Source organism: Bos indicus, chromosome 29, assembly GCF_029378745.1.
Source record: "Bos indicus isolate NIAB-ARS_2022 breed Sahiwal x Tharparkar chromosome 29, NIAB-ARS_B.indTharparkar_mat_pri_1.0, whole genome shotgun sequence".
NCBI classification, from domain to species: domain Eukaryota; kingdom Metazoa; phylum Chordata; class Mammalia; order Artiodactyla; family Bovidae; genus Bos; species Bos indicus.
The window spans coordinates 31,241,429-31,313,517 of NC_091788.1; positions in this window are offsets into that span (position 1 = coordinate 31,241,429).

Consider the following 72,089-nt stretch of genomic DNA (forward strand, 5'->3'; position numbering starts at 1 on the left):
AATGCTATCTCACAGAAATGTGAGAAAGTGACCAGCTTAGAGCCCAGGACTAGGTCTTTGCCTTCTTTGGCCCAACTCCTTCAGTTGCTATTAGTTATTTCTGCACTTGAAGCTACTTCCCATCATGCCTTACACACCCTTGAGGGCCAGAGAAGCAAGCCCTAGAGAAGGTTTAGAAATACACTCAGCCTTTGTGCCAAGAGCATTTTGTCTTCACATTTCAGATGTGTAAGAAAAGTGGAAGTAGATTCTGCATGCTTGTATTCCACTTATTCTAAAATATTAAAAATGTTTACATGTAGATATCTATGAAATATGTGTATAAAGGAACAATGTCAGACACAGATGTGGAGAGTGGACTTGCGCACACAATAGAGGAAGGAAAGTGAAGTCGCTCAGTCGCGTCTGACTCTTTGCGACCCCATGGACTGTAGCCTACCAGGTTCCTCTGTCCATGGGATTTTCCAGGCAAGAGTACTGGAGTGGGTTGCCATTTCCTTCTCCAGGAGATCATCCTGACCCAGGGATTGAACCCGGGTCTCCCGCATTGTAGGCAGACGCTTTACTGTCTGAGCCACCAGGGAAGTCCACTGGCAGAGGAAGGAAACGGTGGGACAGACTGGGAGACTAGCATTGTCATATGTACCCTGGGCATCTGTGCTCAGTGGAGTCCAACTCTCTGTGGCCCCATGGACTGTTGTTTGCCAGGCTCCTCTGTCCATGGGATTTCCCAAAAGAGAATACTGGAGCAATTGCCATGGGGATCTCCCTGATCCAGGAATCCAACCCATGTCTCTTGTGTCTCCTGCATCAGCAGGCAGATTCTTTACCACTGTGCCACGCGGGAAGCCCTAGAGTTACATAGAAAGTACCAACTTGGTGAGAGATTCTTTCTGCCACCTAACCCACACAGAAAACTAAGACTGCGTTGTCTGTGCTGGGAAATGATTGTAAACAGTGTGCCAGCTCCTTGCAGTGGCGCCAGCCCCTGATTCCGTAAGTGGCTGTGGATGTTTTAACCAGGCGGCAAAGCACAAGTGAGTAATCTGCTCTGCAGCTGCCATGTTAATGGGCTGACCGCGTTATCACACATTTGCCTGTGAGGAACAGCAGCGCCTAAATGAATTGCTGTGATTTTTAATACAGATAGAAGGGCCAACCCCCACGAAGCCAAGTTGGCAACAGACAGACCATACATGATGATGGGGCTGGTGTTTATCTCGATTCCCCCAGCTCCTGGAGACCCGCAGACTGGTGCGGGAGATAAATGAGAAAGAAAGGAGCTTGGAAGGGAGAAGGTTATAGACTTTGCTTAGGCACTCAGATGAGAGAAAGGGGTTCCAGTGGTCACTGACTCTGCCCCAGGTTGAGGCAATGATCTGTAAGTGATGGTCAGTGAGTGTGGATGGATTGGATCACTTGGTGGAGAAATGAAAAGGGATTTGGAATCAGAACTAAGGATTTGCTGCTGGTTATTACTGGTGACTTAAGACCTTGCATTTGGCTCTTTTCCCATTGGAGATGATCATCGTATTTCATTAACTTCCAGAGAAAGACTGCTTATACTGAGACATTAATGTTCGTTGTCAAAGCCCAGCAGAGGATCAATGTCAGGTTTTCTCAAAACCACCACCTGCATACACAGGCATTTCTGTAGCTGTAGCTGTGGGAGGGTGCTGTGGGGTGCTGGGGTGCAAATACAGAGCCAAGATTTTTTTGGATATCATCTTTTGGAGCCAAGATTCATCCTAAGGAAAGGTTAAATTGGGGGACTTTTTTTCACTCCCTCATGTTACCCCATCCTCACATACATACACAATCTGTCACTCTTTTTAAGACAAAATTAGAAGAAAGTAAACAATTGTCTAGGGAAGCCCTGAAGGCAAAAATAAGTCACAGATGGTAGGATGTTGAGAACTATGTATAAGAGGAGTGAAGGCTAAGCTATCTATATTTCCTTGGTGATGGGAATTAGATGTGACATCTTGAATTGTAAATATCAAGAGGAGGGGTGGGCATCATTATCTTACTAATCAGACCCTTTTCCTTGGGTCCTTGAAGAGAGGAGAGTTAGGATCACTTTTACATTCTCTGAGAATGCACTGAACTTCTCCTTCACATTAATTAACAAAATTAACTTTTAAAATATTCATACGGCCAGATATTCCATTTGAAATATTAACCAACTTTGTTTTTCCTTCCAGGAAGTTCTCTTCTTTTCTCTCTTTTCCCAGATTCAAGCATTCCATCAAGGGAGCTTATGGAAGAGCAGGAACAAAGGAATCTTCCTGGCTTTGGTTTTCAAAAGACTAAGCCCTTCAGAGAATGAATGGTTAAAAGAGAGAAAAACAGTGTTTAAGTGTATTGATAAGAATATTATTAAAAATGTGGGCCATGCAGTCTTAAATGGATCATAAAGAAATAACCTAATGTGGATAAAAAGTCATGCAAGACCTCTTTTGTGGACCTATGGCCTGTAGCCCACCAGGCTTTTCTACCCATGGGATTTTCCAGGCAAGAAAACTGGAGTGGGTTGCCATTTTCTGCTCCAGGGTATCTTCCTGACCACGGGATCAAACCTGCATCTCTTGCATTGACCGGCGGATTCTTTACCAATGAGCCACCAGGGAAGCCCACAGAGAATTTTTAGGGCAATGAAAACACTCTGTATGGTACTATAAAGGTGGATACATATCACTATACATTTGTCTGACTCGCAGGTACGAAAACCAGAGTGAGCTGTAATGTAAGCCATGGAGTTAGAGGATAATGATCTGTCCATGTTGGTTCATCAGTTGTAACAAATGTGCCACACTGGAGGGGGGGGGGCGGGATGTTGATAATAAGGGGGATGTATGTGTGGAGGAAGGAGGCATATAAGAAATCTTCATACATTTTTCTTAATTTTCCTGTGAACCTAAAACTGCTCTAAAAAAATAAAGTCATAAAATATCAAATTTTTCCTTCCATGATTTATTATAAGCATCTTTGTGACATATGCATATCTCAGAGCATGCTTGTATGTAAATGTGTAGATCACACACAAAAGACATGTGGATTGACTTGTTCTGTATCTGCCCTTGAGTATGGGATTGGTTATATAACACAAAACTAAAATTATCTGGAAAAGATTATGATGTCAAGATTCCCTTAGGAAAACAGGCTCATATCTTATTACCTTCAGCATTTAAATGACTTTCCAATTGTCTAGTTTGAAGATTTGATACTAACATTGACATATATGTCCTTTTGATTTGCTCTGCATGGGTAGAGAGAGGAATGATCACAAAACCTCCTCATACGACTCAAGCATTACTCCGTTATAGACTTGAATTCTGCCATGAAACATGGATTCAGAATGCAGAGCGTATCCAAAGTCAGTTGAAGAATTCTCCTCTACGCAGTGTTCCTACCATGGGTGCCTATAATGCTGGGATGTACTTCCCAGCCAATTCTTTCTCCTCTTAGAACCTGTGATAAATACACTTGGTCACTCACATTTTACAAACAAACAAAACCCGAGCTAAGTAATCTTTCCCCTCCTCAGAAGGAAGTGCATCACCAGAGTTATTAATAATCTGTAGAGAACAGAGCAGAGACAAAGCTCTGTATTTTGACCGATGCATTTTGAGACAATCCCCGAGTTTTTGTTTGTCTGTTTGCTTTTTAAGGGTATGTAGAGGACTGTCACTGAAAGGAATAAACCCTGGCAGGAGAAATAGATGAATATTTCAACCTGATGTTATTTTGCTTTCGGCCCAGAAAGGCAAAACACATTTTTGCTAATAGATTTTTTTTCCCTCCTGTCACATGTACTGCAGGTTATAGAACGCAAATTATGGTAAATCTCCTGTTCTTTGCATTAGACACAAATAAACAAAAAATGCCAACCGAACAAAAGAATATGATTTATAATTCTCTACAATTGCATCTGTTTCCAGAAATATATAATCATACTGCCTCTCTTATTTTACAGTTTAGGAGAAATGGGAAAAATCACAGTTGTTTTTTTTTTTTTTTTACTTTTGCTGATAAAAATAAGTAGAATAATAAAATTCATCTATTTTCCTGAGTGCATTGTGGAGAAAGAGCAAAATTCTGTGGCTGTTTATTAATCAGTTGGATTTGTAAATGCAGAGTATTTGACTTGAGTTCAATCTGCTCCAAAACAAATAGCCCCACAGCATGTTATGCATTAAACCATTTTTCTCAGATTAAAATCTTCCGCGTGGAGCCTTCCGGGCTGTGATCATGCAGGGTGCTGAAGGTTTACTGGTACTGCCATTCTGATGGAAAAGACATTTCCCTCCAATGCCATCCTCCAGGGCTGCCTCAGGCTCTTCGGATATCCACAGTGCCTCTCTGTGCCTCCATTCTGAACTCTAGAAGAGAACATTCCCTGATGGCTTGGTGGGTAAAGAATCCGCTTGCAATTCAGGAGACCACAGGAGATGCAAGTTCAATCCCTGGGTCAGAAAGATCCCCAGAGAAGGAAATGGAACCCACTATAGTATTCTTGCCAAAAGATTCCATTGACAGAGGAATCTGGTGGACTACAGTCCATGGGGTCACTAAAGAGTCGGATACGACTGTGCACACACACACACACACACACACATTGTGGTTTCAGTTGCCAACTTGCCTGTAAAAACATAGTAGGGGGTTAGTTGAAAACGGGATTGACTTTTCTGTTCCATATTTTGTAGGATATCCATTTTTGTCCGATTTTATCCAAGGACTTGATATGTTGCCTACTTTATAGTGTGTTCAATCGATCCAAATGGAAGACAGGCAGACCACCTGCCACACAGTCAGGGGAGAAAAGAGAAGTCTGACCTTGGTGTGCAGATTGGGGTGTTGATTATCATGTTGGATTAGACATCAGTGAATGAGCCCCCTGGTTTCTGCAGGTGTCCAGGGATGGTCTGCTGTGAACGCATCTTCCTCTGGGACCATGGCACCCCCTGGCAGCTCCAACTCTGACAAGTGTATACTGCCAGCTTCAGAGGGCAGGATTTGGAGTAGACCGCTGGATTGCGATCCCAGATCACCTGCTACCCACCTATGCAGCCTAAATCTTATCTCTCCTCTCTGCACCTCAGTGTTCTCATCAGTAAAATGGGAAATAGTTGTATTCCCTACCCCTTGGCAGTTGTATGGGGATTGATGCTTTTGAGCTGTGGTGTTGGAGAAGACTCTTGAGAGTCCCTTGGACAGCAAAGAGATAAAAGTCAATCCTAAGGGAAATCAATCCTGAACTTTCACTAGAAAGACTAACGCTGAAGCACAAATATTTTGACCACCTGATGTGAAAAGTCAACTCATTAGAAAAGACCCTGACACTGGGAAAGATTGCAGGCAGGAGGAGAAGGGGATAACAGGGGATGAGATAGTTGGATGGTATCACTGACTCAATGGACATGAGTTTGAGTAAACTCTGGGAGTTGGTGAAGGACAGGGAGCCCTGGTGTGCTGCAGTCCATGGGGTTGCAAAGAGTCAGACATGACTGAGTGACTGAACAAAAACAAAATGTGAAAAGCTGAGAGCAATACTCATCAAAGAGAAAAGAGCAGATAAATATCATCTATTATTATTACTTTTCCTGATAGGGTTTGCCAGAAGCATTTTTTTTTATATCTTAGGATATTTTTAATACAATAAGAAGGCATGTTCATTGCAGAATAAAAATAGAAAATTTAGATAAGCAAATATAAAAATCAATCTTAGTCAACCATGTAGAAACAGCCTCTGCTAACATTTTGATGGATACTCTTCCAGGTTTTATTTCCCATGAATATACATACAGATTTTCAGGACTCTTGGTTGCAGGTGACAGAAACTAAAACCCCAGGTTAGGGCTCAATTGTGTCTGCCCTGCCCACCCCCATCCCCTGACTGATGTCCCTTAAAGAAGAGATCAGGACCCAGACAAGCACAGCAGGAAGCCAGGGAGGAAACCTAAGGAGAAACCTTGTCAACACGTAGATCTCAGATTTCCAGGCCAGAGGCATGCTTATAAGCATCCTGGAATTCTAACCTCAATAATAACCTAGGGAGGATTAGGCCGAGATTCTGATGAATTAACATCACGATGCTGGGAAACTTGGTGTTAGGGGCCAGCCTGGGAGAGACCATGCATATGAGGTGCCCACAGTGGGCAGACAGTGGAAAGACTGTAGCCGTGTCAGAGCTCTTGCACCCTGCTCCTAGCACTCAGTAGGGCTCCTGTACCCTGCACCATGCCCCCAGCACTCAGTAGGGCTTCTGCACCTTGGCCCCAGCACTCAGTTCATCTCCACCCTCAAATCCTTGACTAGATCACATAGATGAATTCCAGTTTCCCTTTATGTTATTTCAGTTTGTTCTACATTTATGAGCTCAGCCACTGCTCCAGAATACAATCCCCTTGAGGATGGAGACCCCGGGGACCATGGCTGTTTACAGCAGGTACCCAGCTCACTGTACATGCCATTCTCCCTCCCACTCACTGTATTTGCTAGCTCAGCACACATTTCCCCCACACACCTGAAGCTTCAGAAGAGAGGCCAAGGGCTAGAGATTCAATTCCCCTTTTGTCCCTAAACGTGGCTGCTTTCATTTGAGGCTGGGGCCCATTTCTATAGGAACCTGGCACTTTCTCTGCCCGTAAATCAAGGATGTCAATCTTCCCTCCTGTCAAGCTTTAACCAGAGCCAATTGCACAAGAATTCGTGTTGCTCACTTCAGTGTCCTTAGGCTATTTCCTTTCTGGTTAGTCTGGCCTTGGCTAAAAGTTTTGGAATCACATTCCAGACAACATTAAACTTCCACTCCCATTCGCATTCACGCTCACAGCCCCTCAGAGTTTGACAAATTGTTTCAGTCCCCACCAAAGCCAGCTTAGCTTGGCAAATCCATCAGACCTGCCAACATCTGCAGAGTGAGTCTAGAGGGCCAGATATCTTGTCTCAACTGGTAGCTCCTTTATAGGCAGGATGCCCATAAATTTGTAAGGCTCCAAGTCACAACCAGTGCCTAGCACATTATAGGTGATAATAGTGACCATAATTATTTTTATTATGTTTTGGGTTACCTCTCCTAGGAAACACTCTGATATACATTTCAGACGCATCAACCTTAGCTATATTTTGCACTCTGCCATGTTACTTGTGGCTCAGGCACTTATGTTTAATAGCTCCTGTGTGTACTCAGTCATGTCTGATTCTTTGTGACCCCATGGATTGTATCCCACCAGGCTCCTCTGTCCATGAAATTTTCCAGGCATAAATACTGGAGTGGGTTACGATTTCCTAATCCAGTGTGTTTAATAGCTACTGATGAATATAAATGTATTTGCTACAACAGTTCAAAACATTCATTAAGTACTTAGGGATCCTATTATGTGAAGACACTGTACTACATGGAGAAGCAGTACCAAGCACAGGGTTCTCATTTTTTTTTTTTTTTTTACACCAAACAGCATGTGGGATCTTAGTTCCCTGACCAGGGATGGGACTCGAGTCCCCTGCATTGGAACCATGTAGTCTTAACTGCTGGACCATCAGGGAAGTCCTAATGCAAGGTTCTCACCCTGGGAAGATTTGTAATCCCAAAGATGAGATAAGTGTGTGAGTGATTAGGAACCAGATGTGACTAGAATCAGAGTAATCAGAGCTATAGGTAGTTGGCTTTGTGAGCTCAGCAGGGGGTGACATCATGGTTGGTTCCAGAAGCAAAAAGTCCTTTTTAAGGAGGCGATAATGGAACTAGACCTCAGAATACGGCAAGATTGTAATCTGAATTGGAAGAGGCCTTTGGGTGAAGGAACAACTTTGATAAGTGACCATTAGGGGAGATTTTCTTTTTTAAGAGAAAGAAGAGCAAGCTGGGGTAAGTTGAGTGTGTTGAGGAGAAAAAAAAAAAAAAGAGCCCTGGCCTGAGAGTTAGAAAACAGTTCTCAGCCTCTAGTCTATATGTCTATATGTCCTCAATAAGTCACTGAAAAGCCCAAGGCCAGCCTCATCTATATGATAAAAAATTTGGGTTTCAGACTCTTAAAATCTACCGGTCCTTTTTTCCCCCCTCTTGTTAAGCAGCCAGTGTCCTTGTGCTTTCTAGCTGTGAGACGTTTCTATCCAGTGGTTATCAGAACACCTATATTTAACAATAGGATGTTCCTAACCCTTCTTCTTAAAACAGCAGTATCGTCTTGTGTTATGTTCTAGGTTTGGAAGGCCACGGACTTTGTTAAGTTTGGAATTGGCAATCCTGCACAAAATTATACTCTCCAGGAAGACCTTTATCTCAGAGCAGTAGACCTTCTCACTGGTTCCAGAAGGATTTCATGAACCATTCTTCTCACCTACTTACTGGTTTTCAGGCTCCTATGATTTTCCATGACATCCGCCCCACCCAGCTGCTCTGCCCCAACAAGAAATCTTCAGGCTGCAACTCTAATCTCACCGTCTTTATGAATCCTTGCCATTCCTCCAGACGCACATTTTTTTCCTTCCCTGATCATGTGGAGACGCTGTTTTCTATTCCAGCGCTGCGGGGACTGTCGCCTTTACATCTCATTTCAGGAGCACACGCCTCGTTGCTCAATAGTCCACATGCTCCTTGGTGGGCCATACCCCATAATTGCCGAGTGTCAGCTGTGCCTTATTCAGTTCTAGAATCCCACTATAGAAACGCTTACTGGTAAGTTACTGAATCCTAGAAAACTGAAGATGCCTCCAGCTTTCAGTGCAGGCTTGATAAGCAAGGAAGCTCCTATACATGGCCATGTTACCCTAGAGAGTTGTCTGCCCTTTTTTTTACTAGGGGCAGATTGAAGTGTTTGGATCTGTGGGAGAGGAAGAAAAGAAGGAAGCAAACAGATTTCCTTTGAAAGTTCTTCCATGTCCTAGGGTCACATGGCTTACCTCTGTGAAGATACTTCTGCTCCATCCGCCCTTCTTGGGATCTAACTGTTCGGAGAATTGAAGCCCAAGAAAAGAAGTGAGCAACGGCCCAACACGTTTGCAGATTTTCAGTGAATGAGAATCAACCTTGTCATTTTCATTAAATGGGTTGTGAATAAGAGAAAGTCAATAGTCTATTCCACAAAGTGGTGGAGATGTGAACTGAACATTGTATAAAAGAATTCAAAGACACTGAATCTGGAAATCCCAGGGCTCCTGAAGGAAATACATCTTTCTTATGGGTTGGAAAGGTAGGATGGCTGCTAAAAATCCCTGTAAGAGTTCGATGCACTGTGAACAACATAAATGAAGCCTTGAAAACAACCAGTGCTGAAAAAATCTCTTTTAAAAACCACTTAATACATATTTAAGAAAGGAATTAGCTTCCCTGAATGAGACATAGTAAGCAGTGAAATTCAGCCATGGAGTCTTGGCCCTAATTTATGCTAAGTGGACAATGATTGATGTCAAATTGCAGAGGAATACCTATGAAATTACCTACTGCAGTCACACAAATATCAGAAGAATTTATCATAATTAATGGTATTGCTCTGAGAACCAAAGGAAGGGTGAGGAGTTTGCATTTCTTATGAAGTGCTGACTATATTATTTGCTTCAGGTAATAATTACAGCACCCAGGCTTGCTAAATGGCAACAGTTAACATGCAGGGGTTGTAAACAAGGTTCTGTCTATAGGCGGGCTTGGTTTAATCTTCAGCCTGAATGTGAGCCTCCTGTTTCTATAATATGTAATGTGTCAGTTTGCTCAACCCTCCTCTGCTTTAGAAGACCAGAGGTTAGCAAGAGCAACAGGATGCAAATCCCTGTGCTATCCCTATTACCTGGTGGGGCTGTTCTAAAGGAATCATCTGAATATCAGAATAAAGTGACATCTAAAATATTCACTTTGAATTTTCCAGATCTATCACTCAGGATCTCAAAGTTTTACATATCAAGGGCGGCAGTACACAATTTTTCAGATGTAAGCAAAATAAGGGAAGGCCACTGGCATATTTTGATTTCTGCAGTTTGTTATCTGACTTATTTTACATTCATCCAGTCTGAATTAACCCTCCCTACCATCCTGTGGATGGGGTAGGGGTAGAATTATGATTTTTATTTTACAAATAAAGAATGGAGGCAAGGGGATCTTCAGTTAACTGGTGCTAGATTACACAGCCGGTAAAAGGCCAGGCTGGAATGAGATCCAAAGACTCTACGGATCCAGATTCCAGGATCCTCCCATCCTCCTATCAGCCAACTGACAAGGACAGAGCTATTGCTTCCTTGGGGCTTCCCAGGTGGCTCAGCAGTAAAGAATCTGCCTACCAGCACTGTTTATAATATCCAGGACATGGAAGCAACCTAGATGTCCACCAGCAGATGAATGGATAAGAAAGCTGTGGTACCTATACACAATGGAGTATTACTCAGCCATTAAAAATAATACATTTGAATCAGTTCTAATGAGGTGGATGAAACTGGAGCCTATTATACAGAGTGAAGTAAGCCAGAAAGAAAAACACCAATATAGTATACTAATGCATATATATGGAATTTAGAAAGATGGTAACAATAACCCTGTGTGCAGGACAGCAAAAGAGACACAGATGTACAGAACAGTCTTTTGGACTCTGTGGGAGAGGGTGAGGGTGGGATGATTTGGGAGAATGGCATTGAAACATGTATATTATTATATGTGAAATAAATCACCAGTCCAGGTTCAATGCATGATGCAGGATGCTCGGGGCTGGTGCACTGGGATGACCCAGAGGCATGGTATGGGAGGGAGGTGGGAGGGGGGTTCAGGATGGGGAACACGTGTACACCCGTGGCAGATTCATGTTGATGTATGGCAAAACCAACACAATATTGTAAAGTAATTAGCCTCCAATTAAAATAAATAAATTTATAATAAAAAAAAATTAAAAAAACAAACAAAAAAAGAATCTGCCTGCCAAATCAGGGGATGTGGGTTCCATCCCTGGGTTGGGAATATCCCCTGGAGGGCATAGTAAAGGTAATGGCAACCCATTCCAGAATTCTTGCCTGAGAAATCCCATGGACAGAGGAGCGTGGTTGGCTGCAGTTCATGAGGTCTCAAAGAATCGGATACGACTGAGTGACTAAACAACAGCAAATGGTTGTTCCCTGCTTGGGCCACCACATTCATTGGCCGTATTTCTGCCTCCATTTCTGATCTATGACAGAGCCTTGTAGAGCTCATCCTACAGTCATGACTCAGGGCCCTCCTTTATCAAATGTGGTGAAATGTGGAGGACACCCTATTGAAAATATCAGAAATTTAGCAGGGTGCTTTGGCCAGAGAACTGCAGTAAGATTAATGCTATAATACTGCACTATTCTGTGTATCGAGTGTTTGCATGGTACATACTTTGGGATTGTATTTTTTTTCAGGAGTGGTTGATTTGCATTGACCTATTCACACTTTCTCAGCTTGTGGACATTGGTGGCCTTCATCCTTGGCTACAGGTGGCAGGATAAAGAGTCCCACATCTCTGGTGCTCCTGAAGATTGGTTTGGAGACTTGTACTGGCCCTCACAAGAGAGGAGTGAAAAAGTTGGCTTAAAACTCAACATTCAGAAAACTAAGATTATGGAATCCAGTCCCATCACTTCATGGAGAAACAATAGAAAGAGTGAGAGACTTTATTTGGGGGGGCTCCAAAATCACTGCAGATCATGACTGCAGCCATGAAATTAAAAGATGCTTGCTCCTTGGAAGAAAAGCTATGACCAACCTAGACAACATATTAAAAATCAGAGACATTATTTTGCCGACAAAGTCTGTCTAGTCAAAACTATGGTTTTTCCAGTAGTCATGTATGGATGTGAGAGTTGGACTATAAAGAAAGCCAAATGCCAAAGAATTGATGTTTTTGAACTGTGGTGTTAGAGAAGACTCTTGAGAGTCCCTTGGACTGCAAGGAGATCCAACCAGTTCACCCTAAAGGAAATCAGTCCTGAATATTCATAGGAAGGACCGATACTGAAGCTGAAACTCCAGTACTTTGGGATGAGAAGAGCTAAAAAGACCCTGATGTTGGGAAAGATTGAAGGCAGGAGGAGAAGGGGATGGCAGAGAATGAGATGGTTGGATGGCATTACCAACTCAATACACACGAGTTTGAGCAAGCTGTGGGAGTTGGTAGTGGACAGGGAAGCCTGGCTTGCTGCAGTCCATGCAGTCACAAAGAGTCGGACACGACTGAGTGACTTAACTGAACTGAACTAAACTGGCCCTCCCTAGTCTCACCAACTCTGAATAGGTCTTTGGAAGAGGAGCTGCTGGCCTGGGCTAAAGCTTAGGACTTTTCACTTCAGGTGCTGAGGTCTGTTCACTTGATGCCAATTTTAGGTGGAATTCCTAGGTCATTACATGGGTCTAACCACAAGAGTGTGGAATTAGCCACAGCTCTTCCAGGATGCCGTTCATGTATTTTCACAGGCAGGCTCTAGCACACTTAGCAATGAATGCAGTGTGAGTGTATGTGAATGACCTGGAAGGCTGGTGAGACCCATTGTTTCTCCACCATAGTTCATTCAGCCTCTCCAAGGATGCTACCATTTCCCCAAACTGCCAAAGCTCTGGGACTGCTTCTGCATGCCTCCATCAGAGCACTTTTATCATTTGTCCACCAATGACTTGTTCTGTTACTCTGCTGTCCTTGTTGTCTTTCTTTTAAACTGTGAGTTCCTTCAGAGTAAGAGCAAGTCTCTTCCCTTTTGTTGATTTCCCTGTCTGTGATCTGCTACCTCATGAACGTTCAGTAAATGGCTGTGGAATGCATGGGAAAGGACACGGCATGGTTGACTGGACCTCCCTGGCATCAAATCCATGATAACCTTTTTATCATAGTCTCCTAACCATCAAGGCTGACCAGCCATGGCCAAGACACACCCAGTCTGATTCCTAAGAAGAACAAGTTCCAAGAGCAAGTCTATAGCTGTCAGAAAATTGGCCTCCTGTATAAAGTTAGTGTCTGCTCACTGCAGCAAAGGGCTGACGTGTGTTTCCTTTGCTAAATGCACTTTGGTGTGAATAATGAGTAGATACCTAAATGAGAAAGTGACTTCACTTTGAAGGTTGTTTATTTTTTCCTCCCCTAAGAATGTGGTTCTATTATTTTCAGAGCTGCCACCACTGTTATCCAGGCTGTTGTTTTTTTTACCCTTGTAGATTTCACACAGCTTTTTAATGGAGCATGTACTGTACGCAGAGAGTTGATAGATCTAATGACCAGGAAAGACACTGTTGGCTTTCTTGACTTTGGACTGACCTCCAGGGTCTAGAGTATGAAGAGAGCCAGGCAGAATTTGACTTCATCGTCAGCATAACTTTGTCAGTAGATTCCCTAAAAGTTAGGAACAATGGTCCAGGGAAATGGCAATCTTCATAAAAGGTGGTATAATATAAAAAAGGAGTCTGACACCCTGGACTTCCAGAGCTTGCCTATGGCAATCTGAAATAATTACTCCTTAAAAGAAATTGAACTTGGTGTTTTTTTTTTTTTTTTTTAATATCATGACAAGAATAGAAGAGGGGGGCTTATCAGGTAAGCATTTACTATGAGTTTACTTGCATTGTTTTATTTATTCTTACTGCAACCCGATGCTATAGGTAATGTTTCTCCACTTTACAACTGAGGAAATTGAAGCTGGGAGAATGTCAAAAAGCTTGGAGAGTGTCTAAAGCCATGCAGGAAGAAGGAAAGTCAGAAACTGAAACCACGTGCAAAATCTATCTAATCTTTCTACAATATTTTGTAGGAAGCCCTCAAATATTTAGTTTCCTATACTTAGTTACCTATAGTGGTGAATGTATACCACTAATCATGATATACTATACATACCATATCCTCCTCCTGCTTTTGTATGTGACTGGCTCCTATCAAGCCTGATAAAGGAAGAATCTCCTCCATGAAGCTTTCTTGATGCTCCAAGCTGAATACCTCTCTATCCACAGGTCTGCATCCCAATTCTGCTATCCTAAGTAAGTAAGTGAAAGTCACTCAGTCGTGTCCGACTCTTTTATAACCCCGGGGACTATATATTCCATGGAATTCTCCGGGCAAGAATACTGGAGTGGGTAGCCGTTCCCTTCCCAAGGGGATCTTCCCAACCCAGGGCTCAAACGCAGGTCTCTCACATTGCAGGTGGATTCTTTTCCAGCTGAACCACAAAGGAAGCTCAAGAATACTGGAGTGGGTAGCCTATCCCTTCTTCAGCAGATCTTCCTGACCCGGAAATCAAACTGGGGTCTCCTGCATTGCAGGCGAATTCTTTATCAATTGAGCTATCATGGAATAATGTAAGTCATCTTACTTACATTATTATGTGCATTAACATGTATTAAAATTATGTGTTTTCCTTATTTATCATGTGCTCTTTGAAACAGGAGCCTTCTGTCATATTCTTCTCTATGACCACCGATAAATAGCAGGGGTTGGGTTATGAATGGTCTGAGTCATAAAAGGAAACCTTGTCTTCTGTCTAATTCAATATGGAAAAATTTAGGGAAAGTGAAATGCTTTTGATGGAGACTGAGATGATGTATTGGAGGGATTGTATTGTAAGAGGGTAATGTGCTAGTCAGGACCAAGGTTAGCACTTCCATGAAATGAAACTCTAGGGTACAATGAACATCATTGATGTGTTATTGTAACTTTAATAAATGCTGTATTCTCCTTCAAAGAAAGAAAGAAACTCTAGGGAACTGATGGCATTTTCTCTACTGAAAAGAGATACACATTCATGTGGGGCATCAGATTATTTTTTTAAATGTATGCTCCAGCAGTAAATGAAGAGATATATAATTTTTATAAATATCCTTGAAAAGTAACTCAGCAATACCCATGGGTAATTAGGTGACCCCAAGAGAAGAGGAGGAGGAAGGATGGAGGTAAGTAAGCTCCATTTGTAATTCGGGTGATGATGCTGCATGGAGAAAAACAGGGGATCCATCTGGGGTCCTGGGGCTTTGTATGGGAATACCATTGTTTTATGAAGAAATAAACACACCTGTGCTCTGAGTTTGCCAGCAGAGCCAATCTGTTTCACATTTTAAACTCAACTCAATTATAAAATCAATGGGTCCCTCTGGAACAGAAGTGTGTCAGGATCATATTCCCCTTCTCCAAATTAGTGTCAACAATCCAATACCAATGCCCAAGGTATAGTTTTCTCGTTGTGTGTGCTTGCCAACCTGGAAGGTGGCACCAGAGTCTTTATGTGGTTCCCATCTCAGCTCATTGACCAATATCCAGTCTCCTTAGTAACGCAAAATCTGAAGCAAAACCAAAACAAATTAATCAAAAGTTTTAGGAATTTTGAATAGTGTTGTCTTTGAACGTCTCAAAAAGCAAAGACAGTGAAAATCATCATATGAATGTTTTCCACAAAAATAAACCAAAGGAAAAAGAAAGAAAAAGTCCACCCTGTCATTTTTGTGAGTTTTTTCAATGGAGCTGGGAAACATCTGTTGTATGTGTGCATGTATGGGTGTGTGCCTGTGCGTGTTTGGGGAGGGCAGTGGGCCTGATGGTGGTGGTCTCCGGCCCCCAACTATGTCCCAGTACCATGTGTTTATTCCAGCTCTCGTTTAGCAGAAGCTCACGATTTTTGAAATTAAGTTTTTCACTGAATTCTAGAAAGCAAATTAATATTGTTTACTTGTTTGTTTCCCCACATAATATGGCTTTTTTAAAGTTAAGTTTTAAGATTTGTATAGTGTTGTGTTCCTAATGCTCCATACGGAGCCCAGAAATGATAGATCACCAATAAATAGTTACTAATCAAGTAAAAGATGAGGGGAGAGGAGAGAGAAAGAGAAAGAAGAAACAACTGATAAGTGAATCTTCTGAGAATTCCTAAAGTTTCTCTGCACTCTTAGAAACAGTTACCTTGTGAATATTTATTCCTATAAGCCTCATGATCCAGGATAAGTGTTGATAACCTATAGTGCAGTTGCTGGCACTCAGGCTGATATTCACTAGTGTATCGTATGGTACTGTCTCTGCTCAGCCCTTGTGAGAATGATCAACCACCATACTTCCAACTCATGATTTGTAAGATTCAGAATGTGAATTAACCCTACTTCTATGATAAATCTAGATAGTGTATTAAATATCAGTGATATCACTTTGCCAACAAAGGTCCATATAGAACAAGCTATGGTTTTTCCAGTAGTCACAGGCAGATATGAGAGATGGATCATAAAGAAGGCTGAGTGCCAAAGAACTGAGGCTTTCAAAAGTGGTCCTGGAGAAGACTCTTGAGAGTGTCTTGGACTGCGTGGAGGTCAAATCAGTCAATCCTAAAGGAAATCAGCCCTGACTATTCGTTGGAAGGCCAGATGCTGAAACTTAAAAACTTGGACCACCTGATGCAAAGAGTCAAGTCATTGGAAAAGACCCTGACGCCAGGAAAGATTGAAGGCAAAATGACAAGGGGGCAGCAGAGAATGAAAAGGTTAGATAGCATGGCCAACTCAATGGACCTGAATTTGAGCAAGCTCTGGGAGAAAATGGACGACAGAGGAGGCTGGCATGCAGTAGTCCATGGGGTCGCAGAGTCAGACACAATTTAGTGACTGAACAAAAACAAAACAACAATTTCTCTCAGTTTGAATCTCCCACATTTCCAAAGATCCTTTTTGCCCAAGACTCTCCTCCACATTTGGTACCATCCTGACCCACAAAGCATACATTTACAGGTTTCCTTCCTCATAAGGCATGGGCATTTTTTTTTTTTAAAGGAAACTACCCTGGAGAAGGAAATGGCAACCCACTCCCGTATTCTTGCCTGGAGAATCCCGTGGAGGGAGGAGCCTGGTAGGCTAGAGTCCATGGGGTCGCAAAGAGTTGGACACGACTGAGCGACTTCACTTCACTTCACTTCACTTGGAGAAAAGGCCCCAATACTCCTTTGTGTAAGCCAAAGAGGTGACTCCAGAAATGGATATTTCAATCCAGGTTGTAAAAAGACAGGACTAACATTTAACAATATAGTTTCATGTATCTGTACTTATTGGCTTATCAATTGAAGTATAGTTAGATCCGACTAGAAGTACCTACTCAGACTGTTTTTGGAATCAGAAAGTCAGAGTTTGAGGCTGAGGCCCACCTTCTTCATTAGCTAAGCTGTTGTGATGTTATTTTGACTTGTCCAAGAGACTGACCACTAACCTTTATACCCATTCACATTTAAATGTAAAATAATTAAATGGCATAAAAATTTTATTATTTAATTTTTAAAAATTTTAAATGGCAATTAATTTTTATTATTTATATATTTTCTAAGCTGTAAGAATTTAATTCCTTAGGCATATCAGCCAGATTTCAAGGACTGAATGGCCATGTGTATTATATTGAAGACAGCACAGACTAAAAAACACACTCATCATTGCAGAAAATTCTATTCCCTGGTGTTGCATTAGGAGACACCATAGGCTTTCTGTTTATTTCTGTGTTGTTTGTCTTCGCACTTGTAGTGTCACTGGAGCCAAAAAAAACCAATTATTTTGTTATTTGTAGATAATGTTGTATGATGTTTGAGACCTCTTCTTGTGAATGGGCTACTTTTGGACTGGTGTGTAAATAGCAACTATCTGATCAAGGAGGAGAGAACTGTGATCACATAAAATCATGCTTAGTATTTTTTTCTTCCGTTAGATCACTCTGCTATGCTTTTCTTTTCTTTCTGGGCCTTAAAACTGAAATTTCACAGACAATAGAACTGATCTTCTCTCCCTTGCCCACCATAATAGATACAGAAATGGCAGGCCAGTAGCTGGCATATAGTGGGGCAAGAGGGACCTAGATCATAAATCGTAATTTCTCTTATGCATGAGTAACACTCTGGTGGGGTCATGTGACCCAAATGCTCATTAAATGTACCTCATGAAAATGCCCAACACATGTTTAGCTGTATGGACAGATCACGAGGGAGCCAAGAATTGACTTCTTTTCCTTCTTGTTTCCTTTTTTCCTTTCTCCCTCTTCCATCTGTCTCTTCCTACCACTCCTAAACACATATTTCCTGAGTGTCTATGAGATTAGGAGAAGAGATCCATGAACACTGTCCACAGAATTCATGGAATTTACGGTCAAGGAAACAGGCAACAAAAATACAAATGTAATTGTCCAAGAAAGTAAGTGCAACAAAGGGAAGGGGTAGGAGGAACTGGAAGATTGGGATTGATACATATACACTATCGATACTGTGTATAAAATAGATACCTAACGAGAACCTACTGTATAGCATAGGGAACTCTACTTAATGTGCTGCGGTGAACTTGAATGGAAAGAAAGTTCAAAAAGGAGGGGATATATGTATATGTGTGGCTGATTCATTTCACTGTACAGTAGAAACTAACAAAACATTGTAAAGCAACTACATTCCAATAAATGTTAATTTTAAAAAGGAATACAAGATGATAAAAAAAAGCTTTAATAACAAGGAAACTTGAGTGCCCTGGAAGGTAGGAGATAGAAGACTAATGAACAATGGTGTTCTGCTTTTTACCTTTTATAAATGAGTTCTTCCCAGGTGACAGGTTAGGGAATGAGTGTACTGTAAACATATGGCATTGCTGATGTTCCTTGCGTGGTGACTTAAGCCTCTCTGAGCCTTCTGGCCCAAATGTTCAAGGCTAGTCTCACGAACCTATTCTCAGAGCAAGGGTTAAGAATTACTGCAGGTAAGAAGAATGGAAGACAGTTGGAAATGGATGAAGACTGTGAGGTGCTACTGTGAGCAATTTTCTATAATACAAAAATAAATTTGTTCTACCAAGGGCTCAGGAGGGGAAAGGTGAGGGCACGCACATATTTCTTTGTTGGCATTTATGTTTTCTTGGCAGCTTTGTTACTTTGGACCCATCAATGTCAACTCATTGATCCTGACTTAGCTTGTTGGCTCTCACCACTGGATAAAAAAAAAATATATTGTTAAATTATATTGGATCCCATGATAAAATATATTCAGCTGTCTCCATTGCTGCAATCTTGCCCTGGCTTCTGTGGTTACATTATGAGTCCTGATTTTTTTTTGTTTATTCATCTCTTTTGTCTTTCTCTATTATTGCTCTTTTTATCACAGCATCCTTGTCTTCCATCTCCACACTGCTCAGATTCTGACTGATGAGAAGGTACGGGTTGTTAATTGCTGATGCCTATGAAATTCAGAGTAATGGCTTATTAAAGGGTTCAGGGTCTTCCTTTGATGACATTTAAGAAATATGATAATGTGTTAAAATGTACCTAACATCTTTCTGATTGTGTGTGTGTGTGTGCATATGGTTAGTCTTTTCTCAAATGTACTCATGCAGTGTTACTTTTCGAATGCAGTTGTCTCCTCAAAGTGGCTATCAAGGGAATTAGGACTCAAATTAAGGATTATTAAAAAGACATTCACACTGAAATATGTTATTACTGCAAAAGCTGTTCTTGCATTAGCAAAAATGAAGTTAGTGGAACAACTGGCATTTACAGCTGAGACTGTAAATCAAAATTCTGCAAAGCCTTTCTGTTTTTCCACTCCAATAGCAGCCTTTCTGCCACAATTCTGTCACCATGAACCTTGGCAAGTACCTCATCGTATAGAACACCAGGCAGGCTTAGAAACCAGTAGAATGCTTGATTACTACTCCTTGCCATTTGCCATAAACCCTGACAATTTCCTTTTTGGCTTTTGGGAAATTGGCTCAGCAGGAACTTGAGAATCTGAATACTTGATTTAGGGCTCTAGTACTATGGTAAATTTGTCCAATCAGCTACCTGATTTGCACTGTGCTATAGATTGGATCTACTAAATGTAAAAGACACATGCCTGACCTTTAAGAGCAAAAATTTTGCAGTTTTCCTAAGCTCAGCCTTCCTCCTGTTTCTCTAGCTCACTTCTTGGTTCAGACACTCCTGGCTCCTACTGAAATCTGGGCCTGATCCTAATTATTCTCTCTTCTCACCTTCCCCTTGGAAGCAATGCCCAAACCTACCTGACATATCATAAAAACCTTTTGTTAACCTCCTCAATGTATATTGAATCTACTCCCTCTCCTACTGCTCTTCACCTTCACTGTCCTTTGTCTGAGTTGTGCCTGCCTGCTTAGGTGCTTAGTCATGTCTGACTGTTTGCGATCGTTCAGACTGTAGCCCACCAGGCTCCTCAGTCCATGGGATTCTTCAGGCAAGTATATTGGGGTGGGTTACCATGTCCTCCTCCAGGGCACCTTCTTGACCCAGAGATCGAACCTGCATCTGCTATGTCTCCTGTACTGCAGGTGGGTTCTTTACCAGCTGAGCCACACTGTTGTTATTTCTTGCCTGTGTAATTGCAGTAATGCCTTAACTGTCATTACTGCCTTCTGTTTCTTCCTTCCCAGGCTACTTCTCCTTTTCTCAAAGACTCCATTTCCCACAACTCAGAAGTAAGAGGTAAATCTCACCATAGTCTTTCACCAAGATCCAATCGATAGTTTTACAATGGGCATGGAATTGAGTTTGAACACATTAACTTGGCATTTAAAAGCCATCTGTATTATGTCCTTTGCTTACTTTTCAAAGTTGATTCTGATTTCATGTTACTTCTGAATTATACATAGTTTTTCTATGGATTATTTCACCACCCCATGGCCTTTCTCTCTGTCTTTCTCCTCCCCCACCACCCTCCCTCTTTACAATAAACATTCACACTGGCTCGCCAGATGATTCTTTAAAAATCCAAGACTGTTGCCAGGAGGAAGTCGTCACTGAAGCCCTGGGCGTCCAGGCTGAGTTTCAGATCTCCTAATCATGCCCTCATAAAATCACATTCTCATGATAAAACACACTTCCAAGTTTTTTTTTTTAAAAAGCAACTTCATTGAGATATAAAAGTGTTCAGTACATTGCTTTTTAGTATTGTACAGAATTGTGCAACCATCACCAGAATCAATTTTGGAACATTTTCATCAGCAAAAAAGAAAACCTAGATTCATTAATATTCACTTCCTTTTTCTTACCAAACTCCCTAGCTCTAGGCAACTATTTGTTATTCTATTTCTTTTCTCAATCAGTTCAGTTCAGTTCAGTTGCTCAGTTGTGTCCGACTCTTTGCAACCCCATGAATTGCAGCACGCCAGGCCTCCCTGTCCATCACCAACTCCCGGAGTTCACTCAGACTCATGTCCATCGAATCAGTAATGCCATCCAGTCATCTCATCCTCTGTCGTCCCCTTCTCCTCCTGCCCCCAATCCCTCCCAGCATCAGAGTCTTTTCCAATGAGTCAAATCTTCACATGAGGTGGCCAAAGTACTGGAGTTTCAGCTTTAGAATCATTCCTTCCAAAGAAATCCCAGGGCTCCATCTCCTTCAGAATGGACTGGTTGGATCTCCTTGCAGTCCAAGGGACTCTCAAGAATCTTCTCCAACACCACAGTTCAAAAGCATCAATTCTTTGGCACTCAGTTTTCTTCACAGTCCAACTCTCACATCCATACATGACCACTGGAAAAACCATAGCCTTGACTAGATGGACCTTTGTTGGCAAAGTAATGTCTCTGCTTTTCAATATGCTATCTAGGTTGGTCATAACTTTTCTTCCAAGGAGTAAGTGTCTTTTAATTTCCTGGCTGCAGTCACCATCTGCAGTGATTTTGGAGCCCCCAAAAATAAAGTCTGACACTGTTTCCACTGTTCCCCATCTATTTCCTGTGAAGTGATGGGACCAGATGCCATGATCTTTGTTTTCTGAATGTTGAGCTTTAAGCCAACTTTTTCACTCTCCTCTTTCACTTTTATCAAAAGGCTTTTTAGTTTCTCTTCACTTTCTGCCATAAGGGTGGTGTCATCTGCATATCTGAGGTTGTTGATATTTCTCCCGGCAATCTTGATTCCAGCTTGTGTTTCTTCCAGCCCAGTGTTTCTCATGATGTACTCTGCATAGAAGTTAAATAAACAGGGTGATGATATACAGCCTTGACGTACTCCTTTTCCTATTTGGAACCAGTCTGTTGTTCCATGTCCAGTTCTAACTGTTGCTTCCTGACCTGCATACAGGTTTCTCAAGAGGCAGGTCAGGCGGTCTGGTATTCCCATCTCTTTCAGAATTTTCCACAGTTTTCCTATTCTGGGTTTTTCATTGGAGAAGGAAACGGCAGTCTACTCCAGTATTCTTGCCTGGAGAATCCCATGGACAGAGGAGCCTGGCGAGCTACAGTGCATAGGGGTACACAGAGTCAGACAGGACTGAAGTGACTTAGCACACACGCACGGGCTTTTCATATAAACAGAAGCGTACAATATATGGTCTTTGAGTCACTTTTTTTTTTTTTTTAGCTTAGCATGAGGTTTGCAGGGCTTCTCTGGTGGCTCAGATGGTAAAGAATCCGCTGCATTGTGGGAGACCTGGGTTCGACCCCTGGGTTAGGAAGATCCCATGAAGAAGGGAAAGGCTACCCACTCCAGTATTCTGCCTGGAGAATTCCATGGACTCTATAGTCCATGGGGTTGCAAAGAGCTGGACACGACTGAGTCACTTTCACTTTCACTTTCTTTCATGAGGTTTTCAAGGTGTCCATGTTGTACTATATGCCGTGTCACTTCTTCTGCTTACTTTACATTGAAAATATTACACTGCAGCGATATGCCTTATTTGATTTATCCATTCATTGATTGGTTATTTGGATTGCTTTCACATTTTGGATATTCTGAATAACTTTTATATGAACATTTATGTACAAGTCTTTGTGTGAATATGTTTTCAGTTCTCCTGGGTATATACCTAGAAGTAGAATTACTGGGTTATATGGCAATTCTACATTAATTTTTTTTTTAATGAGGTAACATTATAACATACCTGTGGCAGATTCATTTCAATGTTGGGCAAAACTAATACAATATTGTAAAGTTTAAAAATAAAATAAAATTAAAAAAAGAAATATGGAAATACTAATTTGGAAAGATATGTGCATTCTTATGGTCACTGCAGTATTACTTTACTTTACAGTAAGTAAAGTAATACTTTAAAGCCAAGATATGGAAGCAACCAAAGTGTCCATCAACAGATGCATGGATAAAGTTGTGGCTATATATATATATTCCATTGTGTATCCTACTCAGTCACAAAAAGATGAAATTGTGCCACTTGTGACAACATGGATGGATCTTGAGGGGCTAAGTCACTCCGGTTATGTCCGACTCTTTGTGACCTTATGTGACTGTAGCCCACCAGATTCCTTAAGGGTATAATAAGTATAATAAAAATAATTCAGATGGAAAAAGACAAATACTGTATGATTCCACTCACATCTGGAATACAACACACATACAAACATACAAAGATAAAATAAATGAATATACCAATCCAAACAAAAGCAGAGATACAGAGACAGAGGAGTGATTACAAGAAGGGAGGGGAGAGCAAAACTGGTAAAAGGGCTTGTTTGTATGGTGATGAACAGAAACTAAATTTTTGGTAGTGAGCATGCCGTAGCTTACAGAAGTAGAAATATAATGTTTTATACATGAAAAGTTATATAACATTATAAATCTATGTTTAATCTTTTGAGGAACTGCCAGACTGTTTTCCATAGCATCATACCATTTTATATTTTCAACACCATTGTAAAAGAGTTCCAATTTTTCAACTTGATGACACTTTTTACTATCTGTCTTTCTGATTATAAAAGAAATGGTGAAGTGAAATTCCATGATGGCTTTGATATGAATTTCCTTAATGGAGAATTATGTTGACAGTTTTTTCAGTTTGTGTATATTCTTTGCAAAAATATCTATTCAGATCTTTTGCACATTTTCAATTGTTGCCTTTTCATTTATTCTCTGAAGTAGGAAATGGCAACTCACTCCAATACTCTTGCCAGAATAATTCCATTGACAGAGGATCCTAGCAGACTACAGTCCATGGAGTCATTTATTCTGGCTATGAGATGCTTATCAGTAAAGCATTTATAAATATTCTTTCCCATTCTGTGGGTTGTCTTTACTTTCCTGATAATATTCTTTTAAGTTCCTTTTAATTGTGGAGAAATTCAATTTATTTAATTTTTCCTTTTGTTGCTTGTGCTTTCAGTGTCATAGCTAAGAAATCACTATTTAATCTGCAGTCAGAAAGAATCACTCCTATGTTTACTGTAAGAAGTTTATAAGCTATTACATATAAGCTTTAGACTCACTTTTAGTTTTTACGTGTTGGCGAAGGTAGGACTCCAACTTCATTATTTTGCATGTGGGTATATGGCTAGCGAGTACCATTGATTAAAGTATACAGTTTTTCATAGCATTATCTTATAATTTCCTTTTGAAATTTCTGTAAAGTTTTGAATAATGTCACTGTTTTATTCTTGATTTTGTTAATTTCATTTTTTTTCTTATTTTCCTTGATCAGTTTAGCTAAACGTAAGTCAAATTGGCTGATATTTTTTAAGAACAAAACTTTTTCATTGTGGATTTTTACTGCTGTTTTGCTTCTATTTCTATTTCATTAACTTCCATATGAATTTTTATGATTTTATTCCTATACTTGTTATAACTTTTGCTTGCTTTTCTTTTTATAGTACCTCAATATGGAAAATTAGGCTATTTTTGAAAATTTCTTAACTGTAGACTTTTATAACTGTAAGTTAAGAAAAGAAAGAAGAAAATTTCATTTAGTAAAATAACTTGCTAGGACTTTGACTAGAATTGCACTGAATCTATAAGCCAAAGAACTGACATCTTAATAATATTGAGTTTTCCTCTTTATGTCACTTATTTAGTTCTTCTTTGAATTTGGAATTTTATCAGTTCAGTTCAGTCACTCAGTTGTGTCAGACTCTTTGCGACCCCATGAATTGCAACATGCCAGGCCTCCCTGTCCATCACCAACTCCTGGAGTCTACTCAAACTCATGTGCATCGAGTCAGTGATGCCATCCAGCCATCGCATCCTCCGTCATCCCTTCTCGTCCTGCCCCTAATCCCTCCCAGCATCAGGGTCTTTTCCAATGAGTCAACCCTTCGTATGAGATGGCCAAAGTATTGGAGTTTCAGCTTTAGCATCAGTCCTTCCAATGAACACCCAGGAATTTTATAGTTTTTGTCAAATAGATTTTGTAATATTTTGTTAAATTTATACCTAAATATTTTTGGAGAGGTTATACTATAAATGGCATTTCTGTTCATTGCTGGTATATAAAGAAGGAATTCATTTTGTATACTAACCTTGAGTCCTGCAACCTGCTGTAATTGCATAGTAGTTCTAGCAGGTCTTTTGTAAATTCTGTCAGACTTTATATATAGATGATCATGTCATCTGTGAACAAAGGTGGTTTCATTTTTTCCTTCCCATTCTGTGTACCTTTTATTTCCTTCTTGTCTCACTCATTGTACTAGCTAGAACTTCTGGTACAATGTTGAGGAAGAGCGATGTCATTGTACATCCTTGACTTGTGCCTGGCTTTATGAGGAAAGATTTTGAGTTTGTCCACCATAAAGTATAATGATGTGTATGTTTAGTTGCTCAGTCTTGTCTGACTTTTTGTGACTCCATGGACTGTAGTGCACGAGGCTCCCCAGTCCATGGGATTCTCCAGGCAAAAGTACTGGAGTGGGTTGCCATGCCCGCCTCCAGGGGATCTTTCCAACCCAAGAATCCAATTGGTGTCTCCTGCATTGGCAGGCTGGTTCTTTACCTGCTGAGCCATAGCTGTAACCTTCTTGTAGGGATTATATATCAATTTGAGCAAGTTTGTCTCTATTCCTAGTTTGCTGAGAGTTTTTGTCATGAAGCAGTATTGGATTTTGTCAAAGAGTTTTTCCACATGTATTGGTATAATAATGTGATTTTTGTTTTCAGCCTATTGATATAATGATTACATTAACTGATATTTGACAGCCTCACAAACCAGAGGTAAATCCTTCTTAGTCATCATGTATAATCTTTTTTACACAATGTTGGTTTTGATTTGCTAATAATCTGTTGAGGGATTTTGCATCTATGTTCATGTGAAACAGTGGTCTATAGTATTCTTTTATTGAAATATCTTTGGTTTTAATATTAGGATAATAGTGGCTTCACAGAATGAGTCAGGAAATCTAATCTTGGCTTCTGTCTTCTGAAAGTATTGAAGAGAACTGGTATAATGTCTGCCTTAAATGTGTGGTAGAATTCACCATGAGCTCATCTGAGCCTATTGCTTTGTTTTAGAAAATTTTGAATTATTAATTCAAATTTTTAAATAGAGACAAGTCTATTATCTATTTCCTCTTGTGTGAGTTTTGATAGTTCTGTCTTTCAAGGAGCAGGTCCTTATCTAGGTTATCAAATTTGTGGGCAAAGGTAAATTTGTGGATCTTCATGTGGGTTCAGATTGTTTTGGGGTTTTATCCTTCTTAGCAAAATTATGCTTTCAGCCTGAAAGACTTTAGTATTTCTTGTGATATGGATCTACTAACAATATATTTGCTAAGATTTTGTTTATCTATGAATGCCTTTGTCTTCTAAGGATTGGTTTTCTGGATTTAAGATTCTTAGCTGACTGCACTTTGAATCTTATTAACTGCCTCCTGGCTTCTAGGGTTTTTTTGGTGGTAAGACTTTAATTTTATTGGGGGTAATTTTTTTTGGTGGTTAAGACTTTAATTTTCTTGTTCATGGCAAGTTGTTGTTTTCTTGAGTTTTCTTAAGTCTTTTGTCTTTTCATTTCAATATTTTTACTATTATGTATCGAAGTGTGGATCGCTTAGCATTAGTCCACCTGGCATTTCCTGAGCTTCTTAGATGTGTACATTCATAGCATTTATCAAATTTAGGATACTTTCCACCATTTTAAAATGTATTTTGCAAAAGAAGTCTTCTGATTGTCAACTACAAGAGGCTCGAAAAAAGACTCTGATAGGGCCATAACTTCTGTGGTGGAGGAAGTCTGTGTCCCTGCACACTTGGTGCCGCCAGGGTCCCCACAAGCCAAGCAGCTGCACCACCTTCACACTCAACTCTCACTGGGGTAGAGCTGCCACAGGCCAAAAAAAAAAAAAAAAAAGGTCTTGCATCTATGCACACAGGGTCACTTCAGTAGTATCCAACTCTTTGCAACCCTGTGGACTGTGGCCTGCCAGGCTTCTATATCAGGGGAGTTCTCCAGGCAAGAATACTGGAGCATATTGGTTAATACAGGTTGCCATACCCTACTAGAGCACTATGTTTCCTTCTGCCCTAGCTGCCAACTCCCCTGAGCACCTGGTGCTGCCAGAGCCCCTGTGACCCAAGCAGCTGCACCACCTCTACACCTGGCCCTCACTGGGGCAGACCAAGTCCTCCAGGGCAGCCTCAGGAGCAAACCCCAGCAAACCCCTCTTCAACCCACATGAAGAGGTGGAAATAAAACTACAATTGAAGCCTAGGGGCAGTGTGGCTAAGGAAAAAGACCCAAAACCTTCCCACCAGCTGTACAAGCTGCAGATTAAACCCACACAATCAACTGGGCAGACCCTGTGTCTATGGAATATATAAAAGGACACTGAGAGCTCCTACAAAAGAAAATGCACTAGTTCTGACAGCTGTGGACATTGGAGGCAAGAACTTACACAGTCGGGCCAGATTAGAATCTGAGCTGTCCCCACAGCAGGTGCAGAGATCAGCACAGTGTTGGGGGGCATCCTAGGGAGGTGAGGGGGACTGTGACTCCCAGCGAGGGAAAGGACTCTGACAGCAGTGACCCGAGAAAATGTATTATTCTTACATTTTGACTTGTTCTGTAGATTCTTTTGGATTTTTTTTTTCCTTTTCACCCCCACTGTTGTAGTTGTCGATTTTATTGGCACTATGAAATCTAATTCAGCTTTTGAGTTTTTATTTTCTTTTCTCAGTCACATTTTTTACTGTTGTTATAAATCTCTGCCTTTATATTGAGTTTTTGTAGTACTGTGGGATTTTCCTTTTTTTTTTCTTTCTTCTTCCTTTTTTCTTATTTTTTTAATTTTAATTTTTTTAACCTATTATTTTTTCTACATTTATTCCTTTGTTTGTTTTCCCTCCTGCTCTTTTCCCCTTGCAGTTAATCTTTAATGTATATAAATCTTCTTTATCTACCTTTATTTAACTTGGCATATCTATTCTTTTTCTTTTCCTCTCAACATATTTGTTAGTTTTGTTTTCATTGCTTTATTCCCCACTTGGCACCTTGCTTTAGTTTTGTTTTCCAGTTTGTGCTTTAGTTAGTTTTGTTCTTAACTGGTAGATGTAAATTTTGGCTTCCTTTATTCATCAGGTCAATCCACTGTACTATATTTTTGTTGGACTGTTTTGATTTTACTTATGGATGTATACAAATATGTGTATATTCAGTCACACTTTTTATTGCCGTTATAAACCTCTGCCTCTACATTGGGCTTTTGCAGTTCTGTGGATATATCCTTTTTTTTTTTTTTTTCTTTCTTCTTCCTTGTTTTTCCTCTTTTTTATTTTAATTTTTAAACCTATTGAAAAATTTCTACTTGTATTCCTTTGTCTTTTTTCTTTTGTTAATCTATAAAGTATATAAATATTCTTTTATCTACCTCTATTTAACTTTGTATATCTATTCTTTCTTTCCTTTCCCCTCAACATATTTGTTAGTTTTGTTTCATTGCTTTATTCCCCATTTGGCACCTTGCTTTAGTATTGTTTTCCAGTTTCTACTTTAGTTATCTTTGTTCTTAACTGGTAGGTATAATTTTTGGTTCCCTTTGTTTGCTGGGTCAATCTATTGTTCTTTATTTTTGTTGGACTGTTTTGATTTTGCTTATGGGTGTATATGTGTATGTGTATATTCCATTATTTTAATTATTCTTTGATTTTGTAACTACCATTTGTCTGGGGTTCATCTTTGGTTTCTCATTTTTGATGATTTGTTTTAATCTCACTTAATGCCATAACACACCACTTGAGGAATCTTCATTCCTGACCAGAGATCAAGCCCTGAGCCTTTGGAGTGGGAGCACACACCCCAAGGCCCTAGACCATCAGAGAACTAACCCTGGGAGTATCAAACAGTGAGAACTCACACAAAGGAAACCACTTGAATACAAGAGCAGACATCACCCAACCACCAGCAGCATCCTCCGCAGGATGCTTCATCTAAACAACAAACAAAACAAAAATACAGACCTAATCATCAGCAGCCAGGATTACCACCTCACTCAGCCTTGCCCATCAGAGGAAAAACAAGCAAAAGCTCAGTACAAATCTCACCCTATACAAAGCTTGCACAAACCTCTGGACCAATCTTAGGAGGGCAGAAACCAAAAGGAAGAAAGAATTCAACCTTGAAGCCTTGGAAAAGGAGACCTCAAACACAATAAGTTAAAGGCAGAGAAATGCTACACAAATGAAGGAACAAACTAAAAACACAGAAGCCCAAATAAATGAAGAGGACATAGGCAAACTACCTGAAAAAGAATTCAGAATAATGATAGTAAAGATAATCAAAAACCTAGAAAACAGAATGGAGAAAATGCAAGAATCAATTAACAAAGACCTAGGAGAGTTAAAGAATAAACATACAGGGACAAACAACACAATTACTGAAATTAAAAATACTCTAGAAGGAATAAATAGCAGAATATCTGCAGCAGAAGAACGAATCAGTGAGCTGGATGATAAAATGGTGGAAATAACTTCTGAAGAGCAGAATAGAGTAAAAAGAATGAAAAGAACTGAGGATAGTCTCAGAGGCCTCTGGGACAATATCAAACACACCAACATTCGAATTATAGGGGTCCCAGAAGAAAAAGAGAAAAAGAAAGGGTATGAGGAAAATTTTGAAGAGATTATAGTTGAAAATTTCCCCAATATGGAAAAGGAAATAGTCAATAAGTTCAAGAGCCACAAAAAGTCCCATACAGGGTAAACCCAAGGAGAAACACACCAAGACACATAATAATCAAACTAACAAAGACTAAACACAAAGAAGGAATATTAAAAGCAGCAAGGGAAAAGCAACACGTAGCATATAAGGGAAATCCCATACATTTAACAAGTGATCTTTCAGCAGAATCTCTGCAGGCCAGAAGGGAATGGCAGGATATATTTAAAGTACTGAAAGGGAAAAATCTACAACTAAGATTACTGTACCCAATAAGGATCTCATTCAAAATTGATGGAGAAATAAATAGCTTTTCAGAGAAGCAAAAGTTAAGAGAATTCAGTACCACCAAACAAGCTTTACAATAGATGTTAATGGGACTTATATAGTCAAGAAATACAAGAGAAAAAAAGATGTACACAATCAACCCCAAAGCAAAATTAAGCAAATGGCAATAGGAACATATATATCAATAATTACTTTAAGTGTAAATGGATTAAATGCTCCAACCAAAAGATACAGACTGGCTGAACGGATACAAAAACAAGACCCATATATATGCTATTGACAAGACACCCACTTCAGACCTAAAGACACATATAGACTGAAAGTGAGAGGATGGAAAATATGTTCAATGCAAATGTGAAGCAAAAGAAAGCTGGAGTAGCAATCCTCATATCAGACAAATTAGACCTTAGAATAAAGAAGATTACAAGAGATAAGGAAGGACACTACATAATGATCAAAGGATAAATCCAAGAGGAAGACATAACAATTGTAAATACCTATGCAGTCAACATAGGAGCACCTCACTACATAAGACAAACACTAACAGACATAAAAGGAGAAGTTGACAGTAACACAATAATAGTAGACATTAACACCCCACTCACACCAATGGACAGATCATCAAAACAGAAATTTAATAAGGAAACACAAGTCTTAATTGAAACATTAGATAAGATGGATCTCATTGATACCTTCAGGACATTCCATGCAAATGCAGAAGAATACACCTTCTTCTCAAGTGTGCATGGAACATTCTCCAGGATAGACCACATCTTGGGTCACAAATCAAGCCTCAGTAAATTTAAGAAAATTGAAATTATATCAAGCATCTTCTCTGACCACAATACTGTGAGATTAGATATCAATTACAAGAAAAAAAAAAAAACCCTGTGAATACACAAACACATAGAGATTAAACAATATGTTTCTAAATATCCAACAGGTTACTGAAGAAATCAAAAGGGAAATAAAAAAAAATTCTAGAAACAAACAACAGTGAAAACACAATAACTCAAAACCTATGGGATGCAACAAAAGCAGTTCTAAGAGGGAAATTTATAGCGAAACAGTCATACCTCAAGAAACAAGAAAACATCGAATAGACTACCTAACTTTACACCTAAAACAACTGGAAAAAAGAACAAAAACAAAACCTAAATTAGTAGAAGGAAAGAAATCATAAAGATCTGAGCAGAAATAAATGAAAAAGAAATGAAAGAAAAAATAGTAAAGATTAATAAAATTAAAAGCTGGTTCTATGAGAAGATAAAATTGACAAACCAATAGCCAGACTCACCAAGAAAAAAAAAAAAAAAAAACAGAGAAGAATCAAATCAACAAAATTAGAAATGGAAAAGGAGAGGTTACAACAGACAATGCAGAAATACAAAGGATTATAAGAGACTATTATGAACAACTATATGGCAATAAAATGGATAACTTGGAAAAAATGGACATACTCTTAGAAAAGTTCAATCTTCCAAGACTGATCTAGGAAGAAATAGAAATGATGAACAACCCAATTACAAGCACTGAAATTGAAGCTGTGATAAAAAAAAAATCTCCCAAAAAACAAAAGCCTGGGACCAGATGGCTTCACAGGAGAATTCTATCAAACATTTAGAGAAGAGCTAATGCCTGTCCTTTTAAAACTCTTTCAAAAATTGCAAAGGAAGGAACACTTCCAAACTCATTCTAATAGGCAGCTGTCACCCTGATACCAAAACCAGACAAGGACAACACAAAAAAAGAAAACTACAGGCCAATATCACTGATGAACATAGATGTAAAAATCCTCAATAAAATTTTAGCAAACAGAATTCAGCAACACATCAAAAAGTTCATACACCATGATCAAGTTGGGTTTATTTCAGGGACGAAAGAATTCTTCAATATATACAAATCAATCAATGTGATATACCATATTAACAAACTGAAAGATAAAAATCATATGATGATCTCAATAGATGCAGAAAAAGCCTTTGACAAAATTCAGAACACATTTATGAAACTCTTTAAAAAGTGGGCATAGAAGGAACCTACCTCAACATAGTAAAGGCCATATATGATAAGCCTAAACCAAACATTATTTTCAATGGTGAAAAACTGAAAGCATTTCCCCTAAGATCAGGAACAAGACAAGGGTATCCACTTTCACCACTATTATTCAACATAGTTCTGGAAGTCCTAGCTTTAGCAATCAGAGAAGAAAAAGAAATAAAAAGAATCCAGATAAGAAATGAAGAAGTAAATCTCTCACTGTTTGAAGATGACATGATACTGTACATAGAAAACCCTAAAGAGAGTATCAGAAAATTACTAGAGCTAATCAGTGAATTTAGCAAGGTTGCAGGATACAAAATCAATACACAGAAATTGCTTCCATTTCTATATACTAACAATTAAAAATCAGAAAGAGAAATTAAGGAATCAATCCCTCACCATTGCAACAAAAAGAATTAAATACCTAGGAATAAACTTACCCAAGGAGACAAAAGAACTATACACAGAAAATATAAGACACTAATGAAAGAAATCAAAGACAACATAAATAGGTGGAGAGATATTCCATATTCCTGGGTAGGAAGAATCAATATTGTGAAAATGACTATACTACCAAATGCAATCTACAGATTCGATGTGACCCCTATCAAATTACCAGTGAAATTTTTCACAGAACTATAACAAAATATTTTACAATTCATATGGAAACACAAAAGACCCTGAATAGCCAAAGCAGTCTTGAGAAAGAAGAATGGAGCTGGAGGAATCAACCTTCCTGACTTCAGACTATACTACAAAGCTATAGTCATCAAGACAGTATGGCACAAAACAGAACTGGCACAAAAACAGAAATATAGACCAGTAGAACAAGATAGAAAGCCCAGAAATAAACCCATGCACCTATGGGTACCTTATTTTTGACAAAGGAGGCAAGAATATACAATGGGGCAAAGACAGCATCTTCAATAAATGGTACTGTGAAAATTGGACAGCTACATGTCCAAAAGAATGAAATTAGAATATTTCATAATGCAATACACAAAGATAAACTCAAAATGGATTAAAGACCTAAATGTAAGACCAGAAACTACAAAACTCTTAGAGAAAAAATAGGCAGAGCACTAAATGACATAACTCAAAGCAAGATCCTCTATGACCCACCACCTAGAGCAATGGAAATAAAAACAAAAGTAAACAAGTGAGAGCCGATTAAACTTAAAAACTTTTGCACAGCAAAGGAAACTATAAGCAAGGTGAAAAGATAACTCTCAGAGTGGGAGAAAATAATAGCAAATCAAACAAGTTACAAAGGATTAATTTCCAAAATATACAAGCAGCCCACACAACTCAATACCAGAAAAACAAACAATCCAATCAAAAAGTGGGAAAGAGTTAAACAGACACTTCTCCAAAGAAGACATACAGATAGCTAACAAGCACATGAAAAAATACTCAACGTAATTCATTATTCAGTTCAGTTCAGTTCAGTTGCTCAGTTGTGTCCGATACAACCCCATGAACCACAGCACGCCAGGCCTCCCTGTCCTGTGAACCGCAGCACGCCAGGCCTCCTTGTCCATCAACATCTCCTGGAGTCCACTCAAACCCATGTCCGTCCAGTCGGTGATGCCATCCAACCATCTCATCCTCTGTCGTCCCCTTCTCCTCCTGCCCTCAATCATTCCCAGTATCAGGGTCTTTCCCAATGAGTCAGCTCTTCACATCAGGTGGCCAAAGTACTGGAGTTTCAACTTCAACATCAGTACTTTCAATAAACACCCATGACTGATTTCCTTTAGAATGGAGCGGTTGTATCCCCTTACAGTCTAAGGGACTCTTAAGAGTATTCTCCAACACCACAGTTCAAAAGCATCAATTTTTCGGTGCTCAGCTTTCTTTATAGTCCAACTCTCACATTCATACATGACCACTGGAAGAACCATAGCCTTGACTAGATGGACCTTTGTTGGCAAAGTAATGTCTCTGCTTTTTAATATGCTGTCTAGGTTGGCCATAACTTTGCTTCCAAGGAGTAAGTGTCTTTTAATTTCATGGCTGCAGTCACCATCTGCAGTGATTTTGGAGCCCCCAAAAATAAAGTCTGACACTGTTTTCACTGTTTTCCCATCTATTTGCTATGAAGTGATGAGACTGGATGCCATGATCTTAGTTTTCTGAATGTTGAGATTTAAGCCAACTTCTTCACTCTCCTCTTTCACTTTCATCAAGAGGCTCTTCAGTTCTTCTTCACTTTCTGCCATAAGGGTTGTGTCATCTTCATATCAATATCTGCATATTGATATTTCTCTCGGCAATCTTGATTTCAGCTTGTGCTTCCTCCAGCCCAGCGTTTCTCATGATGTACTCTGCATATAAGTTAAATAAGCAGGGTGACAATATACAGCCTTACCGTACTCCTTTTCCTATTTGGAACCAGTCTGTTGTTCCACGTCCAGTTCCAACTGTTGCTGCATACAGGTTTCTTAAGAGGCAGGTCAGGTGGTCTGGTATTCCCATCTTTTTCAGAATTTTCCACAATTTATTGTGATCCACACAGCAGAAATAGATGTTTTTCTGGAACTTTCTTGCTTATTCCATGATCCAGTGGATGTTGGCAATTTGATCTCTGGTTCCTCTGCCTTTTTTAAAACTAGCTTGAACATCTGGAAGTTCATAGTTCATGTATTGCTGAAGCCTGGCTTGGAGAATTTTAAGCATTACTTTACTAGTGTATGAGATGAGTGCAATTGTGTGGTAGTTTGAGCATTCTTTGTCATTGCCTTTCTTTGGGATTGGAATGAAAACTGACTTTTCCAGTCCTGTGGCCACTGCTGGGTTTTCCAAATTTGCTGGCATATTGAGTGCAGCATTTTCACAGCATCATCTTTCAGGATTTGAAATGGCTCAACTGGAATTCCATCACCTCCATTAGCTTTGTTCATAGTGATGCTTCCTAAGGCCCACTTGACTTTACATTCCAGGATGTCTGGCTCTAGGTGAGTGATCACACCATCATGATTATCTGGGTGGTGAAGATCTTTTTTGTACAGTTCTGTGTATTCTTGCCACCTCTTCTGCTTCTGTTAGGTCCCTACCTTTTCTGTCCTTTATTGAGCCCATCTTTGCATGAAATGTTCCCTTGGTATCTCTAATTTTCTTGAAGAGATCTCTAGTCTTTCCCATTCTATTGTTTTCTGAAATGCAAATCAAAACTACAATGAGATATCACCTCACACTGGTCAGAATGGCCATTATCAAAAAGTCTGCAAACAATAAATGCTCAATAGGATGTGGAAAAAAGGGAACACTCTTGCACTGTTGGTGGGAATGTAAATTGACACAGCCACTATGAAAGATGCTATGGAGATTCCATAAAAAACTCAGAATAAAACCACCATATGACCTAGCAATCCCACTCCTAGGTATATACCCTGATGAAACCAGGGTTGAAAAAGACACATGTATCCCATTGTTCACTGCAGCACTATTTACAATAGCTAGAACATGGAAGCAACCTAGATGTCCTTTGACAGATGAATGGATAAGGAAGTTCTGGTACATATGCACAATGGAATATTACTGAGCCATAAAAAGGAATGCATTTGAGTCAGTTCTAATGAAGTGGATGAACCTAGAACCTATTATATAGAGTGAAGTAAGTCAGAAAGAGAAAAATAAATATCATATTCTAATGCATATATATGGAATCTAGAATAATGGTAGTAAAGAATTTATTTACAGGGCAGCAATGGAGAAACAGACAGAGCAAATAGACTTATGGACACGGGGAGAGGGTGACATGTATGAAGAGGGTAACATGGAAATTTACATTACCATATGTTAAATAGATAGCCAACAGGAATTTGCTGTATGTCTCAGGGAACTCAAACAGGGGCTCTGTAGCAACCTAGAGGGGTGAGATGGGGAGGGAGATGGGAGGGAGGTTCAAAAGGGAGGGGATATATGTATACCTATGGCTGATTCATGTTGAGGTTTGACAGAAAACAACAAAATTCTGTAAAGCAATTATCCTTCAGTTAAAAAATAAATTAATTAAAAAGCATATTTTGAATATTTTCTCTGCTTCTTTCTCCTCTACTGCCAAAATCATTACAAATATATTGTTGCAGTGAATAGTACTATATATTTCTCTGAGGCTTTGTTAATTTTTCTTCCTTTTTCTCTCTTTTCTTCAGATTACATTTTCTCTACTAAACCCTCTTCAGTTTTGCTGTTTTTATGTCTTTGTTTGTCAGTTCCAACATCTGAGCCCCTTTCTGCACCAAAAGCACCAAACTTTATGCTTTTTTAAAAAATGCAAGGTCACACTTTCCTGTATGTTTGCATGCCTCGTAATTATTTTGTTGAAACTATTTAGCAACTCTAGATACTTTTCCCCCTTCCAGGGCTTTCTGCTGTTGTTTGCTTGTTTATTTTCTTAGTGACCTGGCTGGACTATTTGATTAAAGTATTTCTCCCACAGTGTGAAGCCTGTGATGTTTCACAAAAGGAATACCTCTGGGCATGTGCACAGTCACCTTGGGATGGTGTGGAATTAGCAGAGCTCCCTTTGCCTCTTTCCATTTTGGGCTTTCTACCTCTGTAGGCATTACACCCAGCACTAATTGCTGGTTAATTAATTGTTCTATTGTTTTTAATGATACTCAAGGGCATAAATTGCTTCACAATCTTATCCAATTAAATTTGGGGACCTGTGTAATGATAGATTTTGAAGCCTATTTCTGAGGTTAGTTCTAACCTGAGAGGCTTTCTTAGCAGTTTCTTTCCATGGTGCTCTCTGATAAACTAGCTGCACTACAGTTGTCTTATTTCTCTCATGGAGCTACAAATGTCTTCTTAATTGCTTAATACTAAAATCTCCATTGTTTTCAGTCTTGACTTTCTGAATACTCTGTTTCAAATGTTTGTTTCTCTTCCGCTAGCCAGCATCTCCCCTGGCAAAATCTGTAAGCCCCTGATTTGGAAGGACCGAGTCAGGGATGTTGTACTGCTTTTCTTAGATGATATTCCAGTTTACACTTAGGGTGCTGGGTGTGGGCACTAGCTTGGCTCCTCTAGGCTTTTCCCTCCTGCATGGAACCTCTTCGGAGCTGGGGGTGAGGATGATTAGGGCTCCTGGTGGCTCAAATGGTAAAGAATCTCCCTGCAATGTGAGAGACTCTGGTTCGATCTCTGGTTCTGGAAGATTCCCTGGAGAAGCGAATGGCAACGCACTCCAGTTCTTGACTGGAGAATTCCATCGATAGAGGCTACTTGTTTGCCTTGGGGGGGCAAACAGGACGCAGCTGAGCAACTAACACTTCCACTTTTCATTCTCTGTTAACCGTGCCTCCTCTCTATCAGTGGCGGCTGGACTCTGAAAGGGAATTACTCACTTCTCAGCCGCACTTACCCAGGATTTAGTCTCTGTAACAGGAATTTTCGAACAATGAGAAATGCATGTGACCTTTCCCTCCTGGAAAGGTGCAGTGCCTCTTGACTGCGATTGTAGGACCAAGAGCCCCCCCTTCTTGGCCACATCCACACACAGTGGGGCTTCCTTAATGCTGTGCTGGACTCTGAAGCATAAATGGCACAAACTCTCACAGTTCTTAGCAAGATTTAGTGGATTTTCTTGAATTAATGTTTCTTAGCAGAAACACAACATTGTAAATCAACTTATACTCCAATAAAAATTATAAAAAAAATAAAAACTGAAAAGGAATACAAATTTTCTTTATTGGCTGCATGAACTTTATGACCATTTTCAGAGACTTTAAATGGTTGTTTTTCTAATTAATTTTAAGCAATTGTGGTTGTTGTACTGGGGGAGAAGCCTTCAAAGCTCCTCAAAACACTATTATTGATATCGTATTTGTGATTGCATGTGTGTGTGTGTGTGTTGCAGGTGTACTGTTAGGTTCCTTTTTACTTTTAGGGTTTTCTTTTACATATGGTAAATGAAGCTGGTAGTGATTTAGGTACTGATATAGTTTCGTTTTTAAAATATGTTCTGTGAAATGAGTCAGACCGAGGAAGACAAATACTGTGTGTTATTGCTCATATGTGTAATCTAAAAACCAAAATGAATAAATGAATACAACAAAACAGAAACAGACTTACAGATACAGAGAACAAACCAGCAGCTGCCACTAGTGGGGGTGGGGAGGGAGTGAGGGGCAAGATGCAGGTGGAGGATTAAGGGGTACAAACCACCCTGTATAAAATAAGTAAGCTACAAGGACATGCTTTACAGTACAGGGAATATAGCTGTTGTTTTACAACAATTTTAATGGAATATAATCATTAATAATTTTTGAATCACTATGTTGTACTGGGATTTCTTTGGAAGGAATGATGCTAAAGCTGAAACTCCAGTACTTGGGCCACCTCATGCGAAGAGTTGACTCATTGGAAAAGACTCTGATGCTGGGAGGGATTGAGGGCAGGAGGAGAAGGGGACGACAGAGGATGAGATGGCTGGATGGCATCACTGACTCGATGGACGTGAGTCTGGGTGAACTCCGGGAGTTGGTGATGGACAGGCCTGGTGTGCTGCGATTCATGGGGTCGCAAAGAGTCAGACACAACTGAGCGACTGATCTGACCTGATGTTGTACATATGAAGCTACTATGTTGCTCAGTCCTGTCCACCTCTTTGCAGCCTCATGGACTGCAGCACGCCAGGCCTCCCTGTCCATCACCGACTCCTGTAGCTCACTCAAACTCATGTCCATTGAGTCGGTGATGCCATCCAACCATCTCATCCTCTGTTGTCCCCGTCTCCTCCTGCCTTCAATCTTTCCCAGCATCAGGGTCTTTTCCAATGAGTCAGTTCTTCGCATTATGTGGTCAAAGTATTGGAGCTTTAGCAATGAATATCCAGGACTGATTTCCTTTAGAATTGACTGGTTTGATTGTAAATCAACTATCCATCAATAAAATTATGATTTTTAGAAGAGTAAATTAATTCTCACTATATGTTTCTGTGGGCTTTCCTGGTAGCTCAGACGGTAAAGAATCTGGCTGCAACGCAGGAGGCCCAGGTTCAGTTCCTGGGTCAGGAAGATCCCCTGGAGAAGTGAATGGCTACCCGCTCCAGTATTCTTGTCTGGGAAATCCCATGGACAGAGAAGCCTGGTGGACTATAGTCAATGGGGCCACAAAAAGAGTCAAATCCAATTCAACAATTAACACTATATGTTTCTGTAATGGAAAAATAATAGTAAAGCAAATCATAGTTCTTACCAAAGTAGAGAACATCAGCTTATCATGCTAAATTGGGGAAATAAAAAAGAAAGTGAATAATTCTAAAAGGAAATATCTTTTTGGCTCTAACTCTAAACAGGGATGAACAGCAGTCACAGCACTTTTGCTCATCGACAGACATTCATGTTCACATCTGACACTCATGTTCTAGTTTCTAATATTGTCCACTGAAAAAGCACTAGGGCCCACAGAAAAATACTTTGAGGCAAGGAAAAAATCAGTATAGCTCTAGAAGACTGTTATTGACATTTACAAGGACATTTTAAGGCTATCTTGGGTAGCAATAAAAACCAAAAACTGGCTCAAAGGAATTCTACTGGGAAAGTTATAATAATTTGAATATTAAATGAGACAATAGTTATGATTAACTATGCTATGCTATGTTATGCTAAGTCACTTCAGTCATGTCCGACTCTGTGTGACCCCGTATACGGTAGCCCACCAGGCTCACCGGTCCCTGGGATTCTCCAGGCAAGAACACTGGAGTGGGTTGCCATTTCCTTCTCCAATGCATGAAAATGAAAAGTGAAAGTGAAGTCGCTCAGTCGTGTCCGACTCCTAGCGACCCCATGGGCCGCAGCCTACCAGGCTCCTCCATCCATGGGATTTTCCAGGCAAGAGTGCTGGAGTGGGGTGCCATTGCCTTCTCCAGTGATTAACTATAACAACTTTCAAAGGCTAAGAAGTTTTCATGTTTTCATACAAAGGAAGAATAAAATAGAAAATTTTGACTTCTTCCAATTTCCAATGCTACATAGTCAAATAACAAATAATCCAATATATAAGCATCTCTAACTTGAGGAATTAAAGTTTAAAGCATTATCTTGCACATTTTCCTTACTTTAGTTAGAGACTGCATCATTTATCTCATTCAAAAGTAAAGCCTGGGATTTTTTCTCTTGTAATTTCCTCACACTATGAGTGCCCATTATGTGCCAACCACTGGGCTAACTGCTAGGATTGCATTGGTGTGCTTGTGTGCATATGTGTGCGTGTGTGTGTGTGAGAGAGAGAGAGGCGGGGGGTGGAGGCAGCATTTATTTCTACTCTCATGGAGTTTGTAATCTCTGTGGAGAACACAAAGGATAATATAGAAATCTCAAAAATACATGCACTGTGAAAATCTTTGATATTGCTAATTGACTTAGGAACATCAAGAAAGTTTACAAAATTATTGATGAATTGGGGTTACAGGAGACATAGGAATTAACTAGGCAAATAGTGAAGCACGTTCCAAGCAGAGGCAACAGTGTGTGCAAAGGTTCTGTTGTTTTGTTGTTGTTGTTTAGTCACTAAGTCATGTCTGACTCTTTGTGACCCCATGGACTATAGCCCACCAGGCTCCTCTGTCCATGGGATTTCCGAAGTAAGAATACTGAAGTGGGCTGCCATTTCCTTCTCTAGGGGATCTTCTTGATTCAGGGATTGAACCCATGTTTCCTGCATTGGTAGGCACGTTCTTTACCACTGAGCCAATAGGGAGGCCCCAAAATTAATTTTAAGTATTATGAATTTGGCTTTAAGTATTTTATTTATTTATTATTCTTATATTTATTGAATTGAACTATAGGCCAGACTCTTGCCTTGGTTCTTGGGATATATTAAGAAAATAATATAGACAAACCATCATTGCCCTTTTGGAGTGTATATTTGTATCAAAGGAAGCAGATGATAAAAATAATATAATAGATAAGTAAACCATACAGTGTATTGGAAAACGAAAGCTACTGAAGTAGAAATAGGTACAAAGGATTTTCCAGGTAAGAATACTGGTGTGGGTTGCCATTTCCTTCTCCAGGAGATCTTCCCGACCCAGGGATTGAACCCAGGTCTCCCACATCACAGGCAGACACTTTACCGTCTGAGCCACCAGGGAAGATCCGGATATGCATATATCCTTGCAGATCATTGTAAGGACTCTAATTTATGATTATAAGTATTTCTGTTGAGTCTGTGGCTCCATTTTGGTTTTCCAGTGCAAGTGTCAAATGCTATTTTGGAACTTAGAGGAGAGGTCATGGGTGGATATATTTTTTGATTCACTTCTAGGTAGTAATTAAAGCCATGAGTATGAAAGAGGTAATCTAGATGAGGTTTGGCAAATTCCAGGAGACAAATCCAGCCTCTTGGCTGATTTTATAAATATAGTTTTATTGAAACACCACCACGCCTATTAATTTATGTATTGTTTATGGTTGCTTTCACTTTGCAGTGACAGGATTGAGTAGTTACAACAGAGAATATATGCTCCTCAAAACCTAAAATATTTACTCTTTCAAATTTCTCAGAGAAACTTAGCTGATCCCTTGTCTAGTGACACAAAGCAGCTTGGAAGAAGCAGTGCTATGAGTTTTTTGTTGTTGTTGTTTAGCTGCTCAATCATGTTGACTCTTTGTGACTCCATGAACTGTATCCCACCAGACTCCTCTCTCCATGGGATTTCGCAGGCAAGAATACCAAAGTGGTTTACCGTTTCCTTCTCCAGAGGATCTTCTCAGTCCAGGGATTGAACTCACGTCTCCTGCACTGGCAGGTAGATTCTTTACTACTGATCCACCAGGGAAGCCCCTTTGAGTCTTAGGCAACTCTAATATTTGCTGTCCCAAGGGAGTAGCTGAGTATGCAAAGGAGAGAGACATGAAACAGCCATAGTGAAAATTCAGCACAGACTTCACAGGAGGAAAAGAAAAGGCTGTTTCAAATACAAACTGTGATGGATGAAGATGAGGACTGAGAACCAGTCTTTGGATGAACAACTTGAAGGTCATTGGTTTTCCTAGTAAAAGCTGTCTCTATGGAGAGTTGTGTGCTAGAGTCAAGTGAAAGTGGCTGAGGATTTAGTATGGCACAGAGACAAAATGCAGCAGTGCCCAAACTTAACAGCAGCAGGACCAATTTCGTGGAAGAAAACTTCTCTGAGGGTAGGGGTGGGGGATGGTTTCAGGATGATTCAAGTGTATTATGTTTATTGTGCACTTTATCTCAATTACTATTACATCAGCTCCATCCCGGATCGTCAGGCATTAGATCCCAGAGGTTGAGGCTATAGTATATACTCCCTCCTGATGTAGGGAGTATGGACATCTCTTTGGTGCTTGTGAAAAAGAGGATAAAGATAGCAATTTAGCTGAAAAGACTTGTTAGGGGTCAAGAGTGAGTTCTCTTGTACATTGTTTTGTTTCTGATTGCTTAAACTCAGCTTAGTTAAAAGTTGGTGGAAAAATCTAATGAAGAAGGAAATGTTAACTGTTATAGAAAGAAGGGTTAAAAATAGTGTTAAGTTTTTCAGAAGGTCAGAAAAATTGCCTGGAAAGCACATTTTGTCATTTCAGATGAGCTTTTTACTGTAACAGAAGAGGAAGAGGGGAAAGGTACAGGTGATGGAAGATTTTGTGTCTGGGGAGGGGAACGTGAAAGCATTCCTGTCTGATAGCTTATATTTTCATTCTGAAACAAGAGTAGAAATGTATGAGGAGTGAGAGGGAGTTGAAAAGAGAAACAGTGGACTTGCACTCAAAGTAGTGAGTTCATCATAGTTTAAAGACCTTGAGTTGATGTAGAACCAGCCTGTCCGTGTGTGTGTGTGTGTGTGTGTGTGTGTGTTTAATCTTTGCTCTGCAACTCAAGTACAGGAGTGGAGGGCACATTTGTTTGGGTTCATTCAATATTAGGGGTTTGAAAGGAGGACGAGGCAAAACACTTCGGCTTTAGAATTTAGAGGCAGTGCTATTTAAATAATGGATTCTTGAACCCAAAGATAAAAGTGCAGTGGAGTGGAGGTGTTAAGGTTAAAGTAGGAATAATCTGATAAGCAAGATGGGAGATACAAAGTTTTGTTTAGAGAAAGGGGTGATTGACTTCAGGATTTTAGATTGTGGAGCAGTCTACCATGTAACCAAGTTCAAGGAATAAACTTGAATGGGTTAGAGAAGGTCATTCAGAGGTAAAGAAGTTAAGGAAATGAACCAGTGTTCAATCCATCATCCTTGTGCGATTGGCGGTAATGGGAGTTGATGTCTGACTTTTGACAGAGATTTGGTTGCTATCAAGAGAATAAGATGTAATATTTAGTCACTGAAAATTCATGAACAGACTATTTAATGACTGAAGAGGAATATATTGAAGGTCAAAAGATAATAGTATTTAGAGAATGGTATAGTTAAAGAGCAGAAACCTCAAGGGAGGCAGTTTAATTTTAACAGAGTAATAATAAGCCATAGGGAACCAGAAGGGTAGAACCTATACTTCTTCATCTAGAGTTAAAACAGATGGAGAAAACAATAATCTACCACTTAAGGTAAGTATAAAAACAAGTGCATAAATGATGTCAAAATGAACTAAATCCATGATATCTATAGTTTAGAATAAATTTTAGAATAAGAATTATATATATATACACATACACACATATATACATATTATATATATATATACACATATGCCATATATATTATATATATACACACATACACACACACATACATATGTATGTATGCCATACATACAGCAGGATTGGCAGAGGGTGTAGCAAAATGCTTTGAAAATGGAAAACTGAATAAGGAGTAAATGATTACACAGAATTATATTACAGCGATATATTGGAGGACAGATAGCCAGAAAAGCATATACTAGGGATAATAGATTTGGACTCAATGGTCATTTAAAAATACATGGCTATCAAATCTATAACCAGCTAAACACCTATTCTATATCAAAACATACTGATACCCAGAAACTCTAAAAAAATGTTTCTTCAACCTGTATAATCACTTTAATCTTTAATTCACCCCCCACTACCTTAATTTAGAACATATGTCTCTCACTTTTAGATCTTACCATATTTTCCTAACTTATCTCCACATCTTCACTCTTGAATCTTTTTAACTCTATTTCTGCCTGAATAATTTTTATATAATGTAGTTTGATCCTTTTCATCAAAATACTCATCAGTGGTGTACTAATGTAAGCTTCTGTTTCAGAGTCCTTTTGTCTCCTAAATCTCTTTCTCTCCCCTCAGGAGTGTTATGTTCCATCAACATGGAGCCCCGTTTTCCAGAATTTTCCATGGTATCTTACAGATCCAAGCCTTTGCTCATGTATGTTCTTTGCCTGGAGCTTCCCTTTCATGGCTGACATCTGACATTTTATCCAGAATTTATTCCAAGAATTCATCAGTCTCTCCTTTGTATCTTATATTCTGTGTGTGTGTGTGTGTGTGTGTGTATGAGTGTTAGCTGTTCAATTGTGTCCAACTCTTTGAGACCCCATGGACTGTAACCTTCCAGCCTCCTCTGTCCATGGAATTCTCCAGGCAAGAATACTGGAGTGGGTGGCCATTCCTCTCTTCAGGGGATCTTCCAGACCCAGAGATCAAACCTGGGTCTCCTGTACTGCAGGCAGATCTTACACAGCAAACTTCTTACTCAAGCCTTTCCCTGGTTTTAGTTTTCCAAGAAGGGTTAATCAATCTCTCCTTTGTGTCTTGTATGTCTATTCAAATTGCTTTGACAAATGTTTGCTGATTTTATTTTTTTTCCCTAACACTTTTCTTAACTAGACAATGAGCTCCTTGAATGATGATGTTTGTGCCATAGAAGATGCTTAATAAAGGCTTGCCCAATTGGAGTGGACTTGACACACCTACTCTTGCCATAAGCACATCACTTGCAAGTAAGTTTTCTCTCTTTTGGCTCCACTCTTGAAATACAAATTGACCTCTCTGAATTCTTCCTCTAATGCCCTTGTTGGAAAATGTTAATAACTGGTCAGTGGCAGGCATGATTAAGCCTTCCTTTCTCCTTTATTTAGATTGGTGTCACTGCACTGGTTCTGAGAGAGCCGTAAAGAACATTAACACAGCATCCACCCTGACAGAACAAACCATTCCCTAGAAATTGATAAGGGCCTTTTTCTGGAAATAAATTCGGTGGTGGCAAAACAAACGGTTGTCTCAATTGCCATCCATCACCCTTTCTTTAATAACTTTCATTTATTTCACCACATCCCTTTCTAAGATTAGTATAACAAATGCATTTATCTTTGAAGGATGGGGCATTGGCAGATTTTTCCAACGCAGAGGAAAACTAAATGTCTCTTAACTGAGCCCTGTTACATGCCTGAATATACCATTTCTTTGGGAGTTTCAGTTAACTGTTTTGAATTAAGGGGCTATTTCTTTAACAGGAATCAATGATCCTGAAATTTAAAAGCATATTTTAATTCCTTGACTGGAATAAAATCTTTAAACTTGTAGTATATTAAAAAGCTGCTTAAACAATTTCAGGTGAGTATTATTGGATGCTATGATGATAGAATAAAATAAAATTTCCCTTCCGCCTCTGAAGGAAAAAGAAAACCCAACTAGTTGGTATCATAAAACCATGTGAATGTGACAGTTAGTTGCTCAGTCATCTCTGACTCTTTGCAATCTCATGGACTATAGCGCTCCAGGCTCCTCTGTCCATGGGATTTCCCAGGCAAGACTACTAGAGTGGATTGCAATTTCCTTCTCCAGGGGATCCTCCTGACACAGGGATTTGACCCAGGGATCTAACTCAGGTCTCCTGCATTATAGGAAGATTCTTTACCATCTGAGTCACCAGGGAAGCCCCATCAAATGTGTATCAGACAAACACTTTGAACCCCTGGTATGTACTAGAAAATGCAAATCTTTGGTTCCCTTAAGTTTCACTTACCAACAAAAGAAAATAACAAACTAATACATATTACTGGTGTGACAGGATTCCCTGTTTTTCCTTTGGTTTTAAAATTTTTAATTTCTGTTTTTTGAAAACAAAATAAAAACCCACCACTAGCCAGTAGGCCTCAGATACCCTCTTTTCTGAGAAAGGGGAAACCCGGACTCAGCAGAGAGTTGGGAAGTTTTAAAAATATTGCTCACTTAGCTTCGAGTCCTTTAGACCATTAGTTTGAAGAGATACCGAATCAGGAAACACACACCTACACACCGCAAACTAACAACAAAAATGTTCATTCTTATGGTTACATCAAAAAATTAGCTCAACTCCAAAAACCTTTCATAGAATTTGCCAGTGAAATGGTTGCTATAGAATTTCTAGGTTCAGTTATTTAAAAAGTAATCATACAAGTTGTCTGGGTCACCTACCAGCATTGATGATCAGCCACTTTCATAAAAACACTTCTCTATGCCTTGCATGCATGTGCGTTAAGTCACTCAGTCGTGTCTGACTCTGGGCTACCCCATGGACTTGCTTCCTCTGTTCATGGAAGCAAGAATACTAGAGTGGGTTGCCATACCTTCCTCCAGGGAATCATCCAGACACAGGGGTTGAATCTGTGTTTCTTAAACATACCTTCATTAGCAGGTGGGTTCTTTACCTATAGTGCCACTTGGGGAAGCCTTTCTAGGCCTTATGATAACACAGTTTTACATCTAGAGGATAGGAGTGTCTAAAAAGTTCAGTTTTCCAAGACATTTCCCACCATCCTTATGACATGCTTTTTGATCCAGTGGGGCCTTTCGATCTCATTCTCAAGATAAGAAAGCTTATAATAAGTGAAAGATGATTGCCCAAGGTCACACACTTTAACTAGGAACAGACGCCATGAACGTGAATTTTTCTGGTGAGTTGTTCCATTGGACTCATGGGTATTCTGATTTAATAGATAAGTCCTATATCCCTATGCTAGCCAACAAATAGAATATAATGAAGCCTTATGAATCCAGAACCATGAGAGAATAAAATGTTGTACGAGAATTTTTAAGATACTCATAATATATAATATTCATGTAAGGCTTTTCCATATGCACAAGGCTTTCACATCCATTATTTCATTTCATCCTCACAACTTAGATCATTTTACAGCTGTGAGAAAACTGCATGTAAGAGGGTAGAAATTAAGACACTTTTCCATGTTTATAAAATTAGTGAGCAGGGGTGGGATTTGAACTTGGTGTTTTAACTTATACGCAAATGTTGTTACTTCAGGGAACTCTTGAAGATGAATTTTATTTCTACAAGTACCAAAATAAATTTTAGTTTAAAACTGTTTTACAAATATTTGTAAACATTACTGTGACACACCCATAGGTGCCATGACAGTTCTGAGGACAGCTATCGAAGACCAAAAGGTGGATGGTGGCTCAGTTCCTGGAAATCCCCACTTCTTCCCCAAAATAATTGGAACAACCCCCCCATTCATTAGCCTAAGAAATTACCCAGCCCATAAAAACTAACCATGCTGTGTTTTGGGGTCACTCTCACCTTCTAAGATAGCGCATACTCTGTCTGGGGAATGTGTTTGTCTCTAAATCCCTTCTTACCTAAAAAAGAAAAAAAAATTGTTATGTCTTTCCTGGTATTTCCAGAGAAAGGGTACTAAGTATAATTTAAACTTTTTTTCTTCTTGAGATTGGACCAGCATAATTATTTTCATTATTGTACTTTAATAAATAGGGTTGCAAAGAGTTGGACATGGATGAACGACTGAGTGTGCACACACACACACACACACACACTTTAATAAATATAAGCCTGTATCTACATTTTAGTGTTTCTTTTCTATTTCTCAATAGGAGTTTGTGAGATATTGCCACTCCTGATAAGTGTGCTAACCTCAAAAAGCCTACCCTTTTATTTTCTGTTTCATTTTCTAATGTTATGCTTCCAATATACTCTAGGCAGAGAGAGTAGGTCATTAATCTTATTAAATGTGTTTACCATGGTTATGGGTGAAGCAATCAGTGAGAAGCTAAGATTCCCAAACATTAGAGTGTACCAATATTTCTTGGGAAATATATAAAATACAGATTCATGGGACTTACTCTGGTAGATCTGGAGTGGAGACCAGAAACTTAACTCATGTTCCTTGTATTTCTGAAGGTTTCTCTTTCTGTAGTTTAGTAACACTAATAAAGAAGCAAAATACATGTTTCATGCATAAAGCCCATGGCATCAATTCCACATCTTTGACAATGTTTGCTTCAGATTCTAGGAGAGGCAACATGGTCCAGTAAATAGAATTTGGAGTCAGTCACACCTGGATTAAAATCCAGCCCTGTGACTTTCAAGTGAAGAGACTTTGGAAACATTACTTAACCTCCCCTCACCCCCATCACATCATCTGGAAAGTACCCCATCCCCTCATCTCTCATGGCTGTTGTTTCTGATCAAATGAGACAGCGCCTGTGAAAGTATTTTCATATACCATATAATTCCATATGGTTGCTTAGAATTTTACAGTTTGTTGTTGCCAGAGACATTGATAGATCAATCAATTATTACTGTTATGAAGCTCAGTGGCTTTCCAATTGCGGTAGCTAAACTACTGCAACATTACAATTCCGAACTGCATCAGCAACCAAGATATAACCTTCACGACTAGTAGACCCTGGCTATCAGCACTTCAGGATGCATTAAGAGCCCTGTTTGTTCAAGATTCTGCGAGAATGTGAAAGGGGAAAAAAAATCTACCTGCATGCACACAGAAAAAAAAATGAAGAGGGAGCTGGGAGGAGCCTGCTCCCGGGAAATGGAAATTGGAAGGTTTTATTGCAGCAAATTTCTCCTCCAGGTTTAGCACCTGTTCAGTCACCCAACCCTCCAGATTTCAATAAGTGATTAACGACTCATTAACAGATCATTAGCTAAATCAGCCCAGTGCAGTGAAGAGAACTGGGTTCACTAATTTCCCTGGATTATCACCAAATGCAGACCAAACAGGAAATGAAATATGTCTGATAAAAATGTTAGTGAAAGGAAATCAAACCTGCATATTCATTGGAAGGACTGATGCTGAAACTAAAGTTCCAATACTTTGGCAACCAGATGCAAATAGCTGACTTGTTGGAAAAGACCCTGATGCTGGAAGATTGAAGGCAGGTGGAGAAGCGGGTGACAGAGGATGAGATGGTTAGATACAGCATCATTGACTCAATGGATATGGATTTGAGCAAACTCCAGGAGATGGTGAAGGCCAGGGAAGCCTGGCGTGCTGCAGTCCATGGGGTGGCAAAGAGTCAGACATGACTTAACGACCGAACAACAATAACAACACAATGCTCTTTTTATATCAGGGTGGAGTCATGTACTTTGTAGAAAGTGGTTCTTCCCATCTGCATCCCTTGTTCCTGTCCTTGTCACCCTCCTGAGCATAGTTCAGGAACAGTTTCATTTCCCAACCTCCCTCCTCATCCCAGATTTTTCAGGTCGTGGGGTGGATGATGGCTGGACCATAGAATATTTCAGCTTTAAGTCTCTGCAGCCAGACAGATACTCTTCCTGAGCACAGTCTCTTGCACAGCGATTCATAAACACTGAAAGTGATTGTCATTCTCTTTTATTCCTAAAGTAAGTGGTTCTAATACGTCACTTGTGGTTCCCACCTCCACAATTACCTCAATTTCTACTTATTTCCAAGCCTGAATCTCCAGATCCTCCTTGATTCTGTGAGTCCCCATTGGGTTTCCCATACATCAAGCTTTGCCCATGCTAGCTCGGTCTGTTTCTGTGGGTTTCCACTAAGGAACTCTCACTGATAATGTGGACATTTTAGTTCCTGCTTTCAAACCAGAGGAGAGAGACGGAGTGAAGTCTTAAAATGGGAATCAGTGTTCTCACCTCTCCTATTTAGAGGGCTTCCTGTCTCAGTCTTCTCCAGCTCAGAAACTGTCAACACTATCTGCCCATGGCTCGTGCCAGAAAACTGGAAGTCGTTCTTGAATCTTTTCTCTACCACCCCCTACATTTAGCCATCAGCATATGTGATTGCTTTATCTCAAGATTATATATAGATCCTGTTCATTTGTCTCAGTCTTCACTGCTATTTTGTCCATCCTCCCAAATATTTTCATACACCCGCTCTTGCCCTCTACCCCTGGCACATTTCAACATAAATTGAATGATCTCACCCATTCTCAGGCTTAGTCGTTCAGTCGTGTCCAACTCTCTGTGACCCTATGGACTGTAGCCCACCAGGGTCCTTTGTCCAGGCAAGAATACTGGACTGGGTAGCCATTCCCTTCTCCAGGGGATCTTCCAGATCTCTGGAATGAACCGGAGTCTCCTGCATTGCAGGCGGATTCTTTACTATCTGACCTTCTAGAGAAGCTTGGATAATCTCACTATATTATTTAAGTATCTTCAATGGCTTTCTATTGCACTTAATACACTGCTGACCTACTGGCTGTCTCCTTTTCCCAGTCTTCTCTCATATAATCTCCCTCAATGGGACACTCCAGGCACCCTTTTGGTACCTTGCACAGGCAGAGCTATTTTCCAGTTCCAGTCCTATTAAGTGATTAAATATGATGCCCTTCTCTTTTATATCAGCTGTTCCTCTGCCTCTGTCTTAGTTTTTTGTCACCTCTGCAGAGAACTCATCCCTGGCCATCCTACACAAATGTTTTATTTCCTTTAAAAGACTCATGAACTTGTAATCACACATTTATTTCTTTGCTTGCTTATTGATTATCCATTTTCTTCATTAGTATGTTGAGCATAAATTATAGTTTCTAACAGTCCCAGACTGTGCCTATTGCCCCAGTAAATTATTATAGGTCGCTCAAAATGTTCAGGTGTAAGAGGTCACCCTAAACTTTAGGTGACAAGCAACATGAGAGCAGTACCAGTGATTTTTGTTTGCTTTTGTTATATATTTTAAAAATTTTACAAATATGTACCAAGTCCCTAGGAGAAAAGTCCTCTTGAATATCTAAGTAACTCATAATTAAATTGTCATCATCAAACCCTGAAACACTGTATTCTCCATGCCCAATTTACTGTGATGGATGGTTTTTTTCTCTCTCCCAATAAAATCTTCCTAATTTTTTTCTAATCTATTATAATTAGATTAAATATGATCACTTGATTTCTAAAAAGTCACCATTTCTCTTTGTTCCCTGTTTACCATCATCTTTCCCTCCCTCCTCTTTTTAAAATCTAATACCATCATCTATTAGACCACATGTTTACCTCTCTTTATCTTCCAAAATGTACTCCCCTTTCATAGCCTCTCTTTAAAATTGTACTCTTACTCTTGCTTCCTTACTGATTTCTGGCTTCCCAAGCTCTTTCCAACATTTTGAGTTTTGAAGAGCAAGCCAATAAAAAACATAAATGGACTTCATACTACCAAGATCTAGATTACCATCATTACTGTGCCAGCTTTGTGAACTTGGGTAGATTACATTCTCAAATTCGTAATTTCTTAATGGGAAAATCAAGAGTTATTGTGAGGATGAACTGACATATGTATGTAAAACATTTAGTACAGAATCTGGATCAATCCAAAAATATGAATGCCATCACCACCACCACCATCATCATCCTGATTGTTATGGAAGCACTTAGTCCTGGGGACCACTAGACCCTCTACATGCCATCATTGTAGTCAGTGATATCAAATTCATTTTGGTCACTACGATGAATTTGGGAGCTCCAACATTCATGACTTTCTGGATCTTCAGTTAACCACTACCTGACTCTTACAGCAGTAGTACCACCAGACTTTAAATCTCATCTTCACTCCTAGTGGCTCAAATATGTCTTTCCTTCCTTTCTTCCTTCAGATTTTCTTCCTACTTACCCATCTTTCTTCCTTTCTATTATTTATACATCTACCAGCCCGTATTCAAAGATAAATACCTTTGTATCCTGAGACTTAATGTGTGTTCAGGGTGTCCTTGGTGGCTCAGCAGAAAAGAACCCACTTGCAATGCAAGAGATGCAGGCAGGAGATGTGGGTTCAATCCCTGGGTCATGAAGATTTCATGGGGAAAGTCCCAACCCATGGGATCACAGAAGAATCAGACATAACTGGCCAATTAACAACGACAACAATTTGTGTTCACTTCTTTAGTAGGAGCAAAATTTTAAAAAAAAGAATTAGAGAGCATTTGAGAAATCAACTGGGCTACCTTTATAATACTCACCAAGTCATATCCAGGGTAAACTTGATCTAAAGTCAGCTACTAGGATGGTCCCATATGAGCTCTGCCAGCAGGTATTCACACTCTTATCTATTTCCCCGTCTCTAAGTGTGGGTGGCAGTCAGTGACTCTAATTAACAGAGTCAGAGAAATTTGATGGAATGTCACTTCCATGACTAGCCAATGAAAGGCTGTGGCTTCTGTCTTGCCAGACAGCCCTCTGTATTACCTTCTTAGATTGCACACTTTGATGAAACAAACTCTCGTGCTGTTGAGACCAGCATGACAGGGAACAGTGGGCAGTCTTTGGCGAGCACCCAGAAAAGAACAGAGGACCTTCGCCCCACAGCCTATGAATAACTAAATCCTGCAAGGTAGCATACATGCTTGGAAGTCAAACCTTCCCCATCAAGCCCTGAGATGAATACAGCCCTGCCAAAAGCTGCTTGCAGTCTGAGAGAAATGCTAAGTGGAGGGTCCAGTTAAGACATGCCAATCCAACTAGCATTTTAAGCTGCTCCACTTTGGATTAATTTGTGATCTGTTAGTAGATAACTCATGCACCTGGGTAAATTTTTGTATTTAGTTTTCTCATCTCAAACTCAGACTGTTGAACATAAGTATTTTAAGACCCTGCTTCCTGGATGTCCTGGATAACCTTGAACTATCAGCCTTAAGATGGTCTTCACTGTTGCCTGAAAAGAGTTTGACATTCATAATATTTTCTGTAGCAATCTATCAACATTTCAAACTTCCACACAGCCGTTCTCAGCTGATAATCCACCATAAACATAAATGTTTATGTTTAACCTTAAGTATTTCTGATTCCCTGAAGTCCCTTCCCCTAGCCTAGATGTTTCCCTGTGGTTTCAGTCTTTCCCTCTTCTTTACTTCTCTATCAGAGGAAGAGTTGCCCATCTTCCTTTCATATGATCGCTTATCTATCTCTTCCCATTATTTTATCCCCTCCTACCTTCTCCTGGACTTTGTTGTTGAAATTAAACGCTTTATTTTCCTTTATTTTTTCTATTCCTATCTAGTAACACCTGGGCTTCTTGGATGGCTCAGCAGTAAAGAATCCATCTGAGACACAGGAGATGCAGGTTCCATCCCTGTGTTGGGAACATCACCTGGAAGAGAACGTGGTAACCCGCTCCAGTATTCTTGCCTGGAGAATCCCATGGACAGAAGAGCCTGCGGGCTACGATACAAAGGATTGCAAAAAGTTGGACACGACTTAGTGATTGAGCATGCATGTATAAACATCTACTCCTTTTTGGCATAAATGCTGTTACGGTTCATCAGTCCTCTAAAAATAATAATAATAAACCCCTAAACAAAATAACAAGATCTGCTGGATCATCAAAAAAGCAAGAGAGTTCCAGGAAAAATATCTATTTCTGCTTTATTGACTATGCCAAAGCCTTTGACTGTGTGGATTACAAAAAACTGTGGAAAATTCTGAAAGAGACGGGAATACCAGACCACCTGACCTGCCTCTTGAGAAACCTGTATGCAGGTCAGGAAGCAACAGTTAGAACTGGACATGGAACAACAGACTGGTTCCAAATAGGAAAAGGAGTACGGCAAGGCTGTCTATTGTCACCCTGTTTATTTAAATTATATTCAGAGTATATCATGAGAAAAGCTGGACTGGAAGAAGCACAAGCTGGAATCAAGATTGCCAGGAGAAATATCAATAACCTCAGATATGCAGACAACACCACCCTTATGGCAGAAGGTGAAGAAGAACTAAAAAGCCTCTTGATGAAAGTGAAATAGGAGAGTGAAAAAGTTGGCTTAAAGCTCAACATTCAGAAAACTAAGATCATGGCATCAGGTCCCATCACTTCATGGCAAATAGATGGGGAAACAGTGGAAACAGTGTCAGACTTTATTTTTCTGGGCTCCAAAATCACTGCAGATGGTGATTGCAGCCATGAAATTAAAGACGCTTACTCCTTGGAAGGAAAGTTATGGCCGACCTAGGCAGCATATTAAAAAAGCAGAGACATTACTTGGCCAACAAAGGTCTGTCTAGTCATGGCTATGGTTTTTCCAGTAGTCACGTATGGATGTGAGAGTTGGACTATAAACAAAGCTAAGCACCGAAGAATTGATGCTTTTGAACTGTGGTGTTAGAGAAGACTCATGAGAGTCCCTTGGACTGCAAGGAGATCCAACCAGTCCATCCTAAAGGAGATCAGTCCTGAATATTCATTGGAAGGACTGATGCTGAAGCTGAACTTCCAATACTTTGGCAACCTGATGCAAAGAGCTGACTCATTTGAAAAGATCCTGATGCTAGGAAAGATTGAGGGCAGGAGGAGAAGGGGATGACAGAGGATGAGATGGTTGGATGGCATCACCGACTGGACGGACATGGGTTTGGGTAAACTCTGGGAGTTGGTGATGGACAGGGAGGCCTGGCATGCTGCAGTTCATGGAGTCGCAAAGAGTCGGACGCAACTGAGCAACTGAACTGAACTGAACTTTTTAAAATATTTCACTGGAGTATAGTTGTTCTATAATGTTGTTTTAGTTTTAGGTGTATAACACAGTGAATCAGTTATCATATACATACATATGCCAACTATTTTTTAAGATTTTTTTCCTATGTAAGCCATTACGGAGTATTGAGTAGAGTTTCTTATGCTATATAATAGGTCCTTATTGTTGTTGTTATTGTTTAGTCTCAGTCATGACCCTGTGGACTGTAGCCTGCAAGGCTCCTCTGCCCATGAGATTTACAAAACAAGAATACTGGAGTGGATTGCCATTCTCTTCTCCAGGAATCTTCCCCACCAAGGGATCGAACCTGAATCTCTTGCACTGGCAGGTGAACTCTTTATTGCCGAGTCAGCAGGGAAGCTCAGGTCCTTATTAGTCACCTATTTATATATAGGTGTGTGTATATGTCAATCCCAATCTGCTAGTTTAGCCCTCCCCACCTTATCCCCTGGTGACCATGAGTGTGTTTTTTACATCTGTGGCTATATTTCTGTCTTGTCGGTAAGCTCATTTGTCTTTTCCCTCCACATCCTCTCACTGCTGTCGCCCTCGTTCAGGCTCCATTCCCTTCCTGAACTGCTACAGTCATCTAACAGCAGTTAAACAGCGTCTCCTGTTTTTAGCCCATTTCTATTCTGCTCTGTTCTGTTCTATTCCATTCTGGTTCTGTTTCATTTCTTCCCTCCCCATCCCTCCCCTGCTTCCTCCTCCCTTTCCTTTGCCTTCTCTTTCTTTCCTTCCTACCAGTGCCATTAGGTAAATTTGGTTTTAAGAACTATGACCTCTCTCAAAGGATTTGTTCTCAATGTAAATCTAGAGGTCCTAATTTAATTGGTCCAGGGAAGGACCCAGAGTCATAAATCCCTGACTCAGGTCACATGAGAAACACTAGGGTTTTCCCACTAATCATTGAATGGAGCCCCTGTTTTCTTAATCTGGCTTTCGAAAAAAACACTCTAGCTCCAGATTCTGAAAATCTTAATCTTTTGTAGATTCTCACGTGGATACTTATCCAGCTGAACCATTTTACTACACTTAGATGTTACTTGAGATCTGTTATATTTCTGCTATACTGGAAATGAGCAAAATTTCCATCATCTAAAATTTGCAATTGTAGCAAACCCGATACCACTCCTTATTCTGATTTTTTGACTTGCCAAAATGCTACCTGATACATTCAAAACTCTTGCAAAATGTTAAGAAACACACTGAAGCTCCAGCACTCAAAAGTCTTGGGTAAATGGCATAAACAGATATTCAGAACAAATAAATTGTTCATGGCTATTAAACAAAAGAAAAAAAAATACTGAATCAAATACAGATTTAAATGACAATAAGATACCTGCTTATTTCAAATCAAGTAATGGTGCTTTAAAAAATAATAATATTTAGTTGCAACCAGGAGCCCCTGAGACTAGCAACTTCATTTATTGCTATTGGAAATGTGACTTGTAGTTTCTTTTTTGCCATATGTAGCACGATGTAATGAGAATCCTAAGATCATTTTTCTGATCTAGTAATCTCACTTATATAAATTTATCTTGAGGAAATGATCATAAATTCAGACAAAGATTTATATGTAAAGATATTTACTGATGAGTTATTTATTGTAGCAAAACTCTGGAAAAATTAAATGGTCAATATTAGGGGAATGGTCACATAAATCATCCTCATATTGGAATGTTTCCACTAGAAATAAAGTTTACAGAACACATGGTAACATAAAAAACTATGCATGATTGATGTGAAAGTCACCTAACAATTTCTGTACACTGTCATTTGAGATGGACCTCATTTCTAAGTCCTGATGCTCCTTTTCTTGCAGAGAATGGAGTACTTACAGTCTTTCTTTTCTCCTTCACATGCTGCATCCCTTGGAAGGAGTAACTGGATAGATGGGTGGATTTGAACACCCAGATTTTCCTCTGTTTTTTTTTTTCCCCTATTTTCGTATCTTTGTGGCTCAGAGAACTCACTTTCTGGGTTTTCCTATATAGAGAAGTTTCGTAAGGGCTACCTCTACAAGTAGGCGCCCTGCAAATATGCAGTAGTGCCTGTGTGAGTGAACTGACCAAACTGTATGTTCAGATGTGCTGCTGCTGCTGCTGCTGCTGCTGCTGCTAAGTCGCTTCAGTCCTGTCCGACTCTGTGTGACCCCATAGACTGCAGCCCACCAGGCTTTCCTGTCCCTGGGATTTTCCAGGCAAGAGTACTGGAGTCGAATGCCATTGCCTTCTCCTCAAATGTGCTAGGTGATTTATATATTTATTGCCTCATTTAAGTCTCAAACATTTTAGACTCAGTTACCATTCCTAGGTTATATAAGTGGAAATTGAGGTTAAGCAACACTTTCATTTGCTGAGTGCTCTCTAATCGCAGACACACCTTTCATTTTGGGGTGATTTTTACTTTATTGTGCATCTCAGATACTGCATTTCTGTTTTTACAAATGAAGTTTTCTGGCAACCCTGAGTTGAGCGAGTCTATTGGAACCCTTTTTCCAACAGCACTTGCCTGTTTCTCTGTGTCATATTTTGATAATTCCCACAGGGCTTCCCTCATAGCTCAGTCGGTAAACAATCTGCCTGCAATGCAGGAGACACTGGTTCGATTTCTGGGTCAGGAAGAACCCCTCAAGAAGGAAATGGCAGCCCACTCCAGTATTCTTGCCTGGAGAATCCCATGGACAGAGGAGCCTGGCAGGCTACAGTCCGGGTCAATAGTTGGACACGAATGAGTGACTGAACCACCACCACAGTATTTCAACTGTTTTCATTATTATTATATTTGTTATGATTATCTGTGATCAGTGATCTTTGAGGTTACTATTGTAACTATTGTGGAGCATCAAGAACTACAGCGATGTAAGACGGCAAACTTAATGTGTGTGTTCTGATTGCTCCCCTGACTGGCAGTTGTCTGTCTCTCTAACCTCCTCTGGTCCCCCTCTTTCCTGAGACACAATATTGAAATTGTCAATTAATGAGCCTATGATGGCCTCTAAGTGTGCAGGTGACAGGAAGTGTTAATCAAGTTAGCAAACTTCATTGTTATCTTAAGAAATTGCTACAGTAACCCCAATCTTCAGCCACCACTACCCAGGTCAGTCAGCAGCCATCCATCAATTTCCAAGCTGTACCCTCTATCAGATAAAAGACTCAAACTTTCTGAAGGCTCAGATGATGGCTGGTATTTTTTGGCAACAAGTCTATTTCAAGTAAGCTATGTACATTGCATTTTTAGACATAAGGATGCCATTGTACATTTAATAGACCACAGTGTAGCGTGAATATAACTTTCATATGCAATAGAAAACCAAAAAAATTGCTTTATTGTGGTGGTCTGGAACTGAACCAGCAATATCTCTGAGGCCTGCCTGTAGATACCCAACAGAGGATCCTAGACCATAGGTGTGCCTGATAACAAGATCTTTGCGTCTAACAATTACTATTACACCTCCCTGGCAGAAGAGTCTGTTTCCATTTAAAAATAACAACAACAAAATCAAAGCAAGATAATGCCTTAATTTGACTTGTAGGCAAGGAGTTGATTTCCAAACATCTCTATTTTAGAATTCCTAGGGACTTCCCCCGTGGTCCAGTGGGTAAGACTTCACCTTCCACTGTAGGAGGTGTGGATTCTATTCCTGGTCAGGGAGCTAAGATTTCGTATGCCCCATAGCCAAAAAAAAAAAAAAAGAAAAACACAAAGCATAAAACAGAAGTAATATTGTAACAAATTCAATAGACTTAAAACAATGGTCCACATTAGAATTTCTAGGAACCTTCAGGTATAAGTTGACATATCAAAAAATTGCACAAAAACATCCAGTTTTCAGGTAGTGGTGCTGGGGATAGGGAGAAGCCTGGGATGAAAGGATGATTGTAGGAATCACTGACCTTTTCGGGGCCTTCACTGAGCCCTGAGCACATGTGCCTAAGAAGGATCATCACCAGGAACTTCTTCAGCAACATGGGATCCTCTCTAAGAGGCTATCTAATAGCCTGTGCTGCCTTTGCCACTCCAGTAATTGCCTGTAAATCCTACTAAACCCTGGAAGCTTTTGCTACATTTGTTCAGCTCGAATGGGCTAGAAACTAATAAAACAGAATGAGAAGTCATTCTTGGAATCATCTCTTGGGAATCACACACCCCATGGAAAACACCAAGTTCCTTCCCATCCAAGAGGATGGCGTAGAGCAAAGATCCATTGTACATAAAAGTGTGTGCAGGATGCCTCATCTCTAGGGAGGCGAAAAGCACCTGGAGACTTCCTGGGTCATTGCATCAGTGGGGATCAGCAGAACAGAGATCAGATTCTAAGTCCAAGAATAATATTTTTATCATCATTGCCGAGTGACATTTGAAAAGTGCTTGTTTGACTATAGCACTGGGTTGGACACAGACCCTCAAGAATGGGCAATATAATATCATTGTAGAGTTTATAATGGATATTCTCAACATGTCCTCAATCTCCCTTTGATGAAACAGAGGGAACGCTGAGTCAAACAGAAGCAATACCTCCTATGCTTTTTGTCTGCCTTCATATTAGACATGATAAGGAAATGAACAATAGTCCACATTCTCGTTAAATTATCTCTTTCACTTGATACCCGGTATGTATCCAGGTTCCATTCTAGATGCACAGTCTCACAGAAAGGGCTTCCTAACTCTTTTTATTCCTCTCCATTTATTCCCTAGTATTGTCATCTAAACTCTATATAATGCCAGAGAAAATATTTCAGAAACAGTACTTATATCAAACAAATCTATCAACAAACTACCCAACATCCATTCTTCGATTATTTGCAAAGTTCAGACATGTCAACTTATCATGGAAGCTTGAAAAAGCATCTCTGGGTATACTTTGTAACCCATCCCTCATACCTACTGCTGTCCATTCCTACTACTATTCAATACAAAGTTTCCCAGAAAGACTGGATTTTTATTATCTCCCAAGAATATCAGGCTGTGTTGCCTCTTAATAGCTATACTACAGTTTCATAACCTAGATTCCCTTCTCCCACCCTTTTCTGCTCATCCAAATGTCATCCCATTTGCTATCTCAAACCTGGGTAGGAAAAACTATCTCATGGAACAGTGCAATAAGTATGAAGATTCTTCCAAATACGGCAGCATTGAGTCTTTGGGAAGAAATGTCCTGTCCTTCACAGGACAATTTAAATTGTATACAAGAAGATGACCTTCATTATCTTCTAAAAGGAAGAGAAGAATTATAACAATTACTTTCTTCTTCAAGAAAGAGACAGATGACTGGAAGGAAGGCTGATATGGCAGCTCCTCTTGGTCCTTGGGATAGATATGCAAGGAGATACAGAAATAGTATGAGACTTGGACCATAAAGAAGGCTGAGCGCCGAAGGATTGATGCTTTAAATGATGGTGTTGGAGAAGATGCTTGAGAGTCCCTTGGGGTGCAAGATCAAATCAGTCAATCCTAAAGGAAATCAACCTTGAATGTTCATTGGAAGGACTGATGCTGAAGCTGAAGCTCCAACAGTTTGATCCCTTGATGTGAAGACCTGAGTCACTAGAAAATACCTTGATGCTGGGAAAGATTTAAGGCAAAAAGAGAAAGGGCTGGAAGTGGATGAAATGGTTAAATAACATCATCAGCTCAAGGGACATGAATCTGAGGGACATGAAACTCAGGGAGATGGTGGAGGACAGAGGAATCTGGTGTGCTGCAGTCCCTGGGGTTAAAAAGAGTTAGACATGACTTCACAACTCAACAACAAAAACAGAAAGTTTTCCCAAACTCATCAAACACATTAATCTTTACTTTTCTGCTGGCTAAAGTGAGAAGGCAATGGCACTCCACTCCAGTACTCTTGCCTGGAAAATCCCATGGACGGAGGAGCCTGGTAGGCTGCAGTCCATGGGGTCGCTAAGAGTCAGACACGACTGAGCGACTTCACTTTCACTTTTCACTTTCATGCACTGGAGAAGGAAATGGCAACCCACTCCAGTGTTCTTGCCTGGAGAATCCCAGGGACGGAGGAGCCTGGTGGGCTGCCATCTATGGGATCACACAGAGTCGGACACGACTGAAGCGACTTAGCAGCAGCAAAGTGAGACCAAATTATGTAATCGGAGCAAAATTGATGTACATCTTTAATGATTTTGAAGTTCTAGATATAAGATTTAAAAAGAAAACAGAATAACAAGCACTGCTTTTTCAACTCCTTTTCCAATTGAACGCTGTGAGTTTAGGAGGGAAAGTAACATATGAGTTGGGAACAGCTGGCTGTGTCAATGGTGTCAAAGCAGAATTTGTTTTCTTGGACCACAGCTTTCCAGAACAAAGAGTTCCTGGCAAGAGACGGTGTTCATCTCACAGGGAACGTGGGAGGAGGGTTGCTGACCTGACCAAAGAGCTTTAAAATGAAATTTGTAGAAGAAAGTGAAAAATGTCCAAATAAAACAGCAAAACTGGATGCCCCTGAGGATGATGGTGACATGATGCAGGCTCTAGTTTGTTATTTCTGGGAGAAGCAAAGAAGGCAGAGGATAAGTTGCTCAGGCCCTGGACGTCTCTATTCCTTTGCAGGACAGCCCCTACGCTGTCTCCCTGGGTTTGATCTCTGTCAGCTCCCTGTAAATCTTCTTGTTCATATGCTTTGGCTGCCTACCCAGACTGGGCTTCTGATTCAATTCTGATCAGGGTGGAGGGCAAGTAATAGGCCTAAGACATCTCAATCTTTTGTAAAGTTAATTTTTATTGGAGTGTAGTTGCTTTACAAGGTTGTGTTAATTTCTACTAATACAGCAAAGTGAATCAGCTATATATATATATATATATATATATATTTTTTTTTTTTTTTTCAGTCTAGAATACTGGAGTCGGGTATCTTTCCTCGTCCAGGGGATCTTCCTGACCCAGAGATCAAACTCATATCCCTTATGTCTCCTGCATTGGCAGGTGAGTTCTTTACCACTAGTGCCAGTTGGGAAGCCTAATATAACTAAGATGAAGATATAGGATAAGGGGAGGGGAGGATTTGAGTTTGTAAAACAAGGAAACATCCTCATTTCCAGAATCCAGAGTGGACCATAGATAGCGTGTATTTCCCCAAGTCTGAGTCCGTCTCTAGCTCATCTCCCAGCTGTGATCATGGGACACATGAAGAACCTCAGCCAATAACTCCATCCCACATAAACCAGGGTTTTAGCAATACTCTGTTGCTCTGGAGGAGTCAAAATATGTAAGAGCCACTGATGAATGAGTAGAGGGGGGTGAGGCTTGGAGGACAGCCCAAGATCTTGACTGGGCAAGGGGGATGCAGTGGTATTCCACCACTCTTCATGTTGATTAATACAGAATTATAAATATACCCCTCTTCTTTGTGCTTTTATATTCCTCACCTTACAGTTCTCTAGTGAACCAGAACCAATAGGAGATCTATAGTCTCGTGTCAGTGTCTCTATCTAGAAAGAGATGTATTGTAAGGTGGTGTTACCAGTAAAGAATACACCTGCCTATGCAGGAGATATAAGAGATGCAGGTTCAATCCCTTGGTTGGGAAGATACCCTGGAGGAGGTAATGGCAACCCACTCCAGCATTCTTGCCTAGAAAATCCTCTGGACAGAAGAGCCTGGGGGGGTACTGTCCATAGGGTGGCAAAGAATCAGATATGACAGATAGACTTAGCATGCATGCATGTTGGCTCATAAGATTATGAAGGGCGAGAAATCCCCTGATCTGTCAGCTGCAGACTAAAGACCCAGGAAAGCCAGTAGTGTAGTTGGAAGTTCTGAGGGTTGGCAGAGCTGATGGTATAGATTTCAGTTCAAATCCAGAGCTCTGAGAACTAGGAGTGCCCAGGAGAGGAGAAGATCAAGACCCCAGCTCAACAGTCAGGCAAAGTGAATTCAACCTTTCTCTACCTGTTTATCCCACTCAGTCCCTTACTGGGCTGTGTGAAACTCACCCTCACTAAGGAGAATTGAATGCTTTCCTCAGACCACCAGTGCTAGAGCTAATATCTTCCAGAAACACACTTGTTGAACATCTGGAATAATGTTTGACCAAACATCCCTGGTGGCTCAGATGGTAAAGAGTCTGCCTGCAATGAGGGAAACCTGGATTTGATCCTGGGTCACAAAGATCCCCTTGGAGAAGGAAATGGCTACCCACTCCAATATTCTTGTCTGGGAAAAACCATGGATGGAGGAGCCTGGTGGTCTACAGTCCATGGGATTGCAGAGAGTCAGACATGACTGAATGACTTCACTCACTCACAAATAGGCAGGCACCCCTTGGCCTGGTCAGGCTGACACATAAAGTAAGCATCGCAGTCCTCCATGGTCATGACTGAGCAAAGGTGGTGCAGCAGAAGGAGCATGAGCCCACTCAGATCCTGGGCCACCCCTGCCTGGGAATCCTGGGGTCATTTACCTCATCTTTTTCAGAACCTCCACTTCCTATCTATTAAGTGAAATTAACATGACCCATTTTCTGGAGTTGTAACTATTACATTACATCAGGTATACAGGACTCATAGTAAAGTACCATCTTATCAACAATCTCCCACCTCCCTCTTCGATTTAATCACTATGGAAATAGATAGGGGTGCATATACATTTCCTCCAGGTGCTTCCAACTCCATGCTTCCCTGTATCAGGTATTAGCAAAAAGCCTCAATGACAGGCAGTGTTGATTAAATCGAGGCAGTGGATGTCTGGGATGCTCAGTGATGGAGTGCCCCATATTTCCTCTGTGTTTCCAGGCATTTTCTGAAATGGAACTGAGTACAATCAGAAATGGGCCCACTTCAGTGATCAAGGAGGTGGAAAGATTTGCAAGGGGAAGAAACATGTCATACATGATGGGTGCAGAAATAGGTTTATGAGAACTGTTGACAAGGCTTTTCTGTAGAAGAACTAGGGGCTCCCTCTGAAGCAATAAAGAGACCATTTAGTCACACAAAGGAAAATTCAATGTGTAGGAGGAAGGGAACATGTAGAATTCATTCCCACCAAAGGTGAAATGGAGTAAGATGTTAAAAGTTCAACTAGGGTGAAAGAGACTCATGGATTGGTTATGGAGACATATGAGGTTGAGAGCCTTCGTGTTTTAACCATGTGATCCTGTTCCTGCCAGACAAACTCTATTGATGGATCCCAGGGCTGACCCAGGTCATTTGTGTAAAAAACAGAATCTTCACAATTTTCTAGGCTATTCTCAATATTTTTTGATCCAAAGCAGTGGTTACTACAGAAGCCCAGAAGAAGCAGTGTCTAAGAACAGGGACTCTGGAATCTGATTGTTTGCATTCTTATCAAGGTTCCAACTCTTGTTCCGAATGTGATCTTGGAAAAGTTTTCTAACCTCCCTCCTTCAGTTTGCTCATACATAAAACACACATGGTAATGGTATTTACCTCACAGTTTTGTTGTGAAGGTTAAATGAGCTGTCTATGTAAAGACTTTATCACAGTGTCCATATGTAAAAGCAGTCCATCAATGTTGACAGTTATTGTTGTGGGTCTTATCATTAAGATTGAGTCAGACCAGAAGTTAAGGCTAAGTCGGGAAAAGAGGACCCAAATGTTGCCCTTCCAAAATAGTTTCTAGCTTACCCTCCAGGATCACTGCCTTTCTTGTGAGAATCACTCGAAGTTCTATGCAGCGTGTGGGAAGTTCAGACTGAAACCACTTTGCTGATGTGGGTTCTATCAACGGTGCTGTGGACATGGCTAATCCTGTTTGGGCACCAAAATCTTGTCTGTAAGAGTCAGGCCAGGTCAACTCATTTCAGAGAATCACCTTTAAAACTTTATAGAACTTTATGGACACACTCAAAAGGAATTTGTGAGATGGTTCAAGTCAACACTGGGGTCAGAGGATAATAAGTATTTTACTACAGATTTAATTTAGGCATAAACCTGTATCATAAAGTATAAGTGCCACAGAGGGTTTTGGTATCAATTTCAAATTCCTCTCACTAGTCACACTTTCAGCCCTGAGTAGTAGAACAGCATCTGTCTAGCATGTCTAGACTCTGCTTCTTCCTGATCATTCCATGTGGTCTTCCTATACTAGTTGCTTCCTAAGATTGTCCTCCTGATCACCATCAAGAGACAGTTCTTGGTTTATAGCAGTGTCTTAGCTTTGGTGCTGTCGACATTTGGGATTTGATAAGCTTTGTCGTGAGGGCTGTCCTGTGAGTTATAGGAAAATTAACAGCATTTCTGGTCTCTACTCACCAGATACAACTAGCACATCCCCTTCCCTCCCAGATGTGACAGCCAAAAACGCCTTGTACATGTGCATGCATGCTCAGTCATATCCGAATCTTTGCAACTCCATGGACTGTAGCCTGCCAGGCTCCTCTGTCAATGGGATATCCTAGGCGAGAATACTGGAGTGGGTTGCCATTTCCTTCTCCAGGGGATCTTCCAGACGCAGGAATTGAACCTAGGTCTTCTGCATTGCAGGCAGATTCCTTTCCACTGAGACATCAGGGAAACCCCAAAACATTTCCAGGTATTTCCAAATAGGTCCTTTTCAACTAGGGCAGGGGGCAAATCATCTCTGATTGAGGACCACTGATCTAAAGGCATTTACCGAAAGATCACTTGAAGAATGTAAAAAGCTATGATATTAAGAAAAAGGGATATAAGACCACTGCTGCTGCTGCTGCTAAGTCGCTTCAGTCGTGTCTGACTCTGTGCGACCCCATAGACGGCAGCCCACCAGGCCCCGCCGTCCCTGGGATTCTCCAGGCAAGAACACCGGAGTGGGTTGCCATTTCCTCCTCCAATGCATGAAAGTGAAAAGTGTCCAACTCTTAGCGACCCCATGGACTGCAGCCTACCAGGCTCCTCCGTCCATGGGATTTTCCAGGCAAGAGTACTGGAGTGGGGTGCCATTGCCTTCTCCCTATAAGACCACTAGTCAAGTCATATGTGGGCCAATTTTCATATGCAGCCTTTGTAAAGATTCAGAGTTACAGGACTTCCCTGCTGGTCCAGTGGTTAAGAATCCACCTTCCACTGCAAAGGATGAGAGTTCGATCCCTGAATGAGGAACTAGGATCCCACATGCCCCAGGGCAACAAGACCTGTGCCACAATGAAAGATCCTGCATGCCACACTAAGACTTGACACAGCCAAGTAAGTAAATAAATATTAAAAAAAAATAGGTGTTACAGCATCAGAGCACTGTAGTGGTTACACAGCATGAGATGTGGATCTGGACTCCTTGGGCATGATTTTTGTGCCAGTTTTCTCACTTGTAAAATGGGAATAAGAGTTCCTCCTAGAGAGCATGTGTGTGCACCTGTGCGTGTGTGGTGCTCAGACAGCAGCACATAAAATACGCTATTTTGTGTTATTATCTGATGTGTATTTACAGAAACCGTATGGCATAGGTCTTATTCCTGTTCCCATTCTATTGATGTGCATATAGAAGTTCAGAGAGGATAAGTAATATGTGTTCTGCCCATAGCAATACATGGCAGAGTTGAAATTATAACCTAGGTGAGTCTAACTTCAAGTTCAATACTCTTATCTGCCTGCCCTCAGGACTTAATTATTTAGAAGGCTTGTTTACTTCAATATGCTCTGCCTGTCTTCTTTTTCCTTTTTAATTTCATGCAAAATGGTGTTTGTTTTTAATTTTTATTTAATTTTAGTTTTTTCATCCTTATTTAGGTATAAATGACACATACAAATTACATATATTAAGAGTGAACAACCTCATGTTTTATGAACTTGCTGTGAAATTATTACTGCAATGCAGTTAATTAACATATTCATCACCTCACAAAGTGATTTCTTTATTTCATTCTATCTCGTTCCCTTCCTTCCTTCCTTGCATTCTCTCTTTCTCTCTTTCTTCCTTAAGAGCCCCATGTCTCTTAGGAAATTGCAAGTGTGCAATACTGTGTGGTTCGTACTAGTCACTGAGTTGCACATTAGACCCCAGAATTCACTCATCTGACATAACTAAAACTGTATCCTTGACTAATATCTCTGCCTGTCTCTCTAATAAGGTCTCTGAATTCTCTGTCTCTCATTCTGCAAGGCTGCTGTCTATTTATGTATTTGTTGTATAGCACGGGGAACCCTTAATGCACTGTGGTGACCTGAATGGGAAGAAAGTCCAAAAGGGCGGGGTATATGTAAATGTGTGACAGATTCACTTTTCTGTACAGTAGAAACTGACATGACATTGTAAAGCAACTATGTGGTTGCTGGTTAGTTTCTAAGTCACGTCCGGCACTTTGTGACCCCTATAGCCCACCAGGCTCCTCTGTCCCTGGGGTTTTTCAAGGCCAGAATACTGAGTGTGTTGCCATTTCCTTCTCCAGGGGATCTTCCCAACCCAGGAGTTAAATCCACGTCTCCTACTTGGCAGGCAGATTCTTTATCACTGAGCTAACTGGGAAGCCCATACTTTAATAAGTATTAATTAACATAGAAAAAAATGTCTGTGTTTCAAATTCCTTCAGAAAAGTACCTGTGCCTACTTCCTAATTCTGAGGAATTAAGTAAAACAACATACTTAAGGCACTAAGCACAGTGGCCTACATATAGTCAAAATGCAATAAATAATGACAATTTTTGTTATTGCAATGACCCAACCCTGGGAGGGAACTACAAAGCAGATGACACTTTCTGTGCAATATCATTAGCCTCTATTACTGGCTGTAGTTACTCACTTCTGCTAGATTCTTGAAAGCTCCCCAGCCTCCTGATAACTGAGGCTCTGTAGTTAGCTGTACTACATGGAGAGTTCAGAAAAAAAAAAAAATATATATATATATATATACATATACATATATATAATATGACCTTTATTTATTTTGGATAAAATAAATATCCAAACAAATAGTGGCAGGCCCTATTTGTTGGTGACACTGCAGTTCTACCCTCCTTCTTCTTCTCTCCTTCAATGCAGAGGCATAAAATTTAATATAATTTCCCCCGACTCCCTTGCAGCTAGAGGTCGCACTGTCCTTTAACATAGTTCCAATCTAGAAATACAAGTCCAAGTCTCTGGGGAACCCTCAAAAATATTTTAGTTCTCATGATAAAGGACAGACCCAGAGCCCCCTCTGCTCTTTTCTTGTTTAAATGCCAATGTTGTATTTGAAGATGCAGCACCAGTCTTGCTCTGTAAAGACTCAGGGAATCAGAGATAACAGCCCTGATCTACGGAGCTACTGAATTAATGCCAGCAAAACTCTCAACCCAGATTATTATATGAAAAATGAAATCCCTGGTTGCTTAAGGCATTAACAGATATAGCCACAGATCATGCATTTTCATAGGGCAGGAAGGAAAAGGGTTGGTAAGTATCCATATATTGGGGATGAATTCCTTTGTGTGAATGAAGAGGCAGGGGGATGGACAAGGAGAATTCAAATGTTTTCAAGTTTCTGGCAAACATATAGTAATTTTACAATTGTGGCTTTGTTACTCCTCAACAACCACCTGGTGTTAGATATTATTTTCTTCCTCTTACAGACAAGAGAAAAGTGAGGTTTGTGAGACTGTATAACTTGCTCAAAATCACATAAGTGATTTTGTGGTAAGGCCAGCATCTGGACTGAGAATTATGTTAACGATGAGCGTGTGCACAAGCATGCTTTCCTGGTACATCAGAATAAATGCCTTACACCTAGCAGAGGAAAAGAACATGACCTCTGAAATATCTAGGCCTAAAGGATGGCCTATGTAAGGAATAGGGGATGAGAGAGATCTCTCACTGCAGGCACACGTTTTTGCTTCCCATTTGGCTTCAGTAAACTATAAAACCTGGTGATCTGTCTCCATCCAAGTAGAAAGAAGTCGTCTTTCAGCTAGTCCTGCTATCCTCAGAGCCATTATGCCAGCCTCTCCCTCTCCTAAGTTCTGGCTTGGCAAGCACCCTTTCCCTTCTTTGATGAGAAGAATCTGCAAACCTGGAGCCTTCACATGCAGATTCCCCAGCAATCTTGAGAAAATGATTTTGACAGCTGAGTGATGTCAACAAACTGAGGAATGCAAAACAGAACTCAAAGTAAAACCCCAAAGGATGCTGTGGGCAAAGCATCATACAGGTTTTAGGAACCCCGAGCAAGCATCACAGGAGGATGTGCACGGGCTGCTATGAAGATGACACATGCTGCTTCTCCCAGGAGGTCACTGTAGTTTCTTTTGGGGAGGGAAAGGATAACTCTACTCTGAGTTTCAGCTTTGTGGGTGGTGGAGACCATTTCATTAGAGCTCAAATAATCTACCTGACAATGCAGGAGACAGAGGAGGTGTGGGTTCAATCTCTAAGTCAGGAAGATCCCCTGGAGGAAGAAATCGCAACACACTCCAGTATTCTTGCCTGAAAAATTCCATGGACAGAGTCTGGTGGTCTATAGTGTATGGGATCACAGAGAACTGGACATGACTGAACGACTGAGCATGCACACATGCGCAAACGCTACAGAATCATTTTGGGTGTATGTTACTGGGCTGTGGTAGGAGGCAGAGCCAGAGGTGGTGGACACTGGTTGGGGGAGTTTCCCTGGACAAGCAAAAATCTAGGCAGAATCTGCCAGCTTCTAACTGGAGGCTGATAGCTTTCTACTGTGATCCCAAGCCTTGGGTCAGCTGTGTAATTGCCTTTGCCATGATGCCAGAGTCTTCCCTTTGGAAAGGCCACCAATTCTGCTTCTCCTCTTCTTTTAGTCCCTGGATTCCATGTGAGTTCTCTCTCAAGCCTCAGGGATGGAGGACAGCAGCACTTTCCTCTCCTCCCATCTGACAGCGCCTTCTTTCCCATGGATGGGACTTGGCAGGATCCCAGCCTGGCTCTGGGGTCACTTTCACTCTGGTTTTCCCAGGACCCATCACCAACCAAGAAGTGTGAGAAATGCAAAGCACAGTGGGACTGAATGTGAAAGATTCAATATTGTAAGGAGGCTTCCCTGGTAGCTCAGTTGGTAAAGAATCCATCTGCAATGCAGGAGACCCCAGTTTGATTCCTGGGTCAGGAATATCTGCTGGAGAAGGGATAGGCTACCCACTCCAGTATTCTTGGGCTTTCCTTGTGGCTCAGCTGGTAAAGAATCTGCCTGCAATGCGAGAGACCTGGATTTGATCCCTGGGTTGGGAACATCCCCTGGGAAAGGGAATGGCTACTCACTCCAGTATTCTGGCCAGGAGAATTCCATGGACCATATAGTCCATGGGGCCACAAAGAGTAGGACATGACTGAGTAACTTTCACTTTCAATATTGTAAAGCATTTTGAAGGGAGCTCAAAGGTCCTGCCTTTGAGACAACCCAGCGTGAATACGGCAGCAGCTACATAAACACTTAGTGATGGACATCTAACTCAGTCCCTGGGTTCCAGCTCAAAGCACAGCACCCAGCCATCAGCTCTGTGATACTCTGAGCTTTTGTCTTGGTGTGAAAGCAATGATCTCAAACTGGAGAGACCATCAGAAACCATCTCTTATCTAATCTGAGACACAGCACTCACAATGAGATAACCAGCGGGAGCAGGAGCATTTTCAGTGATCAGAGATCTCAAGGAAGGGCTTGGGGGAAGCAGAAGTGTGAGAAAAATGATCATCAGGATGGGTGCAGAGATGCAATGACTTTCTGGCATGCCTGCAGGATCTTAGTTCCAACCAGGGATCCAACCCTCACTCCTGCAGTGGGAGTGCAGTTTTAACCACTGGACTGCCAGGGAAGTCCTGCAATGACTTTTTTTTTAAATGTATTAAGCATTAGGGATACAGAACAGACACAATTATTTGTGACAAGTATTTTTTTTTTTAAAGATGTCATAGGACTTGCAGAAAATTTAAAAGAGATTGGAATTCTTTCCTGTTACCTACATATGGCTGCAAACATTTGGCTACACTTGGTCCTTTACCGTCTGTGGCACTCAGAACTAACATTCTCTTTACTCAGCCCTAGTCATGGACCCCTAAGTCAACTGTTTGGAGGTTCTACCTTCAGAGAGTGGGGGCTTTCAAAAGACAAAAACAAACAACAGCAACAATAAAACCACAGGGTAGTAAGAGAATAAAGGACAAAAACAAATATCGTATATTAACGCATATATACGGAATCTAGAAAAACAGTATAGATGAACCTGCAGGGCAGGAATAGAGATGCAGATAGAGAATAGACATATGGACACAGTGGGGGTGGGGAGGGTGGGACAAACTGGAAGAGTAGGATTGCCTCATATACACTATCATGTGTGAAATAGCTAGCTAGTGGGGAGCTGCTGTGTAGTACAGGGGGCTCAGCTCAACGCTCTGTGATGATCTAGAGGGGTAGGATAAGGGTAGGGTGTGAGGGATGTTCAGGAAGGAGGGGATGTTTGTACACATGCAGCTAATTCATGTTGTTGTACAGCAGAAACGAACACAACATTGTAAAGCAATTACATTCCAATGGGGGAAATAAAAGAATTTATGAAATCCAAAAACAAAACAAAAAAGAAGGAGGAATATCCTTCTAGAAGGCTGCATCTCAAGGGTGGTCCCTAGACTAGTAGCAGCAGCATCACTTGAAATCTTGTGAGAAATGCAGATTTTCAGACACATGACACCCCCCCCCCCAAGAATTATTGAATCTAAAATTTTGAAGTGGAGCTCATCAGGAAGTTGAGAACTTCTCTAATGCCTTTGGTGAGAAACCCCTATTTCCCAAGGCAGCCATTCCTATCTTTGTGAAAATCTCTACTAGTTTCCTTTCTCCTTGTGACATGCTGCTGTTGTTGTTCAGTCTCTCAGTCACGTCTGACTCTTTGGAACCCCATGGACTGCAGCACGCCAGGCTTCCCTGTCCTTCACCATCTTCCAGAGTTTGCTCAAACTCATGTCCATTGAATCGATTAAGCTATTCAACCATCTCATCTTCTGTCACCCACTTCTCTTCCTGCCTTCAATCTTTTTCAGCACCAGGGTCTTTTCCAATGAGTCAGCTCTTTGTATCAGGTGGCCAAAGTATTGGAGGTTCAGCTTCAGCATCAGTCCTTCCAATGAATGTTCAGGGTTGTTTTCCTTTAGGATTGGCTGATTTGATCTTCCTGCTGTCCAAGGGACTCTCAAGAGTCTTCTCCAACACCACAGTTCAAAAGCATCAATTTTCTGGCCCTCAGCCCTCTTTATGGTCCAACTCTCACATCCGTACATGACTACTGTAATGATCTGAGTGACATCTACTTCTTTGAAATTCTCAGTTCTCCCTTTCCTCTGTTGGAAATACCTGGACTTGTGTTTCATTTAACCATTGCCTTTGACTCTCCTAGCTTCATAGTGCTTTTATTATCCCCATTTTAGAGATGCCAAAGATGG